Source organism: Nerophis lumbriciformis, linkage group LG38 (genome assembly GCF_033978685.3).
Source record: "Nerophis lumbriciformis linkage group LG38, RoL_Nlum_v2.1, whole genome shotgun sequence".
In the NCBI taxonomy this organism is placed as follows: Eukaryota; Metazoa; Chordata; class Actinopteri; order Syngnathiformes; family Syngnathidae; genus Nerophis; species Nerophis lumbriciformis.
Genome location: NC_084585.2, coordinates 21,475,407 through 21,547,495, shown reverse-complemented (window position 1 = coordinate 21,547,495; position 72,089 = coordinate 21,475,407).

The following is a 72,089-nucleotide window of genomic DNA, read 5'->3' as shown; positions in this document are numbered from 1 at the left end:
TTTTACTCAATATGATGGTATTTCTGTCATTCTAAATATGAAAGTTAGATAAACATAATTCCAAAACCAAACTCCTAAACCAAACTTGCAGTCCGTCTTAAACTGCCTGTTGTATTGAATCTATGTGAGTTTTGCCAGAATCAGGTTTTTTGGTAAGGTTTATAAATACAAAACTTGGGTTTTACTCATAATGACAGTATAACTGCAACATTTAATATGACAGGTATGACATGACTCCTAAACCAAACATGATAAATGACTAATAATGCCTGGAGAAATGTATCTTTGTGAGTTTTACTGGAAAAAAAATAATGTGTAAGGTTTATAAAGACACAAATTATTATTTTTTTTTTAATATGATTTGTCATACTAAATATGAAAGTTATATAAACATAACTCCAAAACCAAAATGCATTTTGTCTAAAAATGCCTGTAATATTGTATCTTTTTTAGTTTTACCAGAATCAGGTATTTTGGTAAAGGTGACAAATACAACTTTGTCAACAGTATACTGTCATAATGACAGTATACTGCCACATTTAATATGACATTTATTTAAACATAACTCCAAAACCAAACATGCATTATGTCTAAAAATTCCTATAATTTTTTATGTACGTGAGTTTTACTAGAATTAGTTGTTTTTGTAAGGTTTACAAATACAAAATATTAGTTTTACTCATAATGAGAGTATACTGTCACAATCAATCTGACAAAATGGCTAATAATGCCTGGAGGAATGAATCTTTGTGAATTTTACTGGAACAAATATTTTGTAAGGTTTGTAAAGACACACGCTAGTTTTTTTTAACTTAATTTTACAGTATAGCTGTCATACTATATATGAAAGTTTTATAAACATAACTCCAAAACCAAACATGCAATCCGTCTAAAAATGTCTATAATATTTATTATATGTAAGTTTTATCAGAATCAGGTATTTTGGTAAGGTTTACAAATCACTCATAGTGACAGAATAACTGCCACACTCAATATGTCAGTTATTTAAACATAACTACTAAAACACAAATGCAAAATGACTAAAAATGACTAAAGAAATGTATATTTGTGAATTTTACAGGAAAACAATATTTTGTAAGGTTTGTAAAGACACAAATTAATTTTATTTACTTAATATGATGGTATAACTGTCATACTAAATATGAAAGTTATATAAACATAACTCCAAAACCATACATACTTTATGTCTAATAATTCCTGTAATATTGTATCGATGTGGGTTTTACAAGAATCAGGTATTTTGGTAAGGTTTACAAATACAAAAAATAGGTTTTACTCATAATGACAGTATAACTGCCACACTCAATATGACACTTATTTAAACATTACTCCTAAACAAAACATGTTAAATGGCTACCGTAATAATGCCTGGGGAAATGTATCTTTGTGAGTTTAACTGGAAAAAAAACATTTTGTAAGGTTTGTAAAGACAGAAGTTAGTTTCTTTACTCATAATGACAGTATAACTACCACTTCAAAATGACAGTTATATAAACATAACTCCAAAACCAAACATGCATTATATTTAAAAATGCCTGTAATATTAAATCTATGTGAGTTTGACCAAAATCAGGTATTTTGGTAAGGTTTACAAATACAAAAAGTAGGTTTTACTCATAATGACAGTATAACTGCCACATTCAAAATTACAGTTATTTAAACATAACTCCTAATTTAAACATGCTAAATGGCTAATACTGCCTGGAGAAAGGTATATTTGTGAGTTTAACAGGGAAAAAAAATTTTTTTGTAAGGTTTGTAAAGACACAAGTTAGGTTTTTTTATTCAATATGTTTGTATAACTGTCATAATAAATGTAAAAGTTACATAAACATAACTCCAAAACCAAACATGCATTAAGTATAACTGTCACACTCAATCTGACAGTTAATTAAACATAACTCCTAAAACACAAATGCAAAATGACTAATAATGCCTAGAGAAAGGTATATTTGTGAATTTTACTGGAAAACAATATTTTGTAAGGTTTGTAAAGATACAAATTATTTTTTGTTTTTTACTCAATATGATGGTATAACTTACTAAACTTTCATACTAAATATGAAAGTTATATAAACATAACTCCAAAACCAAACATGCTTTATGTCTAAAAATTCCTGTAATATTGTATCGATGTGGGTTTAACCAGAATCAGGTATTTTGGTAAGGTTTACAAATACAAAAAATAGGTTTTACTCATAATGACATTATAACTGCCACACTCAATACGACAGTTGTTTAAACATAACTCCTAAACCAAACATGATTAATGGCTAAATATGCCTGGAGAAATGTATCTTTGTGAGTTTTACTGGGAAAACATTTTTTGTAAGGTTTATAAAGACACAAGTTTTTTTTTTCTTTACTCAATATGATGGTATAACTGTCATACTAAATATAAAAGTTGTATAAACATAACTCCAAAACCAAACATGCATTATGTCTAAAAATGCCTGCAATATTGTATCTATGTGATTTTTACCAGAATCAGGTATTTTTGGTAAGGTTTACAAATACAAAAATTAGGTTTTACTCACTATGACAGTATACTGTCACATTCAATCTGACAGTTATTTAAACATACTGTAACTCCTAAACCACAATTACAAAATGGCTAATAATGCCTGGAAAAATTTATCTTTTTGAGTTTTCCTGGAATTTTTTTTTTTTTATAAGGTTTGTAAAGAAACAAATTAGTTTTTTTACTTAATATGACAGATTAACTGTCATACTGAATATGAAAGTTAAATAAACATAACTCCAAAACCAAACTTGCAATACGTCTAAAAATGCCTGTTATATTGAATCTATGTGAGTTTTACCAGAATCAGGTATTTTGGTAAGGTTTACAAATACAAAAATTGGGTTTTACTCATAATGACATTAACTGCCATATTCGAAATAACAGTTATTTAAACATAACTCCTGAACCAAACATGCTAAATGGCTAATAATGCCTGGAGAAATGTATCTTTGTGAATTTTACTAGAAAAAATATTTTGTAAGGTTTGTAAAGACAAGTTTTTTTTTTTTTTTTACTCAATATGATGGTATAACTGTCAAACTAATTATAAAAGTAATATAAACATAATTCCAAAACCAAACTCCTAAACCAAACTTGCAATCCGTCTTAAACTGCCTGTAATATTGAATCTATATGTGTTTTACCAGAATCAGGTATTTTGGTAAGGTTTACAAATACAAAACTTGGGTTTTACTCATAATGACAGTATAACTGCATTATTTGATATGACAGTTATTTAAACATAACTCCTAAACCAAACATGATAAATGGCTAATAATGCCTGGAAAAATGTATATAAACATAACTCCAAAACCAAACATGCATTATGTGTAAAAATGCCTGTAATATTGTATCTATGTGAGTTTTACCAGAATAAGGTATTTTGGTAAGGTTTATAAATACAACATTTAGGTTTTACTCATAATGACAGTATAACTGCCATATTCAAAATAACAGTTATTTAAACATAACTCCTGAACCAAACATGCTAAATGGCTATTAATGCCTGGAGAAATGTATACAAACATAACTCCAAAACCAAACATGCATTATGTCTAAAAATGCCTTTAGTATTGTATCTATGTGAGTTTTACCAGAATCAGGTATTTTGTTAAGGTTGAAAAATACAAAAATTAGGTTTTACTCATAATGACAGTATAACTGCCACATTGACCGCCACCAAACATGCATGATGTCTAAAAATGCCTATAATTTTGTATCCATGTGAGTTTTACTAGAATCAGTTGTTTTTGTAAGGTTTACAAATACAAAATATTAGTTTTACTCATAATGACAGTATACTGTCACAATCAATCTGACAATTTGGCTAATAATGCCTTGAGGAATGTATCTTTGTGAGTTTTACTGGAAATAATATTTTGTAAGGTTTGTAAAGACACGAGTTTTTTTTTTTTTTTTTACACAATTTTACAGTATAGCTGTCATACTATATATGAAAGTTATATAAACACAACTCCAAAACCAAATATACAAAATGTGAGTTTTATCAAAATCAGGTATTTTGGTAAGGTTTACAAAAACAAAAATTAGGTTTTACTCATAGTGACAGTATAACTGCCAAACTCAATAAGACAGTTAATTAAACATAACTCTTAAAACAGAAATGCAAAATGACTAATAATGCCTAGAGAAAGGTATATTTGTGAATTTTACTGGAAGACAATATTTGTAAGGTTTGTAAAGATACAAATTATTTTTTGTTTTTTACTCAATATGATGGTATAACTTTCATACTAAATATGAAAGTTATATAAACATAGCTCCAAAACCAAACATGCTTTATGTCTAAAAATTCCTGTAATATTGTATCGATGTGGGTTTTACCAGAATCAGGTATTTTGGTAAGGTTTACAAATACAAAAAATAGGTTTTTATTTATAATGACACACAATACAATAACTCCCCCACTCAAAATGACAGTTATTTAAACATAACTCCTAAACCAAACATGATAAATGGCTAATTATGCCTGGAGAAATGTATCTTTGTGAGTTTTGGGAGAAAAAAAAAAACCTGTAAGATTAATAAAGACACAAGTTTTTTTTTTTTTTTTTACTCAATATGATGGTATAACTGTCATACTAAATATGAAAGTTGTATAAACATAACTCCAAAACCAAACATGAATTATGTCTAAAAATGCCTGCAATATTGTATCTATGTGATTTTTACCAGAATCAGGTATTTTTGGTAAGGTTTACAAATACAAAAATTAGGTTTTACTCATAATGACAGTATATTGTCACATTCAATCTGACAGTTATTTAAACATAACTCCTAAACCACAAATACACAATGGCTAATAATGCCTGGAGAAATGTATCTTTGTGAGTTTTCCTGGAAAAAAAATGTTTTTATAAGGTTTGTAAAGACACAAGTTATTTTTTTGTACTTAATATGACAGTATAACTGTCATACTAAATATGAAAGTTAAATAAACATAACTCCAAAACCAAACTTGCAATACGTCTAAAAATGCCTGTAATATTGAATCTATGTGAATTTTACCAGAATCAGGTATTTAAGTAAGGTTTACAAATACAAAAATTGGGTTTTACTCATAATGACAGTATACTGTCAAATTCATTCTGACAGTTATTTAAACATACTGTAACTCCTAAACCACAATTACAAAATGGCTAATAATGCCTGGAACAATGTATCTTTGTGAGTTTTCCTGGAAACTTTTTTTTTATAAGGTTTGTAAAGAAACAAATTAGTTTTTTTACTTAATATGACAGTATAACTGTCATACTATATATGAAAGTTAAATAAACATACCGGTAACTCCAAAACCAAAGTTGCAATCCGTCTTAAACTGCCTGTAATATTGAATCTATATGAGTTTTACCAGAATCAGGTATTTTGGTAAGGTTTATAAATACAAAATTTAGGTTTTACTCATAATGACAGTATAACTGCCATATTCAAAATAACAGTTATTTAAACAAAACTCCTAAACCAAACATGCTAAATAGCTATAAATGCCTGGAGAAATGTATCTTTGTGAGTTTTACTAGAAAAAAATATTTTGTAAGGTTTGTAAAGACAAAAGTTATTTTTTTTTACTCAATATGATGGTTTAACTGTCAAACTAAATATAAAAGTAATATAAACATAATTCCAAAACCAAACTCCTAAACCAAACTTGCAATCCGTCTTAAACTGCCTGTAATATTGAATCTATATGAGTTTTACCAGAATCAGGTATTTTGGTAAGGTTTACATTTGTAAACTTGGGTTTTACTCATAATGACAGTATAACTGCATTATTTGATATGACAGTTATTTAAACATAACTCCTAAACCAAACATGATAAATGGCTATTAATGCCTGGAGAAATGTATACAAACATAACTCCAAAACCGAACATGCATTATGTCTAAAAATGCCTTTAGTATTGTATCTATGTGAGTTTTACCATAATCAGGTATTTTGGTAAGGTTTACATATACACAAACTTGGTTTTACTCATAATGACAGTATAACTGCCACTTTTAATATGACAGTTATGTAAACATAACTCCTATACCACACATGCAAAATGGTTAATAATGCCTGGAGAAATGTATCTTTGTGATTTTTACTAGAAAAAAAATATTTTGTAAGGTTTGTAAAGACGAAAGTTAGTTTTTTTTTTACTCAATATGATGGTATAACTGTCATACTAAATATGAAAGTTATATAAACATAATTCCAAAACCAAACTCCTAAACCAAACTTGCAATCTGTCTTAAACTGCCTGTAATATTGAATCTATGTGAGTTTTACCAGAATCAGGTATTTTGGTAAGGTTTACTAATACATAACTTGGGTTTTACTCATAATGACAGTATAACTGCAACATTTGATATGACAGTTATTTAAACATCACTCCTAATCCAAACATGATAAATGACTAATAATGCCTGGAGAAATGTATCATGGTGAGTTTTACTGGAAACAAATAATTTGTAAGGTTTATAAAGACACAAGTTAGGTTTTTTTATTTAATATGATGGTATAACTGTCATACTAAATATGAAAGTTATATAAACATAACTCCAAAACCAAACATGCATTATGTCTAAAAATGCCTGTAATATTGTATCTATGTGAGTTTTACCAGAATCAGGTATTTTGGTTAAGGTTGACAAATACAAAAATTAGGTTTTACTCATAATGACAGTATAACTAACACATTGACTGCCACCAAACATGCATTATGTCTAAAAATGCTTATAATTTTGTATCCATGTTAGTTTTACTAGAATCAGTTGTTTTTGTAAGGTTTACAAATACAAAATATTAGTTTTACTCATAATGACAGTATACTGTCACAATTAATCTGACAAAATGGCTAATAATGCCTAGAGGAATGTATCTTTGTGAGTTTTACCGGAAAAAATATTTTGTATGGTTTGTAAAGACACAAGTTAGTTGTTTTTTTTACACAATTTAACAGTATAGCTGTCATACTATATATGAAAGTTATATAAACATAATTCCAAAACCAAATATGCAATCCGTCTAAAAATGCCTGTAATATTGAATATATGTGAGTTTTATCAGAATCAGGTATTTTGGTAAGGTTTACGAATACAAAAATTAGGTTTTACTCATAGTGACAATATAACTGCCACACTCAGTATGACAGTTAATTAAACATAACTCCTAAAACACAAATGCAAAATGACTACTAATGCCTAGGGAAATGTATATTTGTGAATTTTACTGGAAAACAATGTTTTGTAAGGTTTGTAAATATACAAATTAGTTTTTTTTTACTCAATATATGATGGTATAACTGTCATACTAAATATGAAAGTTATATAAACATTACTCCAAAACCAAACATGCTTTATGTCTAAAAATTCCTGTAATATTGTATCGATGTGGGTTTTACCAGAATCAGGTATTTTGGTAAGGTTTACAAATACAAAACATATGTTTTACTCATAATGACAGTATAACTGCCACACTCAATATGACAGTTATTTAAACATAACTCCTAAACCAAACATGATAAATGACTAATTATGCCTGGAGAAATGTATCTTTGTGAGTTTTACTGGGGGAAAAAAAATTGTAAGGTTTATAAAGACACAAGTTATTATTTTTTTTACTCAATATGATGGTAAAACTGTCATACTAAATATGAAAGTTGTATAAAAATAACTCCAAAACCAAACATGCATTATGTCTAAAAATGCCTGCAATATTGTATCTATGTGATTTTTACCAGACTCAGGTAATTTTGGTAAGGTTTACAAATACAAAAATTAGGTTTTACTCACTATGACAGTATACTGTCACATTCAATCTGACAGTTATTTAAACATATTGTAACTCCTAAACCACAAATACAAAATGGCTAATAATGCCTGGAGAAATGTATCTTTGTGAGTTTTCCTGGAAAAAAACAAAACAATTTATAAGGTTTGTAAAGTCACAAGTTAGTTTTTTTTACTTAATATGACAGTAGAACTGTCATACTAAATATGAAAGTTAAATAAACATAACTCCAAAACCAAACTTGCAATACGTCTTAAAATGCCTGGAATATTGAATCTATGTGAGTTTTACCAGAATCAGGTATTTTGGTAAGGTTTACAAATACAAAAATTGGGTTTTACTCATAATGACAGTATAACTGCCATATTCAAAATAACAGTTATTTAAACATAACTCCTAAACCAAACATGCTAAATAGCTAATAATGCCTGTAGAAATGTATCTTTGTGAGTTTTACTAGAAAAAAATATTTTGTAAGGTTTGTAAAGACAAACGTTTTTTTTTTTTTTTACTCAATATGATGGTATGACTGTCAAACTAAATATAAAAGTAATATAAACATCATTCCAAAACCAAACTCCTAAGCCAAACGTGCAATCCGTCTTAAACTGCCTGTAATATTGAATCTATATGAGTTTTACCAGAATCAGGTATTTTGGTAAGGTTTACAAATACAAAACTTGGGTTTTACTCATAATGACAGTATAACTGCATTATTTGATATGACAGTTATTTAAACATAACTCCTAAACCAAACATGATAAATAGCTAATAATGCCTGGAAAAATGTATATAAACATAACTCCAAAACCAAACATGCATTATGTCTAAAAATGCCTGTAATATTGTATCTATGTGAGTTTTACCAGAATCAGGAATTTTGGTAAGGTTTATAAATACAAAAATTAGGTTTTACTCATAATGACAGTATAACTGCCACCCTCAATATGACAGTTATGTTAACATAACTCCTAAACCACACATGCAAAATGGCTAATAATGCCTGGAGAAATGTATCTTTGTGAATTTTACAGGAAAAAAAATATTTTGTAAGGTTTGATAAGACACAAAATAGTTTTTTTTATTTAATATGTTTGTATAACTGTCATAATAAATGTAAAAGTTATATAAACATAACTCCAATACCAAACATGCAATCCGTCTAAAAATGCCTGTAATATTGAATCTATGTGAGTTTTACTAGAATCAGGTATTTTGTTAAGATTTACAAATACAAAAATTAGGTTTTACTCACTATGACAGTATACTGTCACATTCAATCTGACTGTTATTTAAACACAAATTCTAAACCACAGATGCAAAATGGCTAATAATAACTGGAGAAATGTATTTTTGTGAGTTTTACTGGAAAAAAAATATGTTGTAAGGTTTGTATGGACACAAGTTAGTTTTTTTTTTACTCAATATGATGGAAACATGCTTTATGTCTAAAAAAAATCCTGTAATATTTTATTCATGTGAGTTTTCAGTTATTTTGGTAATTTTACAAATACAAAAAATAGGTTTTACTCATAATGACAGTATATCTGCCACACTCAATATGACAGTTATTTAAACATAGCTCCACCCACTCAGCAGATGATTTTATGAATTTCTTTAATAAGAAAATTGAACTCATTAGAAAGGAGATTAAAGACAATGCATCGCAGCTATAACTGGGTTCTATTAACACAGATACGACTGTATCTACGAAGGATACCGCCCTCCAAAATAGTTTCTCTCTCTTTGATGAAATAACACTAGAGGAATTGTTAAGATGTGTCAATGGGACAAAACAAACATGTCTACTTGACCCATTTCCTGGGAAACTTATTAAGGAGCTATTTGTATTATTAGGTCCATCAGTGCTAAATATTATAAACTTATCACTTTCCTCTGGCACTGTTCCACTAGCATTCAAAAAAGCGGTTATTCATCCTTTGCTCAAAAGACCTAACCTCGATCTTGACCTCATGGTAAACTACCGGCCGGTGTCCCACCTTCCGTTTATCTCGAAAATCCTCGAAAAAATTGTCGCACAGCAGCTAAATGAACACTTAATGTCTAACAATCTCTGTGAACCTTTTCAATCCGGTTTCAGGGCAAATCACTCTACGGAGACAGCCCTCGCAAAAATGACTAATGATCTACTGCTAACGATGGATTCTGATGCGTCATCTATGTTGCTGCTTCCTGATCTTATCGCTGCTTTCGATACCGTCGATCATAACATTTTATTAGAGCGTATCAAAACACGTATTGGTATGTCAGACTTAGCCTTGTCGTGGTTTAACTCTTATCTTACTGACAGGATGCAGTGCGTCTCCCATAACAATGTGACCTCGGACTATGTTAAGGTAACGTGCGGAGTCCCCCAAGATTCGGTTCTTGGCCCTGCACTCTTTAGTATTTACATGTTGCGGCTAGGCGACATCATACGCAAATACGGTGTTAGCTTTCATTGCTATGCTGATGACACCCAACTCTACATGCCCCTAAAGCTGACCAACACGCCGGATTGTAGTCAGCTGGAGGCGTGTCTTAATGAAATTAAACAATGGATGTCCGCTAACTTCTTGCAACTCAACACTAAGAAAACGGAAATGCTGATTATCGGTCCTGCTAAACACCGACATTTATTTGATAATACCACCTTAACATTTGACAACCAAACAATTACACAAGGCGACTCAGTAAAGAATCTGGGTATTATCTTCGACCCAACTCTCTCCTTTGAGTCACACATTAAGAGTGTTACTAAAACGGCCTTCTTTCATCTCTGTAATATCGCTAAAATTCGTTCCATTTTGTCCACTAGCGACACTGAGATCATTATTCATGCGTTCGTTACGTCTCGTCTCGATTACTGTAACGTATTATTTTCGGGTCTCCCTATGTCTAGCATTAGAAGATTACAGTTGGTACAAAATGCGGCTGCTAGACTTTTGACAAGAACAAGAAAGTTTGATCATATTACGCCTATACTGGCTCACCTGCACTGGCTTCCTGTGCACTTAAGATGCGACTTTAAGGTTTTACTACTTACGTATAAAATACTACACGGTCTAGCTCCAGCCTATCTTGCGGATTGTATTGTACCATATGTCCCGGCAAGAAATCTGCGTTCAAAGAACTCCGGCTTATTAGTGATTCCCAGAGCCCAAAAAAAGTCTGCGGGCTGTAGAGCGTTTTCTATTCGGGCTCCAGCACTATGGAATGCCCTCCCGGTAACAGTTAGAGATGCTACCTCAGTAGAAACATTTAAGTCCCATCTCAAAACTCATTTGTATACTCTAGCCTTTGAATAGCCCCCCTTTTTTTAGACCAGTTGATCTGCCGTTTCTTTTCTTTTCTCCTCTGCTCCCCCCTATCCCTTGTGGAAGGGGAGACACACAGATCCGGTGGCCATGGATGGGGTGCTGGCTGTCCGGGGTCGGGACCCGGGGTGGACCGCTCGCCTGTATATCGGTTGGGAACATCTCTGCGCTGCTGACCCGTCTCCGCTCGGGATGGTTTCCTGCTGACCCCACTGTGGACTGGACTCTTACTGTTATGCTGGATCCACTATGGACTGGACTCTCACAATATTATGTTAGACCCACTCGACATCCATTGCATTCGGTCTCCCTAGAGGGGGGGGTTACCCACATATGCGGTCCTCTCCAAGGTTTCTCATAGTCATTCACATCGACGTCCCACTGGGGTGAGTTTTTCCTTGCCCTTATGTGGGCTGTACCGAGGATGTCGTTGTGGCTTGTGCAGCCCTTTGAGACACTTGTGATTTAGGGCTATATAAATAAACATTGATTGATTGATTGATAACTCTAAACCAAACATGGTTAATAGGCTATAATGCCTGGAGAAATGTATCTTTGTGAGTTTTACTGGAAACATTTTTTTTTTAAGGTTTATAAAGACACAAGTTCGTTTTTTTTACTCAATATGACAGTATAACTGGAATACTAAATGTAAAAAATATAAAAACATAACTCCAAAACCAAACATGCATTATGTTTAAAAATGCCTGTAATTTTGTATCCATGCGAGTTTTACTAAAATCAATTGTTGTAGTAAGGTTTGCAACTACAAAATATTGGTTTTACTCACCATGATTGTATACTGTCACATTCAATTTGACAGTTATTTAAACATAACTACCAAACCACACATGCGAAATGGCTATAATGCCTGGAGAAATGTATCTTTGTGAGATTACTGTCATTATGAGTAAAACCTAATTTTTGTATTCGTAAACCTGACCAAAATACCCGATTCTGATAAAACTCACATATATTCAATATTACAGGCATTTTTAGACGGATTGCATATTTGGTTTTGGAATTATGTTTATATAACTTTCATATATAGTATGACATCTATACTGTTAAATTGTGTAAAAAAACAACTAACTTGTGTCTTTACAAACCTTACAAAATATTTTTTCCAGTAAAACTCACAAAGATACATTCCTCTAGGCATTATTAGCCATTTTGTCAGATTAATTGTGACAGTATACTGTCATTATGAGTAAAACTAATATTTTGTATTTGTAAACCTTACAAAAAAGACTGATTCTAGTAAAACTCACATGGATACAAAATTATAAGCATTTTTAGACATAATGCATGTTTGGTGGCAGTCAATGTGGCAGTTATACTGTCATTATGAGTAAAACCTAATTTTTGTATTGGTCAACCTTAACCAAAATACCTGATTCTGGTAAAACTCACATAGATACAATATTACAGGCATTTTTAGACATAATGCATGTTTGGTTTTGGAGTTATGTTTATATAACTTTCATATTTAGTATGACAGTTATACCATCATATTAAGTAAAAAAACTAACTTGTGTCTTTATAAACCTTACAAATTATTTGTTTCCAGTAAAACTCACCATGATACATTTCTCCAGGCATTATTAGCCATTTATCATGTTTGGATTAGGAGTTATGTTTAAATAACTGTTATTTTGAATATGGCAGTTATACAGTCATTATGAGTAAAACCTAAATTTTGTATTTATAAACCTTACCAAAATACCTGATTCTGGTAAAACTCACATAGATACAATATTACAGGCATTTTTAGACATAATGCATGTTTGGTTTTGGAGTTATTTTCATATACATTTTTCCAGGCATTATTAGCCATTTATCATGTTTGGTTTAGGAGTTATGTTTAAATAACTGTCATATCAAATAATGCAGTTATACTGTCATTATGAGTAAAACCCAAGTTTTGTATTTGTAAACCTTACCAAAATACCTGATTCTGGTAAAACTCATATAGATTCAATATTGCAGGCAGTTTAAGACGGATTGCAAGTTTGGTTTAGGAGTTTGGTTTTCGAATTATGTTTATATTACTTTTATATTTAGTTTGACAGTTAAACCATCATATTGAGTAAAAAAAAATAACTTTTGTCTTTACAAACCTTACAAAATATTTTTTTCTAGTAAAACTCACAAAGATACATTTCTCCAGGCATTTATAGCTATTTAGCATGTTTGGTTTAGGAGTTATGTTGAAATAACTGTTATTTTGAATATGGCAGTTATACTTTCATTATGAGTAAAACCCAATGTTTGTATTTGTAAACCTTACCAAAATACCTGATTCTGGTAAAACTCACATAGATACAATATTGCAGGCATTTTTAGACATCATGCATGTTTGGTTTTGGAGTTATGTTTATACAACTTTTATATTTAGTATGACAGTCATACAATCCTATTGAGTAAAAAAAAAAAAAATAACTTGTGTCTTTATAAACCTTACAAAATGTTCCCAGTAAAACTCACAAAGATACATTTCTCCAGGCATAATTAGCCTTTTATCATGTTTGGTTTAGGAGTTATGCTTAAACAACTGTCATATTGAGTGTGGCAGTTATACTGTCATTGTGAGTAAAACCTATTTTTTGTATTTGTAAATTTTACCAAAATACCTGATTCTGGTAAAACCCACATCGATACAATATTGCAGGGATTTTTAGACATAAAGCATGTTTGGTTTTGGAGTTATGTTTATATAACTTTCATATTTAGTATGAAAGTTATACCATCATATTGAGTAAAAAACAAAAAATAATTTGTATCTTTACAAACCTTACAAAATGTTGTTTTCCAGTAAAATTCACAAATATACCTTTCTCTAGGCATTATTAGTCATTTTGCATTTGTGTTTTAGGAGTTATGTTTAATTAACTGTCATATTGAGTGTGGCAGTTATACTGTCACTATGAGTAAAACCTAATTTTAGTTTTTGTAAACCTTACCAAAATACCTGATTCTGATAAAACTCACATGTATTCAATATTACAGGCATTTTTAGACGGATTGCATATTTGGTTTTGGAGTTGTGTTTATATAACTTTCATATATAGTATGACAGCTATACTGTTAAATTGTGTAAAAAAAAAAACTAACTCGTGTCTTTACCAAAATACCTGATTCTGGTAAAACTCATATAGATTCAATATTACAGGCAGTTTAAGACAGATTGCAAGTTTGGTTTATGAGTTTGTTTTTGGAATTATGTTTATATTAATTTTATATTTAATTTGACAGTTATATTAAGAACATTACTGTCATATTGAGTAAAAAATTACTTTTAGTGTTTGCAAGCCTTAAAAAAGCATATGTTTCGAGTAAAACTCACAAGGATGCACTGTTTTAGGACTTTTTGCATGTGTGGTTAGGAAGTTATGTTTAAATAACTGTCAAATTGAATGTAGCAGTTATCTGTCATTATGAGTAAAGTCTAATTTTTGTATTTGTAAACCTTACCAAATTTTCTGATTCTTTTAAGACTATCATAGATGTAATAATTTAGTCATTTTTAGACATAATGCATGTTCAGATTTGGAGTTATGTTTATAAAACTTTTATATTTGGTATGATATTTATACTGTCCTGTTGAATTAAAAAAACTAACTTGCGTCATGGCAAAACTTACAAAAGATAATTTTTCTAGTAGAAATTAAAAAAGATACATGTCTTCAGGCATTATTAGACATGTTGCATGTTTAGTGTAGGAATTATGTTGAAAAACATTTTTATTGATGATTTCGCATTATCTCAGGATTTTAAGAACATAACTGTCATAATGAGTAAAAAACTACTTTTTGTGTTTGCAAGCCTTAAAATAGCATATGTTTCGAGTAAAACTCACAAGGATGCATTGTTTTAGGCTTTATTAACCTCTTTTGCATGTGTGGTTAGGAAGTTATGTTTAAATAACTGTCAAATTGAATGAAGCAGTTATACTGTCATTATGAAAAAAAAAAAAATTGTATTTGTAAACATTACCAAATTACCTGATTCTGGTGAAACTCACATAGATACAATATTTTAGGCATTTTTAGACATAATGCATGTTCAATTTTGGAGTTATGTTTATATGTATTTCATATTAGGTAAGACAGTTATACTGTCATATTGAATTAAAAAAACTAACTTGCCTCTTTGCAAAACTTACAAAATATAATTTTTCTAGTAAAACTAACAAAGATACATATCTTCACGAATTATTCGATATGTTGCATGTTTAGTGTAGGAATTATGTTGAAAAACTATTTTATTGCTTATTTCGCATTATCTCAGGGTTTTAAGAACATTACTGTCATAATGAGTAAAAAAACTACTTTTTGTGTTTGCAAGCCTTACAATAGCATAAGTTTCGAGTAAAAGTCATAAGGATGCAATGTTTTAGGCTTTATTAGCCTATTTTGCATGTGTGGTTAGGGAGTTATGTTTAAATAACAGTCAAATTGAATGTAGCAGTTATCTGTCATTATGAGTAAACCCCTAATTTATGTAATTGTACAACTTACCAAATTAACTGATTCTTGTAAAACTCACATAGATACAATATTTTAGGCATTTTTAGACATCATGCATGTTTAGTTTTGGAGTTATAACTTTCATATTTGGTACGACAGTTATACTTTCATATTGAATTAAAAAAAACTAACATGCCTCTTTGCAAAACTTACAAAAGATAATTTTTCTAGTAAAACTAACAAAGATAAATATCTTCACGCATTATTAGACATGTTGCATGTTTGGTGTAGGAATTATGTTGAAAAACATTTTTATTGCTTATTTTGCATTATCTCAGGATTTTAAGAACATTACTGTCATGAATAAAAAATTACTTTTTGTGTTTGCAAGCCTTAAAATAGCATATGTTTCGAGTAAAACTCACATGGATGCATTGTTTTAGGCTTTATTAACCTATTTGCATGTGTGGTTAGGAAGTTATGTTTAAATAACTGTAAAATTGAATATAGCAGTTATACTGTCATTATGAGAAAAACCCAATTTTTGTATTTGTAAAATTCACATAGATACAATATTTTAGGCATTTTTAGACATAATGCATGTTCAGTTTTGGAGTTATGTTTAAATAACTTTTACATTTAGTTTGACAGTTATACTGTTATATTGAATTAAAAAAACTAACTTGCGTCGTTGCAAAACTTACAAAAGATACATTTTCTAGTAAAATTAACAAAGATACATGTCTTCAGGCATTATTAGACATGTTGCATGTTTGGTGTAGGAATTATGTTGAAAAACATTTTTATTGCTTTTTTCGCATTATCTCAGGATTTTAAGAACATTACTGGCATATTGAGTAAAAAACTACTATGACATTATACTGTCACATTCAATCTGACTGTTATTTAAACATAACTCCTAAACCATGCAAGCAAAATGTCAAATACTGCCTGGAGAAATGTATCTTTGTAAGTTTTACAGGAAAAAAATAGTTTGTAAGGTTTGTAAAGACACAAGTTAGCTTTTTTTTACTCAATATGACAGTATAACTGTCATACTAAATATGAAAGTTGAATAGATATAACACCAAAACCAAACTTGCAATCTGTCTAAAAATGCCTGTAATATTGAATATATGTGAGTTTTACCAGAATCGGTTATTTTGGTAAGGTTTACAAATACAAAAATTGGGTTTTACTCATAATGACAGTATAACTGCCATATTCAAAATAACAGTTATTTAAACATAACTCCTAAACCAAATATGCTAAATGGCTAATAATGTCTGGAGAAATGAATCTTTGTGAGTTTTACTAGAAAAAAAATATTTTGTAAGGTTTGTAAAGACAAAAGTTAGTTGTTTTTTTTACTCAATATGATGGTATTTCTGTCATACTAAATATGAAAGTTAGATAAACATAATTCCAAAACCAAACTCCTAAACCAAACTTGCAGTCTGTCTTAAACTGCCTGTAATATTGAATCTATGTGAGTTTTGCCAGAATCAGGTATTTTGGTAAGGTTTACAAATACAAAACTTGGGTTTTACTCATAATGACAGTATAACTGCAACATTTGATATGACAGGTATTTAAACATGACTCCTAAACCAAACATGATAAATGACTAATAATGCCTGGAGAAATGTATCTTTGTGAGTTTTACTGGAAAAAAATAATGTGTAAGGTTTATAAAGACACAAATTATTATTATTTTTTTAATATGATGAACTGTCTGTCATACTAAATATGAAAGTTATATAAACATAACTCCAAAACCAAAATGCATTTTGTCTAAAAATGCCTGTAATATTGTATCTTTTTTAGTTTTACCAGAATCAGGTATTTTGGTAAAGTTGACAAATACAACTTTGTCAACAGTATACTGTCATAATGACAGTATACTGCCACATTCAATATGACATTTATTTAAACATAACTCCAAAACCAAACATGCATTATGTCTAAAAATTCCTATAATTTTTCATCTACGTGAGTTTTACTAGAATTAGTTGTTTTTGTAAGGTTTACAAATACAAAATATTAGTTTTACTCATAATGAGAGTATACTGTCACAATCAATCTGACAAAATGGCTAATAATGCCTGGAGGAATGAATCTTTGTGAATTTTACTGGAACAAATATTTTGTAAGGTTTGAAAAGACACGCTAGTTTTTTTTAACTTAATTTTACAGTATAGCTGTCATACTATATATGAAAGTTTTATAAACATAACTCCAAAACCAAACATGCAATCCGTCTAAAAATGTCTATAATATTTATTATATGTAAGTTTTATCAGAATCAGGTATTTTGGTAAGGTTTGCAAATCACTCATAGTGACAGTATAACTGCCACACTCAATATGACAGTTATTTAAACATAACTACTAAAACACAAATGCAAAATGAGTAAAAATGCCTAGAGAAATGTATATTGGTGAATTTTACAGGAAAACAATATTTTGTAAGGTTTGTAAAGACACAAATTAGGTTTTTTTACTTAATATGATGGTATAACTGTCATACTAAATATGAAAGTTATATAAACATAACTCCAAAACCATACATACTTTATGTCTAATAACTCCTGTAATATTGTATCGATGTGGGTTTTACAAGAACCAGGTATTTTGGTGCATGTTGGGTTTTGGAGTTATGTTTATACTACTTTTACATTTAGTATGACAGTTATACTGTCCAACCATCCATCCATTTTCTACCGTTTATTCCCTTCGGGGTGGCGGGGGGCGCTGGAGCCTATCTCAGCTACAATCCGGCGGAAGGCGGGGTACACCCTGGAAAAGTCGCCACCTCATCATATTAATATAACTCCAAAACCAAACATGCATTATGTCTAAAAATGCCTGTAATATTGTATCCATGTGAGTTTTACTAGAATAAGTTGTTTTTGTAATTTTTGCAAATACAAAATACTGGTTTTACTCACTATGACAGTATACTGTCACATTCAATCTGACAGTTTAAAACTCACAAATAAACTTTTCTCCATGCGTTATTAGTCATTTTGTATGTGTGGTTTAGGAGTTATGTTTAAATAACTGTCAGTTAGTTTTGTTTTACTCAATGTATATAATATGACAGTTATATTTAAATAACTGTCATATTGCGTGTGGCAGTTATACTGTCATTATGAGTAAAACCTAATTGTTGTATTTGTAAACCTTACCAAAATACCTGATTGTAGTAAAACTCATATAGATACAATATTACAGGCATTTTTAGACGGATTGCATGTTTGGTTTTAGAGTTATGTTTCTATAACTTTCATATTTAGTATGACAGTTATACTGTCATATTGAGTAAAAGAAACTAATTTGTGTCCATACAAACCTTACAAAATATTTTTTTCCAGTAACAGGTATTTTGGTAAGGTTTACAAATAAAAAAAATTGGTTTTACTCATAATGACAGTATAACTACCATGTTCAAAATGACAAATATTTAAACATAACTCCTAAACCAAACATGCTATATGGCTAATAATGCCTGGAGAAAGGTGTATTTGTGAGTTTTACTGGAAACACATTATTTTGTATGGTTTGTAAAGACACAAGTTAGTTTTGTTTTACTCAATATGACAGTATAACTGTCATACTTAATGTAAAAGTTGTATAAACATAACTACAAAACCAAACATGCATTGTATCTAAAATTGCCTGTAATGATGTATCCATGTGAGTTTTACTAGAATCAGTTGTTTTTGTAAGTTTTGGGAATACAAAATATTGGTTTTACTCACTATGACAGTATACTGTCACATTCAATCTGACAGTTATTTAAACATAACTCCTAAACCACACATTCAAAGTGACTAATAATGCCTGGAGAAATGTATTTTTGTGAGTTTTACTGGAAAAAAAATATTTTGTAAGGTTTGTTTGGACACAAGTTAGTTTTTTTTACTCAATATGATGGTATAACTGTCTTACTAAATTTAAAAGTTATATAAACATAACTTCAAAACCAAACATGCAATCCATCTAAAAATGCCTGTAATATTGAATCTATGTGAGTTTTACCACAAACAGGTATTTTGGTAAGGTTCACAAATACAACAATTAGGTTTTACTCATAATGACAGTATAACTGCCACACGCAATATGACAGTTATTTAAATATAACTCCTAAACCTCACATGCAAAATGGCTAATAATGCCTGGAAAAATTTATCTTTGTGAGTTTTACTGGGAAAAAAAAATATTTTGTAAGGTTTTTAAAGACACAAGTTATTTATTTTTTTTACTCAATATGACAGTATAACTGTCATACTAAATGTAAAAGTTATATAATTATAACTCAAAAAAAAACATGCATTATGTCTAAAAATGCCTGTAATATTGCATCCATGTGAGTTTTAGTAGATTCAGTTGTTTTTGTAAGGTTTTCAAATACAAAATATTGGTTTTACTCACTATGACAGTATACTGTTACATTCAATCTGACAGTTATTTAAACATAACTCCTAAACCACACATGCAAAATGGCTAATAATGCCTGGAGAAATTTATTTTTGTGAGTTTTACTGGAAAAAATATATTTTGTAAGGTTTGTTCGGAAACACGTTTGTTTTTTTTATTCAATATGATGGTATAACTGTCTTACTAAATTTGAAAGTTATATAAACATAACTTCAAAACCAAACATGCAATCCGTCTAAAAATGCATGTAATATTGAATCTATGTGAGTTTTACCACAAACAGGGATTTTGGTAAGGTTTACAAATACAAAAATTTGGTTTTACTCATAATGACAGTATAACTGCAACGTTCAAAATGACAGTTATTTAAACATAACTCCTAAACCAAACATGCTAAATGGCTAATAATGACTGGAGAAATGCATCTTTGTGAGTTTTCCTGAAAAAAACAACATTTTAGTAAGGTTTGTAAAGACACAAGTTAGTTGTTTTTTACTCCATATGACAGTATAACTGTCATACTAAATGTAAAATGTATATAAACAAAACTCCAAAACCAAACATGCATTATGTCTAAAAATGCCTGTAACATTGTATCCATGTGAGTTTTACTAGAATCAGTTGTTTTTTTAAGGTTTGAAAATAGAAAATATTGAATTTACTCACTATGACAGTATGCTGTCACATTCACTCTGACAGTTATTTAAACATAACTCCTAAACCACACATACAAAATGACTAATAATGCCTTTGTGAGTTTTACTGAAAAAAAAATATATATATTTTGTAAGGTTTGTAAAGACACAAGTTAGTTTTTTTTTTTACTTAATATGACAGTAAAACTGTCATACTAAATATGAAAGTTATATAAACATAACTCCAAAACCAAACATGCATTATGTTCAAAAAATGCCTGTAATATTGTATCTATGTGAGTTTTACTACAATCAGGTATTTTGGTAAGGTTTACAAATACAAAAAAAAGGTTTTACTCACTATGACAGTATACTGCTGTCATTTTGAGTAAAAAAAAATTGTGTTGTAAAAAATATTTTTTTTCCAGAAAAATTCACAGAGATACATTTCTCCAGGCATTATTAGTCATTTTGAATATGTGGTTTAGGAGTTATGTTTAAATAACTGTCAGATCGAATGTGACAGTATACTGTCATAGTGAGTAAAACCAATATTTTGTATTTGCAAAACTTACAAAAACAACTGATTCTAGTATAACTCACATGGATACATCATTTCAGGCATTCTTAGACATAATGCATGTTTGGTTTTGGAGTTATGTTTATATAACTTTTCCATTTAGTATGACAGTTATACTGTCTTTTTGAGTTAGAAAAAACTAACTTGTGTCTTTACAAACCTTACAATTTTTATTTATTTTTTTCCAGTAAAACTCACAAAGATACTTTTCTCCAGGCATTATTAGCCATTTAGCATGTTTTGTTTATGAGTTATGTTTAAAACAATTTGGCGGTTATCTGTCAATATGAGTAAAACCTAATTTTTGTATTTTTAATCCTTACCAAAATACCTGATTCTGGTAAAAATCAAATATATTCAATATTACAGCCATTTTTTTTACGAATTGCAAGTTTGGTTTTGGAGTTATGTTTATAAAACTTTCATTTTTAGTATGACAGTTATACCATCATATTGAGTTAAAAAAAAAAAAAAAACAGTATCTTTACAAACCTTACAAAATATTTTTTTCCAGTAAAAATCACAAAGATACATTTTTCCACGCATTATTAGTCATTTTGCATGTGTGTTTTAGGAGTTATGTTTAAATAACTGTCATATTGAGCGTGGCAGTTATACTGTCATAATGAGTAAAACCTAATTTTGGTATTGTAAACCTTACCACAATACCTGATTCTGATAAAACTCACATATATTTAATATTACAGGCATTTTTAAATGGATTGCATGTTTGGTTTTTGAGTTTGGTTTTGGAGTTATGTTTCTATAACTTTTTTTAGTTTGACAGTTATACCATCATATTTTTAAAAAAACTTGTGTCTTTGTAAACCTTACAAAAGATCATTACTCTAGTAAAACTAACAAAGATACATTTCTCCAGGTTTAATAGCCATTTCCATGTGTCGTTTATGACTTATGTTTAAATAACTGTCATATTGAGTGTGGCACTTATAATGTCACTATCAGTAAAACCTATTTTTTTTATTTGTCAACCTTACCAAAATACCTCATTTTGGTAAAACTCACATAGATTCAATATTACAGACATTTTTAGACGGATTGCAAGTTTGGTTTTGGAGTCATGTTTATATATTTTCTGCATGTAGTATGACAGTTATACTGTCATATTGAGTAAAAAAAACTAACGTGTGTCTTTACAAACCTTACAAATTGTTTTTCCTAGTAAAACTCACAAAGATACATTTCTCCAGGCATTATTAGCCATTTTGCATGTGTGGTTTAGGAGTTATGTTTACATAACTGTCAGATTGAATGTGACAGTATACTGTCATAGTGAGTAAAACCTAATTTTTGTATTTGTAAACCTTACCAAAATACCTGATTCTGGTAAAACTCACATAGATACAATATTACACATAGACATAAAACATGTTTGGTTTTGCAGTTATGTTTATACAACTTTCATATTTAGTATGACAGTTATACCATCATATTGAGTAAAAAAAACTAATTTGTGTCTTTACAAACCTTACAAAATATTTTTTTTTCATTAAATTTCACAAAGATACATTTTTCCAGGCATTATTAGTCATTTTGCATTTGTTTTTTTAGGAGTTATGTTTAAAAAACTGTCATATTGCGTGTGGCAGTTATACTGTCATTATGAGTAAAACCTAATTTTTGTATTTGTAAACCTTACCAAAATACCTGATTTTGGTTAAACTCACATAGATTCATAATTACAGGCATTTTTAGACGGATTGCAAGTTTGGTTTTAGAGTTATGTGTATATAACTTTCATATTCAGTATGACAGTTATACTGTCAAATTGAGTAAAAAATAACAAACTTGTAATTTTAAAAACCTTAAAAAATATTTTTTTCCAATAAAATTCAGAGAGATACATTTTTCTCGGCATTATTAGTCATTGTGCATGTGTGGTTTAGGAGTTATGTTTAAATAGCTGTCAGATTGAATGTGACAGTACACTGTCATAGTGAGTAAAACCAATATTTTGTATTTGCAAAACTTACAAAAACAACTGATTTTAGTAAAACTCACATTGATACAATATCCATCCATCCATCTTCCTCCGCTTATCCGAGGTCGGGTCGCGGGGGCAGCAGCCTAAGCAGGGAAGCCCAGACTTCCCTCTCCCCAGCCACTTCGTCCAGCTCCTCCCAGGGGACCCCGAGGCGTTCCCAGGCCAGCCGGGAGACATAGTCTTCCCAACGTGTCCTGGGTCTTCCCCGCGGCCTCCTACCGGTCAGACGTGCCATAAACACCTCCCTAGGGAGGCGTTCGGGTGGCATCCTGACCAGATGCCCGAACCACCTCATCTGGCTCCTCTCGATGTGGAGGAGCAGCGGCTTTACTTTGAGCTCCTCCCGGATGGCAGAGCTTCTCACCCTATCTCTAATGGAGAGCCCCTCCACCCGGCGGAGGAAACTCATTTCGGCCGCTTGTACCCGTGATCTTGTCCTTTCGGTCATAACCCAAAGCTCATGACCATAGGTGAGGATGGGAACGTAGATCGACCGGTAAATTGAGAGCTTTGCCTTCCGGCTCAGCTCCTTCTTCACCACAACGGATCGATACAGCGTCCGCATTACTGAAGACGCCGCACCGATCCGCCTGTCGATCTCACGATCCACTCTTCCCCCACTCGTGAACAAGACTCCGAGGTACTTGAACTCCTCCACTTGGGGAAAAATCTCCTCCCCAACCCGGAGATGGCACTCCACCCTTTTCCGGGCGAGAACCATGGACTCGGACTTGGAGGTGCTGATTCTCATCCCAGTCGCTTCAGACTCGGCTGCGAACCGATCCAGTGAGAGCTGAAGATCCTGGCCAGATGAAGCCATCAGGACCACATCATCTGCAAAAAGCAGAGACCTAATCCTGCATCCACCAAACCATTCGAAGTGAGTCCGACTATATCTAGCCGGAACTTCTCCACCTCGCGCACTAGCTCAGGCTCCTTCCCCCCCAGCGAGGTGACGTTCCACGTCCCAAGAGCTAGCTTCTGTAGCTGAGGATCGGACCGCCAAGTGCCCTGCCTTCGGCTGCCGCCCAGCTCACATTGCACCCGACCTCCATGACCCCTGCTATGGGTGGTGAGCCCATTGGAGGGGGGACCCACGTTGCCTCTTCGGGCTGTGCCCGGCCGGGCCCCATGGGGGCAGGCCCGGCCACCAGGTGCTCGCCATCGTGCCCCACCTCCGGGCCTGGCTCCAGAGGGGGGCCCCGGTGACCCGCGTCCGGGCGAGGGAAATCTGGGTCCTTGTTTTTTATATTTCATGGAGGTCTTCGAGCTGCTCTTTGTCTGATCCCTCACCTAGGACCAGTTTGTCTTGGGAGACCCTACCAGGGGGCATAAAGCCCCCGGACAACATAGCTCCTAGGATCATTGGGACACGCAAACTCCTCTACCACGTTAAGGTGGCAGCTCAGAGAGGAGTGATACAATATTACAGGCATTTTTTAATGGATGTCCATCCATCCATCCATTTTCTACCGCTTATTCCCTTCGGGGTCGCGGGGGGCGCTGGAGCCTATGTCAGCTACAATCGAGCGGAAGGCGGGGTACACCCTGGAAATGTCGCCACCTCATCATATTAAGTAAAAAAAACTAAATTGGTTCTTTACAAACCTTACAAAATATGTTTTTCCAGTAATCTCACAAAGATACATTTCTCCAGGCATTATAGCCATTTTGCATGTGTGGTTTGGTAGTTATGTTTAAATAACTGTCAAATTGAATGTGACAGTATACTATCATGGTGAGTAAAACCAATATTTTGTAATTGCAAACCTTACTACAACAATTGATTTTCGTAAAACTCGCATGGATACAAAATTACAGGCATTTTTAAACATAATGCATGTTCTGTTTTGGAGTTATGTTTATATATGTTTTACATTTAGTATTAGAGTTATACTGTCATATTGAGTAAAAAAAACTAACTTGTGTCTTTATAAACCTTAAAAAAAAATGTTTTCCAGTAAAACTCACAAAGATACATTTCTCCAGGCATGATTAGCCATTAACCATGTTTGGTTTAGAGTTATGTTTAAATAACTGTCATATTGCGTGTGGCACTGTCATTATGAGTAAAACCTATTTTTTGTATTTGTAAAATTACCAAAATAACTTATTCTGATAAAACTCACATGGATAAAATATTACAGGATTTTTTTTAGACATAAAGCATGTTTCCATCATATTGAGTAAAAAAAACTAACTTGTGTCTATACAAACTTTACAAAATATTTTTTTTCCAGTAAAACTCACAAAAATACATTTCTCCAGTTATTATTAGCCACTTTGCATCCGTGGTTTAGAATTTGTGTTTAAATAACAGTCAGATTGAATGTGACAGTATACTGTCATAGTGAGTAAAACCTAATTTTTGTATTTTTAAACCTTAACAAAATACCTGATTCTAGTAAAACTCACATAGATTCAATATAACAGGCATTTTTAGACGGATTGCATGTTTGGTATTGGAGTTATGTTTATATAACTTTTACATTTATTATGACAGTTATACAAACATATTGAATAAAAAAAACAACTATTTTGTGTCTTATCAAACCTTACAAAATATTTTTTTTCCTGTAAAACTCACAAAGATACATTTCTCCAGGCATTATTAGCCATTTTGCATTTGTGGTTTAGGAGTTATGTTACATAACCGTCATATTGAGGGTGGCAGTTATACTGTCATTATGAGTAAAACCTAATTTTTGTATTTATAAACCTTACCAAAATTCCTGATTCTGGTAAAACTCTCATAGATACAATATTACAGGCATTTTTAGACATAATGCATGTTTGGTTTTGGAGTTATGTTTATATACAGATTTCTAGGCATTATTAGCTATTTATCAAATTTGGTTTAGGAGTTATGTTTAAATAACTGTCATATCAAATAATGCAGTTATACTGTTATTATCAGTAAAACCCAAGTTTTGTATTTGTAAACCTTACCAAAATACCTGATTCTGGTAAAACTCATATAGATTCAATATTACAGGCAGTTTAAGACGGATTGCAAGTTTGGTTTAGGAGTTTGGTTTTGGAATGATGTTTATATTACTTTTATATTTATCCATCCATCCATCCATCTTCTTCCGCTTATCCGAGGTCGGGTCGCGGGGGCAGCAGCCTAAGCAGGGAAGCCCAGACTTCCCTCTCCCCAGCCACTTCGTCCAGCTCTTCCTGTGGGACCCCGAGGCGTTCCCAGGCCAGCCGGGAGACATAGTCTTCCCAACGTGTCCTGGGTCTTCCCCGTGGCCTCCTACCGGTCGGACGTGCCCTAAACACCTCCCTAGGGAGGCGTTCGGGTGGCATCCTGACCAGATGCCCGAACCACCTCATCTGGCTCCTCTCGATGTGGAGGAGCAGCGGCTTTACTTTGAGCTCTCCCCGGATGGCAGAGCTTCTCACACCCTATCTCTAAGGGAGAGCCCCGCCACCCGGCGGAGGAAACTCATTTCGGCCGCTTGTACCCGTGATCTTGTCCTTTCGGTCATAACCCAAAGCTCATGACCGGGTTAGCGAGAACCATGCACTGGGACTTGGAGGTCCGAGTCCATGGTCCATCCCAGTCGCTTCACACTCGGCTGCGAACCGATCCAGTGAGAGCTGAAGATCCTGGCCAGATGAAGCCAACAGGACCACATCATCTGCATAAAGCAGAGACCTAATCCTGCAGCCACCAAACCAGATCCCCTCAACGCCTTGACTGCGCCTATAAATTCTGTCCATAAAAGTTATGAACAGAATCGGTGACAAAGGGCAGCCTTGGCGGAGTCCAACCCTCACTGGAAACGTGTCCGACTTACTGCCGGCAATGCGGACCAAGCTCTGGCACTGAGCATACAGAGAGCGGACTGCCACAATCAGACAGTCCGATACCCCATACTCTCTGAGCACTCCCCACAGGACTTCCCGAGGGACACGGTCGAATGCCTTCTCCAAGTCCACAAAACACATGTAGACTGGTTGGGCAAACTCCCATGTACCCTCAAGGACCCTGCCGAGAGTATAGAGCTGGTCCACAGTTCCACGACCAGGACGAAAACCACACTGTTCCTCCTGAATCCGAGGTTCGACTATCCGGCGTAGCCTCCTCTCCAGTACACCTGAATAGACCTTACCGGGAAGGCTGAGGAGTGTGATCCCACGATAGTTAGAGCACACCCTCCGGTTCCCCTTCTTAAAGAGAGGAACCACCACCCCGGTCTGCCAATCCAGAGGTACTGCCCCCGATGTCCACGCGATGCTGCAGAGTCTTGTCAACCAAGACAGCCCCACAGCATCCAGAGCCTTAAGGAACTCCGGGCGGATCTCATCTAGCCCTGGGGCCTTGCCACCGAGGAGCTTTTTAACTACCTCAGCAACCTCAGCCCCAGAAATAGGAGAGCCCACCACAGACTCCCCAGGCACTGCTTCCTCATAAGAAGACGTGTTGGTGGGATTGAGGAGGTCTTCGAAGTATTCCCTCCACCGATCCACAGTCCGCAGTCGAGGTCAGCAGAACACCATCCTCGCCATACACGGTGTTGATAGTGCACTGCTTCCCCTTCCTGAGGCGGCGGCTGGTGGTCCAGAATTGCTTCGAAGCCGTCCGGAAGTCATTTTCCAGCGCTTCCCCGAACTCGTCCCATGTCCGAGTTTTTGCCTCTGCGACCGCTGAAGCCGCACACCTGTCGGTACCTGTCCGCTGCCTCAGGAGTCCTATGAGCCAAAAGAACCCGATAGGACTCCTTCTTCAGCTTGACGGCATCCCTCACCGCCGGTGTCCACCAACGGGTTCTAGGATTACCGCCACGACAAGCACCAACTACCTTGCGGCCACAGCTCCAATCAGCCGCCTCGACAATAGAGGCGCGGAACATGGTCCATTCGGACTCAATGTCCAGCACCTCCCTCGTGACATGTTCAAAGTTCTTCCGGAGATGGGAATTGAAACTCTCTCTGACAGGAGACTCTGCCAGACGTTCCCAGCAAACCCTCAATGCGTTTGGGCCTGCCAGGTCTGTCCGGCATCCTCCCCCACCATCGCAGCCAACTCACCAACAGGTGGTGATCGGTAGAAAGCTCCGCCCCTCTCTTCACCCGAGTATCCAAAACATGAGGCCGCAAATCCGATGACACAACTACAAAGTCGATCATGGAACTGCGGCCTAGGGTGTCCTGGTGCCAAGTGCACATATGGACACCCTTATGTTTGAACATGGTGTTCGTTATGGAAAATCTGTGACGGGCACAAAAATCCAATAACAAAACACCGCTCGGGTTCAGATCCGGGCAGCCATTCTTCCCAATCACGCCTCTCCAGGTTTCACTGTCGTTGCCAACATGAGCATTGAAGTCCCCCAGTAGCATGAGGGAATCACCCAAAGGAGCACTCTCAAGTACTCCCTCGAGTGAATCCAAAAAGGGTGGGTACTCTGAGCTGCGGTTTGGCGCGTAAGCGCAAACCACAGTCAGGACCCGTTCCCCCACCCGAAGGCGGAGGGAAGCTACCCTCTCGTCCACCGGGTTGAACTCCAACGTACAGGCTCTGAGCCGGGGGGAAACAAGAATTGCCACCCCAGCCCGTCGCCTTTCACTGCCGGCAACACCAGAGTGGAAGAGAGTCCAGCCCCTCTCGAGAGAACTGGTTCCAGAGCTCTTGCTGTGCGTCGAAGTGAGTCCGACTATATCTAACCGGAACTTCTCCACTTCGCGCACTAGCTCAGGCTCCTTCCCCCCCAGCGAGGTGACGTTCCACGTCCCAAGAGCTAGCTTCTGTAGCCGAGGATCGGACCGCCAAGTGCCCTGCCTTCGGCTGCCGCCCAGCTCACATCGCACCCGACCTCTATGACCCCTGCTATGGATGGTGAGCCCATTGGAGGGGGGACCCACGTTGTGCCCGGCCGGGCCCCATGTCAGGCGCTCGCCATCGTGCCCCACCTCCGGGCCTGGCTCCAGAGGGGGTCCCGGTGACCCGCGTCCGGGCGAGGGAAATCTGGGTCCTTGTTTTTTATTATTCATGGAGGTCTTCGAGCTGCTCTTTGTCTGATCCCTCATAGGACCAGTTTGTCTTGGGAGACCCTACCAGGGGGCATAAAGCCCCCGGACAACATAGCTCCTAGGATCATTGGGACACGCAAACTCCTCTACCACGTTAAGGTGGCAGCTCAGAGAGACAGTTATACCATCATATTGAGTAAAAAAAAACAACAACATTTCTTTACAAACCTTAAAAATATTTGTTTCTAGTAAAACTCGCAAAGATACATTTCTCCAGGCATTATTAGCCATTTAGCATGTTTGGTTTAGGAGTTATGTTTAAATAACTGTTATTTTGAATATGGCAGTTATACTGTCATTATGAGTAAAACCCAATTTTTGTATTTGTAAACCTTACCAAAATACCTGATTCTGGTCAAACTCACATAGATTCAATATTACAGGCATTTTTAGACGTATTGCAAGTTTGGTTTTGGAGTAATGTTTATTTAAATTTCATATTTAGTATGACAGTTATACTGTCATATTAAGTGAAAAAACTAACTTGTTTCTTTACAAACTTTATAAAAAAAAACGTTTTCCAGGAAAACTCACAAAGATACATTTTTCCTGGCATTATTAGCCATTTTGTAATTGTGGTTTAGGAGTTACAATATATTTAAATAACTGTCAGATTGAATGTGACAGTATACTGTCATAGTGAGTAAAACCTAATTTTTGTATTTGTAAACCTTACCAAAAATACCTGATTCTGGTAAAAATCACATAAATACAATATTGCAGGCATTTTTAGACATAATGCATGTTTGGTTTTGGAGTTATGTTTATACAACTTTTATATTTAGTATGACAGTTATACTATCATATTGAGTAAAAAAAGAATAACTTGTGTCTTCATAAACCTTACAAAAAAATGTTTTCCCAGGAAAACTCACAAAGATACATTTCTCCAGGCATAATTAGCCATTTATTACTGTCATAATGAGTAAAAAACTACTTTTTGTGTTTGCAAGCCTTAAAATAGCATATGTTTCGAGTAAAACTCACAAGGATGCATTGTTTCAGGCTTTTTTTTATCCTATTTGCATGTGTGGTTAGGGAGTTAAGCTTAAATAACAGTCAAATTGAATGTAGCAGTTAACTGTCATTATGAGTAAACCCCTAATTTATGTAATTGTACACCTTACCAAATTAACTGATTCTTGTAAAACTCTCAGAGATACAATATTTTAGGCATTTTTAGACATAATCCATGTTTAGTTTTGGAGTTATGTTTATATAACTTTCATATTTTGTATGACAGTTATACTGTCATATTGCATTAAAAAAACTAACTTGCCTCTTGCAAAACTTACAAAATATATTTTTTCTAGTAAAACTAACCAAGATACATGTCTTCAGGCATTATTAGACATGTTGCATGTTTGGTGTAGGAATTATGTTGAAAAACATTTTTATTGCTTATTTCGCATTATCTCAGGATTTTAAGAACTTTACTGTCATAATGAGTAAAAAATTACTTTTTGTGTTTGCAAGCCTTAAAATAGCAAATGTTTCGAGTAAAACTCACAAGGATGCATTGTTTTAGGCTTTATTAACCTATTTGCATGTGTGATTAGGAAGTTATGTTTAAATAACAGTCAAATTGAATGTAGCAGTTATACTGTCATTATGAAAAAAAAACAATTTTTGTATTTGTAAACCTTACCAAATTACCTGATTCTGGTAAAACTCACATAGATACAATATTTTAGGCATTTTTAGACATAATGCATGTTCAATTTTGGAGTTATGTTTATATATATTTCATATTTGGTATGACAGTTATACTGTCATATTGAATTAAAAAAACTAACTTGCCTCTTTGCAAAACTTACAAAATATAATTGTTCTAGTAAAACTAACAAAGATACATATCTTCACGCATTATCAGACATGTTGCATGTTTGGTGTAGGAATTATGTTGAAAAACATTTGTATTGCTTATTTCGCATTATCTCAGGATTTTAAGAACATTACTGTCATAATGTGTAAAAAACTACTTTTTGTGTTTGCAAGCCTTAAAATAGCATATGTTTCGAGTAAAACTCACAAGGATGCATTGTTTTAGGCTTTATTAACCTATTTGCATGTGTGATTAGGAAGTTATGTTTAAATAACAGTCAAATTGAATGTAGCAGTTATACTGTCATTATGAAAAAAAAAAAAATGTTGTATTTGTAAACCTTACCAAATTACCTGATTCTGGTGAAACTCACATATATACAATATTACAGGCAATTTTAGACATAATGCATGTTTAGGTTTGGAGTTTTGTTTATATAACTTTCATATTTGGTATGACAGTTATACTGTCATATTGAATTAAAAAAACTTATTTGCCTCTTTGCAAAACTTATAAAAGATCATTTTTCTAGTAAAACTAACAAAGATACATGTCTTCAGGCATTATTAGACATGTTGCATGTTTGGTGTAGGAATTATGTTGAAAAACATTTTTATTGCTTATTTTGCATTATCTCAGGATTTTAAGAACATTACTGTCAAAATGAGTAAAAAACTAATTTTTGTGTTTGCAAGCCTAAAATAGCATATGTTTCGAGTAAAACTCACAAGGATGCATTGTTTTAGGCTTCATTAACCTATTTTGCATGTGTGGTTAGGGAGTTATGTTTAAATAACAGTCACATTGAATGTAGCAGTTAACTGTCATTATGAGTAAACCCCTAATTTATGTAATTGTACACCTTACCAAAATAACTGATTCTTGTAAAACTCACATAGATACAATATTTTAGGCATTTTTAGACATAATGCATGTTCAGTTTTGGAGTTACGTTTCTATAACTTTCATATTTGGTATGACAGTTATACTGTCATATTGAATTAAAAAAACGTATTTGCCTCTTTGCAAAACTTACAAAATATAATTTTTCTAGTAAAACTAACAAAGATACATATCTTCACGCATTATCAGACATGTTGCATGTTTGGTGTAGGAATTATGTTGAAAAACATTTTTATTGCTTATTTCGCATTATCTCAGGATTTTAAGAACATTACTGTCATAATGAGTAAAAAAATACTTTTTGTGTTTGCAAGCCTTAAAATAGCATATGTTTCGAGTAAAACTCACAAGGATGCATTGTTTTAGGCTTTATTAACCTATTTGCATGTGTGATTAGGAAGTTATGTTTAAATAACAGTCAAATTGAATGTAGCAGTTATACTGTCATTATGAAAAAAAAACAATTTTTGTATTTGTAAACCTTACCAAATTACCTGATTCTGGTAAAACTCACATAGATACAATATTTTAGGCATTTTTAGACATAATGCATGTTCAATTTTGGAGTTATGTTTATATATATTTCATATTTGGTATGACAGTTATACTGTCATATTGAATTAAAAAAACTAACTTGCCTCTTTGCAAAACTTACAAAATATAATTTTTCTAGTAAAACTAACAAAGATACATATCTTCACGCATTATCAGACATGTTGCATGTTTGGTGTAGAAATTATGTTGAAAAACATTTGTATTGCTTATTTCGCATTATCTCAGGATTTTAAGAACATTACTGTCATAATGAGTAAAAAACTACTTTTTGTGTTTGCAAGCCTTAAAATAGCATATGTTTCGAGTAAAACTCACAAGGATGCATTGTTTTAGGCTTTATTAACCTATTTGCATGTGTGATTAGGAAGTTATGTTTAAATAACAGTCAAATTGAATGTAGCAGTTATACTGTCATTATGAAAAAAAAAAAATGTTGTATTTGTAAACCTTACCAAATTACCTGATTCTGGTGAAACTCACATATATACAATATTACAGGCAATTTTAGACATAATGCATGTTTATGTTTGGAGTTTTGTTTATATAACTTTCATATTTGGTATGACAGTTATACTGTCATATTGGATTAAAAAAACTAACTTGAGTCTTTGTAAAACTTACAAAAGATAATTTTTGTAGTATAACTAACAAAGATACATGTATCCATGCATTATTAGACATGTTGCATGTTTGGTGTAGGAATTATGATGAAAAACATTTTTATTGCTTATTTCGCATTATCTCAGGATTTGAAGAACATTACTGTCAAAATGATTAAAAAACTACTTTTTGTGTTTGCAAGCCTTAAAATAGCATATGTTTCGAGTAAAACTCACAAGGATGCATTGTTTTAGGCTTTATTAACCTATTTGCATGTGTGATTAGGAAGTTATGTTTAAATAACAGTCAAATTGAATGTAGCAGTTATACTGTCATTATGAAAAAAAACTATTTTTGTATTTGTAAACCTTACCAAATTACCTGATTCTGGTGAAACTCACATAGATACAATATTACAGGCAATTTTAGACATAATGCATGTTCAGTTTTGGAGTTATGTTTATAAATAAATAATGATAAATGGGTTGTACTTGTATAGCGCTTTTCTGCCTTCAAGGTACTCAAAGCGCTTTGACACTACTTCCATATTTACCTATTCACACACACATTCACACACTGATGGAGGGAGCTGCCATGCAAGGCGCTAACCAGCACCCATCAGGAGCAAGGGTGAAGTGTCTTTCTCAGAACACAACGGACATGACGAGGTTGGTACTAGGTGGGGATTGAACAAAGGGGCCCTCGGGTCGCGCACGGCCATTCTTCCACTGCGCCACGCCGTCCCAATTATATATCTTTCATATTTGGTATGACAGTTAGACTGTCATATTGAATTAAAAAAACTAACTTGCCTCTTTGCAAAACTTACAAAAGATAATTTTTCTAGTAAAACCAACAAAGATACACGTCTTCAGGCATTATTAGACATGTTGCATGTTTGGTGTAGGAATTATGTTGAAAAACATTTTTTTTGCTTATTTTGCATTATCTCAGGATTTTAAGAACATTACTGTCAAAATGAGTAAAAAACTACTTTTTGTGTTTGCAAGCCTTAAAATAGCATATGTTTCGAGTAAAACTCACAAGGATGCATTGTTTTAGGCTTTATTGACCTATTTTGCATGTGTGGTTAGGGAGTTATGTTTAAATAACAGTCAAATTGAATGTAGCAGTTAACTGTCATTGTGAGTAAACCCCAAATTTATGTAATTGTACACCTTACCAAAATAACTGATTCTTGTAAAACTCACATAGATACAATATTTTAGGCATTTTTAGACATAATGCATGTTCAGTTTTGGAGTTATGTTTGTATAACTTTCATATTTGGTATGACAGTTATACTGTCATATTGAATTAAAAAAACTAACTTGCCTCTTTGCAAATCTTACAAAATATAATTTTTCTAGTAAAACTAACAAAGATACATGTCTTCAGGCATTATTAGACATGTTGCATGTTTGGTGTAGGAATTATGTTGAAAAACATTTTTATTGCTTATTTTGCATTATCTCAGGATTTTAAGAACATTACTGTCAAAATGAGTAAAAAAACTACTTTTTGTGTTTGCAAGCCTAAAATACTATATGTTTCGAGTAAAACTCACAAGGATGCATTGTTTTAGGCTTTATTGACCTATTTTGCATGTGTGGTTAGGGAGTTATGTTTAAATAACAGTCAAATTGAATGTAGCAGTGAACTGTCATTATGAGTAAACCCCTAATTTATGTAATTGTACACCTTACCAAAATAACTGATTCTTGTAAAACTCACATAGATACAATATTTTAGGCATTTTTAGACATAATGCATGTTCAGTTTTGGAGTTATGTTTATATAACTTTCATATTTGGTATGACAGTTATACTGTCATATTGGATTAAAAAAAACTAACTTGAGTCTTTGTAAAACTTACAAAAGATAATTTTTCTAGTATAACTAACAAAGATACATGTATCCATGCATTATTAGACATGTTGCATGTTTGGTGTAGGAATTATGATGAAAAACATTTTTATTGCTTATTTCGCATTATCTCAGGATTTTAAGAACATTACTGTCATAATCAGTAAAAAAATACTTTTTGTGTTTGCAAGCCTTAAAATAGCATATGTTGCGAGTAAAACTCACAAGGATGCATTGTTTTAGGCTTTATTAGCCTATTTGCATGTGTGGTTAGGAAGTTATAATTAAATAACTGTCAAATTGAATATAGCAGTTCTACTGTCATTATGAGAAAAAAACCAATTTTTGTATTTGTAAACCTTACAAAATTACCTTATTCTGGTAAAACTCACATAGATACAATATTTTAGGCATTTTTAGACATAATGCATGTTCAGTTTTGGAGTTATGTTTATATAAATTATACATTTAGTTTGACAGTTATACTGTTATATTGAATTAAAAAAACTAACTTGCGTCGTTGCAAAACTTACAAAAGATACATTTTCTAGTAAAACTAACAAAGATACATGTCTTCAGGCATTATTAGACATGTTGCATGTTTGGTGTAGGAATTATGTTGAAAAACATTTTTATTGCTTTTTTCGCATTATCTCAGGATTTTAAGAACATTACTGGCATATTGAGTAAAAAACTACTATGACAGTATACTGTCACATTCAATCTGACTGTTATTTAAACATAACTCCTAAACCATGCAAGCAAAATGTCAAATAATGCCTAGAGAAATGTATCTTTGTAAGTTTTACAGGAAAAAATAGTATACTGTCATACTAAATATGAAAGTTGAATAAATATAACACCAAAACCAAACTTGCAATCCGTCTAAAAATGCCTGTAATATTAAATATATGTGAGTTTTACCAGAATCGGTTATTTTGGTAAGGTTTACAAATACAAAAATTGGGTTTTACTCATAATGACAGTATAACTGCCACACTCAATATGACACTTATTTAAACATTACTCCTAAACAAAACATGTTAAATGGCTAATAATGCCTGGGGAAATGTATCTTTGTGAGTTTAACTGGAAAAAAAAATATTTTGTAAGGTTTGTAAAGACAGAAGTTAGTTTTTTTACTCATAATAACAGTATAACTACCACTTCAAAATGACAGTTATATAAACATAACTCCAAAACCAAACATGCATTATATTTAAAAATGCCTGTAATATTAAATCTACGTGAGTTTGACCAAAATCAGGTATTTTGGTAAGGTTTACAAATACAAAAAGTAGGTTTTACTCATAATGACAGTATAACTGCCACATTCAAAATTACAGTTATTTAAACATAACTCCTAATTTAAACATGCTAAATGGCTAATACTGCCTGGAGAAAGGTATATTTGTGAGTTTAACTGGGAAAAAAAAATATTTTGTAAGGTTTGTAAAGACACAAGTTAGGTTTTTTTATTCAATATGTTTGTATAACTGTCATAATAAATGTAAAAGTTACATAAACATAACTCCAAAACCAAACATGCATTAAGTATAACTGTCACACTCAATCTGACAGTTAATTAAACATAACTCCTAAAACACAAATGCAAAATGACTAATAATGCCTAGAGAAAGGTATATTTGTGAATTTTACTGGGAAACAATATTTTGTAAGGTTTGTAAAGATACAAACTATTTTTTGTTTTTTACTCAATATGATGGTATAACTTTCATACTAAATATGAAAGTTATATAAACATAACTTCAAAACCAAACATGCTTTATGTCTAAAAATTCCTGTAATATTGTATCGATGTGGGTTTAACCAGAATCAGGTATTTTGGTAAGGTTTACAAATACAAAAAATAGGTTTTACTCATAATGACAGTATAACTGCCACACTCAATACGACAGTTGTTTAAACATAACTCCTAAACCAAACATGATAAATGGCTAAATATGCCTGGAGAAATGTATCTTTGTGAGTTTTACTGGGAAAACATTTTTTGTAAGGTTTATAAAGACACAAGTTTTTTTTTTCTTTACTCAATATGATGGTATAACTGTCATACTAAATATAAAATTTGTATTAACATAACTCCAAAACCAAACATGCATTATGTCTAAAAATGCCTGCAATATTGTATCTATGTGATTTTTACCAGAATCAGGTATTTTTGGTAAGGTTTACAAATACAAAAATTTGGTTTTACTCACTATGACAGTATACTGTCACATTCAATCTGACAGTTATTTAAACATACTGTAACTCCTAAACCACAATTACAAAATGGCTAATAATGCCTGGAAAAATGTATCTTTTTGAGTTTTCCTGGAATTTTTTTTTTTTTATAAGGTTTATAAAGAAACAAATTAGTTTTTTTACTTAATATGACGGATTAACTGTCATACTGAATATGAAAGTTAAATAAACATAACTCCAAAACCAAACTTGCAATACGTCTACAAATGCCTGTTATATTGAATCTATGTGAGTTTTACCAGAATCAGGTATTTTGGTAAGGTTTACAAATACAAAAATTGGGTTTTACTCATAATGACATTAACTGCCATATTCTAAATAACAGTTATTTAAACATAACTCCTGAACCAAACATGCTAAATGGCTAATAATGCCTGGAGAAATGTATCTTTGTGAATTTTACTAGAAAAAATATTTTGTAAGGTTTGCAAAGACAAGTTTTTTTTTTTTTACTCAATATGATGGTATAACTGTCAAACTAATTATAAAAGTAATATAAACATAATTCCAAAACCAAACTCCTAAACCAAACTTGCAATCCGTCTTAAACTGCCTGTAATATTGAATCTATATGTGTTTTACCAGAATCAGGTATTTTGGTAAGGTTTACAAATACAAAACTTGGGTTTTACTCATAATGACAGTATAACTGCATTATTTGATATGACAGTTATTTAAACATAACTCCTAAACCAAACATGATAAATGGCTAATAATGCCTGGAAAAATGTATATAAACATAACTCCAAAACCAAACATGCATTATGTGTAAAAATGCCTGTAATATTGTATCTATGTGAGTTTTACCAGAATAAGGTATTTTGGTAAGGTTTATAAATACAAAATTTAGGTTTTACTCATAATGACAGTATAACTGCCATATTCAAAATAACAGTTATTTAAACATAACTCCTGAACCAAACATGATAAATGGCTATTAATGCCTGGAGAAATGTATACAAACATAACTCCAAAACCAAACATGCATTATGTCTAAAAATGCCTTTAGTATTGTATCTATGTGAGTTTTACCAGAATCAGGTATTTTGTTAAGGTTGAAAAATACAAAAATTAGGTTTTACTCATAATGACAGTATAACTGCCACATTGACTGCCACCAAACATGCATGATGTCTAAAAATGCCTATAATTTTGTATCCATGTGAGTTTTACTAGAATCAGTTGTTTTTGTAAGGTTTACAAATACAAAATATTAGTTTTACTCATAATGACAGTATACTGTCACAATCAATCTGACAATTTGGCTAATAATGCCTTGAGGAATGTATCTTTGTGAGTTTTACTGGAAATAATATTTTGTAAGGTTTGTAAAGACACGAGTTATTTATTTTTTTTTACACAATTTTACAGTATAGCTGTCATACTATATATGAAAGTTATATAAACACAACTCCAAAACCAAATATACAAAATGTGAGTTTTATCATAATCAGGTATTTTGGTAAGGTTTACAAAAACAAAAATTAGGTTTTACTCATAGTGACAGTATAACTGCCACACTCAATAAGACAGTTAATTAAACATAACTCCTAAAACACAAATGCAAAATGACTAATAATGCCTAGAGAAAGGTATATTTGTGAATTTTACTGGAAGACAATATTTGTAAGGTTTGTAAAGATACAAATTATTTTTTGTTTTTTACTCAATATGATGGTATAACTTTCATACTAAATATGAAAGTTGTATAAACATAACTCCAAAACCAAACATGCTTTATGTCTAAAAATTCCTGTAATATTGTATCGATGTGGGTTTTACCAGAATCAGGTATTTTGGTAAGGTTTACAAATACAAAAAATAGGTTTTTATTTATAATGACACACAATACAATAACTCCCCCACTCAAAATGACAGTTATTTAAACATAACTCCTAAACCAAACATGATAAATGGCTAATTATGCCTGGAGAAATGTATCTTTGTGAGTTTTGGGAGAAAAAAAAAACCTGTAAGATTAATAAAGACACAAGTTTTTTTTTTTTTTACTCAATATGATGGTATAACTGTCGTACTAAATATGAAAGTCGTATAAACATAACTCCAAAACCAAACATGAATTATGTCTAAAAATGCCTGCAATATTGTATCTATGTGATTTTTACCAGAATCAGGTATTTTTTTGTAAGGTTTACAAATACAAAAATTAGGTTTTACTCATAATGACAGTATATTGTCACATTCAATCTGACAGTTATTTAAACACAACTCCTAAACCACAAATACGAAATGGCTAATAATGCCTGGAGAAATGTATCTTTGTGAGTTTTCCTGGAAAAACATTTTTTTTATAAGGTTTGTAAAGACACAAGTTATTTTTTTGTACTTAATATGACAGTATAACTGTCATACTAAATATGAAAGTTAAATAAACATAACTCCAAAACCAAACTTGCAATACGTCTAAAAATGCCTGTAATATTGAATCTATGTGAATTTTACCAGAATCAGGTATTTAGGTAAGGTTTACAAATACAAAAATTGGGTTTTACTCATAATGACAGTATACTGTCAAATTCAATCTGACAGTTATTTAAACATACTGTAACTCCTAAACCACAATTACAAAATGGCTAATAATGCCTGGAACAATGTATCTTTGTGAGTTTTCCTGGAAACTTTTTTTTTTATAAGGTTTGTAAAGAAACAAATTAGTTTTTTTTACTTAATATGACAGTATAACTGTCATACTATATATGAAAGTTAAATAAACATAACTCCAAAACCAAACTTGCAATCCGTCTTAAACTGCCTGTAATATTGAATCTATATGAGTTTTACCAGAATCAGGTATTTTGGTTAGGTTTACAAATACAAAACTTGGGTTTTACTCATAATGACAGTATAACTGCATTATTTGATATGACAGTTATTTAAACATAACTCCTAAACCAAACATGATAAATGGCTAATAATGCCTGGAAAAATGTATATGAACATAACTCCCAAACCAAACATGCATTATGTCTAAAAATGCCTGTAATATTGTATCTATGTGAGTTTTACCAGAATCAGGTATTTTGGTAAGGTTTATAAATACAAAATTTAGGTTTTACTCATAATGACAGTATAACTGCCATATTCAAAATAACAGTTATTTAAACATAACTCCTAAACCAAACATGCTAAATAGCTATAAATGCCTGGAGAAATGTATCTTTGTGAGTTTTAATAGAAAAAAACATTTTGTAAGGTTTGTAAAGAAAAAAGTTTTGTTTTTTTTACTCAATATGATGGTATAACTGTCAAACTAAATATAAAAGTAATATAAACATAATTCCTAAACCAAACTTGCAATCCGTCTTAAACTGCCTGTAATATTGAATATATATGAGTTTTACCAGAATCAGGTATTTTGGTAAAGTTTACATTTGTAAACTTGGGTTTTACTCATAATGACAGTATAACTGCATTATTTGATATGACAGTTATTTAAACATAACTCCTAAACCAAATATGATAAATGGCTATTAATGCCTGGAGAAATGTATACAAACATAACTCCAAAACCGAACATGCATTATGTCTAAAAATGCCTTTAGTACTGTATCTATGTGAGTTTTACCATAATCAGGTATTTTGGTAAGGTTTACATATACACAAACTTGGTTTTACTCATAATGACAGTATAACTGCCACATTTAATATGACAGTTATGTAAACATAACTCCTATACCACACATGCAAAATGGTTAATAATGCCTGGAGAAATGTATCTTTGTGATTTTTACTAGAAAAAAATATTTTGTGAGGTTTGTAAAGACGAAAGTTAGTTTTTTTTTACTCAATATGATGGTATAACTGTCATACTAAATATGAAAGTTATATCAACATAATTCCAAAACCAAACTCCTAAACCAAACTTGCAATCTGTCTTAAACTGCCTGTAATATTGAATCTATGTGAGTTTTACCAGAATCAGGTATTTTGGTAAGGTTTACAAATACATAACTTGGGTTTTACTCATAATGACAGTATAACTGCAACATTTGATATGACAGTTATTTAAACATCACTCCTAATCCAAACATGATAAATGGCTAATAATGCCTGGAGAAATGTATCATGGTGAGTTTTACTGGAAACAAATAATTTGTAAGGTTTATAAAGACACAAGTTAGGTTTTTTTATTTAATATGATGGTATAACTGTCATACTAAATATGAAAGTTATATAAACATAACTCCAAAACCAAACATGCATTATGTCTAAAAATGCCTGTAATATTGTATCTATGTGAGTTTTACCAGAATCAGGTATTTTGGTTAAGGTTGACAAATACAAAAATTAGGTTTTACTCATAATGACAGTATAACTAACACATTGACTGCCACCAAACATGCATTATGTCTAAAAATGCTTATAATTTTGTATCCATGTTAGTTTTACTAGAATCAGTTGTTTTTGTAAGGTTTACAAATACAAAATATTAGTTTTACTCATAATGACAGTATACTGTCACAATTAATCCGACAAAATGGCTAATAATGCCTAGAGGAATGTATCTTTGTGAGTTTTACTGGAAAACATATTTTGTAAGGTTTGTAAAGACACAAGTTAGTTGTTTTTTTTTACACAATTTAACAGTATAGCTGTCATACTATATATGAAAGTTATATAAACATAATTCCAAAACCAAATATGCAATCCGTCTAAAAATGGCTGTAATATTGAATATATGTGAGTTTTATCAGAATCAGGTATTTTGGTAAGTTTTACGAATACAAAAATTAGGTTTTACTCATAGTGACAATATAACTGCCACACTCAGTATGACAGTTAATTAAACATAACTCCTAAAACACAAATGCAAAATGACTACTAATGCCTAGGGAAATGTATATTTGTGAATTTTACTGGAAAACAATGTTTTGTAAGGTTTGTAAATATACAAATTAGTTTTTTTTTACTCAATATATGATGGTATAACTGTCATACTAAATATGAAAGTTATATAAACATAACTCCAAAACCAAACATGCTTTATGTCTAAAAATTCCTGTAATATTGTATCGATGTGGGTTTTACCAGAACCAGGTATTTTGGTAAGGTTTACAAATACAAAACATAGGTTTTACTCATAATGACAGTATAACTGCCACACTCAATATGACAGTTATTTAAACATAACTCCTAAACCAAACATGATAAATGACTAATTATGCCTGGAGAAATGTATCTTTGTGAGTTTTACTGGGGGAAAAAAAATTGTAAGGTTTATAAAGACACAAGTTTTTTTTTTTTTTACTCAATATGATGGTATAACTGTCATACTAAATATGAAAGTTGTATAAAAATAACTCCAAAACCAAACATGCATTATGTATAAAAATGCCTGCAATATTGTATCTATGTGATTTTTACCAGAATCAGGTATTTTTGGTAAGGTTTACAAATACAAAAATTAGGTTTTACTCACTATGACAGTATACTGTCACATTCAATCTGACAGTTATTTAAACATATTGTAACTCCTAAACCACAAATACAAAATGGCTAATAATGCCTGGAGAAATGTATCTTTGTGAGTTTTCCTGGAAAAAAACAAAACAATTTATAATGTTTGTAAAGACACAAGTTAGTTTTTTTACTTAATATGACAGTAGAACTGTCATACTAAATATGAAAGTTAAATAAACATAACTCCAAAACCAAACTTGCAATACGTCTCAAAATGCCTGGAATATTGAATCTATGTGAGTTTTACCAGAATCAGGTATTTTGGTAAGGTTTACAAATACAAAAATTGGGTTTTACTCATAATGACAGTATAACTGCCATATTCAAAATAACAGTTATTTAAACATAACTCCTAAACCAAACATGCTAAATAGCTAATAATGCCTGTAGAAATGTATCTTTGTGAGTTTTACTAGAAAAAAATATTTTGTAAGGTTTGTAAAGACAAAAGTTTTTTTTTTTTTTTTTTTACTCAATATGATGGTTTAACTCTCAAACTAAATATAAAAGTAATATAAACATCATTCCAAAACCAAACTCCTAAACCAAACTTGCAATCCGTCTTAAACTGCCTGTAATATTGAATCTATATGAGTTTTACCAGAATCAGGTATTTTGGTAAGGTTTACAAATACAAAACTTGGGTTTTACTCATAATGACAGTATAACTGCATTATTTGATATGACAGTTATTTAAACATAACTCCTAAACCAAACATGATAAATAGCTAATAATGCCTGGAAAAATGTATATAAACATAACTCCAAAACCAAACATGCATTATGTCTAAAAATGCCTGTAATATTGTATCTATGTGAGTTTTACCAGAATCAGGAATTTTGGTAAGGTTTATAAATACAAAAATTTACTCATAATGACAGTATAATTGCCACCCTCAATATGACAGTTATGTTAACATAACTCCTAAACCACACATGCAAAATGGCTAATAATGCCTGGAGAAATGTATCTTTGTGAATTTTACAGGAAAAAAAATATTTTGTAAGGTTTGATAAGACACAAAATAGTTTTTTTTATTTAATATGTTTGTATAACTGTCATAATAAATGTAAAAGTTATATAAACATAACTCCAATACCAAACATGCAATCCGTCTAAAAATGCCTGTAATATTGAATCTATGTGAGTTTTACTAGAATCAGGTATTTTGTTAAGGTTTACAAATACAAAAATTAGGTTTTACTCACTATGACAGTATACTGTCACATTCAATCTGACTGTTATTTAAACACAAATTCTAAACCACAGATGCAAAATGGCTAATAATAACTGGAGAAATGTATTTTTGTGAGTTTTACTGGAAAAAAAATATTTTGTAAGGTTTGTATAGACACAAGTTAGTTTTTTTTTTACTCAATATGATGGAAACATGCTTTATGTCTAAAAAATCCTGTAATATTTTATCCATGTGAGTTTTCAGTTATTTTGGTAATTTTACAAATACAAAAAATAGGTTTTACTCATAATGACAGTATATCTACCACACTCAATATGACAGTTATTTAAACCTAGCTCCACCCACTCAGCAGATGATTTTATGAATTTCTTTAATAAGAAAATTGAACTCATTAGAAAGGAGATTAAAGACAATGCATCGCAGCTATAACTGGGTTCTATTAACACAGATACGACTGTATCTACGAAGGATACCGCCCTCCAAAATAGTTTCTCTCTCTTTGATGAAATAACACTAGAGGAATTGTTAAGATGTGTCAATGGGACAAAACAAACATGTCTACTTGACCCATTTCCTGGGAAACTTATTAAGGAGCTATTTGTATTATAAGGTCCATCAGTGCTAAATATTATAAACTTATCACTTTCCTCTGGCACTGTTCCACTAGCATTCAAAAAAGCGGTTATTCATCCTTTGCTCAAAAGACCTAACCTCGATCCTGACCTCATGGTAAACTACCGGCCGGTGTTCCACCTTCCGTTTATCTCGAAAATCCTCGAAAAAATTGTCGCACAGCAGCTAAATGAACACTTAATGTCTAACAATCTCTGTGAACCTTTTCAATCCGGTTTCAGGGCAAATCACTCTACGGAGACAGCCCTCGCAAAAATGACTAATGATCTACTGCTAACGATGGATTCTGATGCGTCATCTATGTTGCTGCTTCTTGATCTTATCGCTGCTTTCGATACCGTCGATCATAACATTTTATTAGAGCGTATCAAAACACGTATTGGTATGTCAGACTTAGCCTTGTCGTGGTTTAACTCTTATCTTACTGACAGGATGCAGTGCGTCTGCCATAACAATGTGACCTCGGACTATGTTAAGGTAACGTGCGGAGTCCCCCAAGGTTCGGTTCTTGGCCCTGCACTCTTTAGTATTTACATGTTGCCGCTAGGCGACATCATACGCAAATACGGTGTTAGCTTTCATTGCTATGCTGATGACACCCAACTCTACATGCCCCTAAAGCTGACCAACACGCCGGATTGTAGTCAGCTGGAGGCGTGTCTTAATTAAATTAAACAATGGATGTCCGCTAACTTCTTGCAACTCAACACTAAGAAAACGGAAATGCTGATTATCGGTCCTGCTAAACACCGACATTTATTTGATAATACCACCTTAACATTTGACAACCAAACAATTACACAAAGCGACTCAGTAAAGAATCTGGGTATTATCTTCGACCCAACTCTCTCCTTTGAGTCACACATTAAGAGTGTTACTAAAACGGCCTTCTTTCATCTCTGTAATATCGCTAAAATTCGTTCCATTTTGTCCACTAGCGACGCTGAGATCATTATTCATGCGTTCGTTACGTCTCGTCTCGATTACTGTAACGTATTATTTTCGGGTCTCCCTATGTCTAGCATTAAAAGATTAAAGTTGGTACAAAATGCGGCTGCTAGACTTTTGACAAGAACAAGAAAGTTTGATCATATTACGCCTATACTGGCTCACCTGCACTGGCTTCCTGTGCACTTAAGATGCGACTTTAAGGTTTTACTACTTACGTATAAAATACTACACGGTCTAGCTCCAGCCTATCTTGCGGATTGTATTGTACCATATGTCCCGGCAAGAAATCTGCGTTCAAAGAACTCCGGCTTATTAGTGATTCCCAGAGCCCAAAAAAAGTCTGCGGGCTGTAGAGCGTTTTCTATTCGGGCTCCAGCACTATGGAATGCCCTCCCGGTAACAGTTAGAGATGCTACCTCAGTAGAAACATTTAAGTCCCATCTCAAAACTCATTTGTATACTCTAGCCTTTGAATAGCCCCCCTTTTTTTAGACCAGTTGATCTGCCGTTTCTTTTCTTTTCTCCTCTGCTCCCCCCTATCCCTTGTGGAAGGGGAGACACACAGATCCGGTGGCCATGGATGGGGTGCTGGCTGTCCGGGGTCGGGACCCGGGGTGGACCGCTCGCCTGTATATCGGTTGGGAACATCTCTGCGCTGCTGACCCGTCTCCGCTCGGGATGGTTTCCTGCTGACCCCACTGTGGACTGGACTCTTACTGTTATGCTGGATCCACTATGGACTGGACTCTCACAATATTATGTTAGACCCACTCGACATCCATTGCATTCGGTCTCCCTAGAGGGGGGGGTTACCCACATATGCGGTCCTCTCCAAGGTTTCTCGTAGTCATTCACATCGACGTCCCACTGGGGTGAGTTTTTCCTTGCCCTTATGTGGGCTATACCGAGGATGTCGTTGTGGCTTGTACAGCCCTTTGAGACACTTGTGATTTAGGGCTATATAAATAAACATTGATTGATTGATTGATAACTCTAAACCAAACATGGTTAATAGGCTATAATGCCTGGAGAAATGTATCTTTGTGAGTTTTACTAGAAACATTTTTTTTTATGGTTTATAAAGACACAAGTTGTTTTTTTTTACTCAATATGACAGTATAACTGGAATACTAAATGTAAAAAATATATAAACATAACTCCAAAACCAAACATGCATTATGTTTAAAAATGCCTGTAATTTTGTATCCATGCGAGTTTTACTAAAATCAATTGTTGTAGTAAGGTTTGCAACTACAAAATATTGGTTTTACTCACCATGATAGTATACTGTCACATTCAATTTGACAGTTATTTAAACATAACTACCAAACCACACATGTGAAATGGCTATAATGCCTGGAGAAATGTATCTTTGTGAGATTACTGTCATTATGAGTAAAACCTAATTTTTGTATTCGTAAACCTTACCAAAATACCCGATTCTGATAAAACTCACATATATTCAATATTACAGGCATTTTTAGACGGATTGCATATTTGGTTTTGGAATTATGTTTATATAACTTTCATATATAGTATGACAGCTATACTGTTAAATTGTGTAAAAAAACAACTAACTTGTGTCTTTACAAACCTTACAAATTATTTGTTTCCAGTAAAACTCACCATGATACATTTCTCCAGGCATTATTAGCCATTTATCATGTTTGGATTAGGAGTTATGTTTAAATAACTGTTATTTTGAATATGGCAGTTATACTGTCATTATGAGTAAAACCTAAATTTTGTATTTATAAACCTTACCAAAATACCTGATTCTGGTAAAACTCACATAGATACAATATTACAGGCATTTTTAGACATAATGCATGTTTGGTTTTGGAGTTATGTTCATATACATTTTTCCAGGCATTATTAGCCATTTATCATGTTTGGTTTAGGAGTTATGTTTAAATAACTGTCATATCAAATAATGCAGTTATACTGTCATTATGAGTAAAACCCAAGTTTTGTATTTGTAAACCTTACCAAAATACCTGATTCTGGTAAAACTCATATAGATTCAATATTACAGGCAGTTTAAGACGGATTGCAAGTTTGGTTTAGGAGTTTGGTTTTGGAATTATGTTTATATTACTTTTATATTTAGTTTGACAGTTAAACCATCATATTGAGTAAAAAAAAATAACTTTTGTCTTTACAAACCTTACAAAATATTTTTTTCTAGTAAAACTCACAAAGATACATTTCTCCAGGCATTTATAGCTATTTAGCATGTTTGGTTTAGGAGTTATGTTTAAATAACTGTTATTTTGAATATGGCAGTTATACTTTCATTATGAGTAAAACCCAATGTTTGTATTTGTAAACCTTACCAAAATACCTGATTCTGGTAAAACGCACATAGATACAATATTGCAGGCATTTTTAGACATCATGCATGTTTGGTTTTGGAGTTATGTTTATACAACTTTTATATTTAGTATGACAGTCATACCATCCTATTGAGTAAAAAAAAATAAGATAACTTGTGTCTTTATAAACCTTACAAAATGTTCCCAGTAAAACTCACAAAGATACATTTCTCCAGGCATAATTAGCCTTTTATCATGTTTGGTTTAGGAGTTATGTTTAAACAACTGTCATATTGAGTGTGGCAGTTATACTGTCATTATGAGTAAAACCTATTTTTTGTATTTGTAATTTTTACCAAAATACCTGATTCTGGTAAAACCCACATCGATACAATATTGCAGGGATTTTTAGACATAAAGCATGTTTGGTTTTGGAGTTATGTTTATATAACTTTCATATTTAGTATGACAGTTATACTGTCATATTAAGTAAAAAAACTTGTGTCTTTACAAACCTTATAAAATATTTTTTTTTTCCCAGGAAAACTCACAAAGATACATTTCTCCAGGCATTATTAGCCATTTTGTATTTGTGGTTTAGGAGTTATGTTTAAATAACTGTCAGGTTGAATGTGACAGTATACTGTCATTATGAGTAAAACCTATTTTTTGTATTTGTAAACCTTACCAAAAATACCTGATTCTGGTAAAAATCACATAGATACAATATTGCAGGCATTTTTAGACATAATGTATGTTTGGTTTTGGAGTTATGTTTGTACAACTTTCATATTTAGTATGACAGTTATACCATCATATTGAGTAAAAAAAAAAAAAAACTTGTGTCTTTATAAACCTTACATTTTTTTTCCCCCCACAACTCACAAAGGTACATTTCTCCAGGCATAATTAGCCATTTATCATGTTTGGTTTAGGAGTTATGTTTAAATAACTGTCATATTGAGTGGGGTAGTTATTGTATCGTGTGTCATTATAAATAAAAACCTATTTTTTGTAATTGTAAACCTTACCAAAATACCTGATTCTGGTAAAACTCACATAGATACAATATTAAAGGCATTTTTAGACATAATGTATGTTTGGTTTTGGAGTTATATTTATATAACTTTCATATTTAGTATGACAGTTATACCATCATATTCAATAAAAAAACTAACTTGTGTCTTTATAAACCTTACAAATTAGTTGTTTTCAGTAAAACTCACACTGATACATTTCTCCAGGCATTATTAGCCAGCCATTTATCATGTTTGGTTTAGGAGTTATGTTTAAATAACTGTCATATCAAATGTTGCAATTATACTGTCATTATGAGTAAAACCCAAGTTTTGTATTTGTAAACCTTACCAAAATACCTGATTCTGGTAAAACTCACATAGATTAAATATTACAGGCAGTTTAAGACATATTGCAAGTTTGGTTTAGGAGTTTGGTTTTGGAATTATGTTTATATAACTTTCATATTTAGTATGACAGTTATACCATCATATTGAGTAAAAAAAACTAACTTTTGTCTTTACAAACCTTACAAAATATTTGTTCCTAGTAAACATCACAAAGAAAAAATTTTTCCAGGCATTATTAGCCATGTATCATGTTTGGTTTAGGAATTATGTTTAAATAACTGTCATGTTGAGTGTGGCAGTTATATTGTCATTATGAGTAAATAAATAATTTTTTTTATTTGTAAACCTTAACAAAATACCTGATTCTGGTAAAACTCATATAGATACAATATTACAGGAATTTTTAGACATAAAACATGTTTGGTTTAGGAATTATGTTTAAATAACTGTCAGATTGAATGTGACAGTATACTGTCATAGTGAGTTAAACCAATATTTTGTATTTGCAAACCTTACAAAAACAACTGATTCTAGTTAAACTCACATGAATACAATATTACAGGCATTTTTAGACATAATGCATGTTTGGTTTTGGAGTTATATTTATATATTTTTTTCATTTAGTATGACAGTTTTACTGTCATATTGAGTAAGAAAAAAATAACTTGTGTCTTTACAAACCCATTCATCCATCCATTTTCTACAGCTTATTCCCTTTGGGGTCGCGGGGGGCGCTGGAGCCTATCTCAGCTACAATCGGGCGGAAGGCGGCGTACACCCTGGACAAGTCGCCATCTCATCGCAATCTTTACAAACCTTACAAAATTGTTTTTTTTTCCTGTAAAACATAAAAAGATAAATTTCTCCAGGCATTATTAACCATTTTGCATGTGTGGTTTAGGAGTTATGTTTACATAACTGTCATATTGAATGTGGCAGTTATACTGTCATTATGAGTAAAACCTATTTTTTGTTTTTGTAAACCTTACCAAAATACCTGATTCTAGTAAAACGAACATAGATTCATTGGTTTTGGAGTTATGATAATATATCTTTCATATTTTGTATGACAGTTATATCATCATATTGAGTTAAAAATTTAACTTGTATCTTTATAAACCTTACAAATTCGTTGTTTCCAGTAAAACTCACAAAGATACATTTCTCCAGGCATTATTAGGCATTTATCATGTTTGGTTTAGGAATTATGTTTAAATACCTGTCATGTTAAATGTGGCAGTTATATTGTCATTATGAGTAAAACCTATTTTTTGTATTTGTAAACCTTACCGGTTTAGGAATTATGTTTAAATACCTGTCATGTTAAATGTGGCAGTTATATTGTCATTATGAGTAAAACCTATTTTTTGTATTTGTAAACCTTACCAAAATACCAGATTCTGGTAATACTCACATAGATTCAATATTACAGGCATTTTTAGACATAAAACATATTTGGTTTTGGAGTTATGTTTATATAACTTTCATATATAGTATGACAGTTGTATTAAGTAAAAAAAAAACTAATTTGTGTCTTTACAAACCTTACAAAATATTTTTTTTTTCATTAAAATTCACAAAGATACATTTTTCCAGGCATTATTAGTCATTTTGCATTTGTTTTTTATGAGTTATGTTTAAAAAACTGTCATATTGAGTGTGGCCTATTTTTTGTATTTGTAAAACTTACCAATATACCTGATTTTGGTAAAACTCACATAGATTCAATATTACAGGCATTTTTAGACGGATTGCAAGTTTGGTTTTAGAGTTATGTGTATATAACTTTCATATTTAGTATGACAGTTATACTGTGAAATTGAGTAAAAAATAACAAACTTGTAATTTTAAAAACCTTACAAAATATTTTTTTCCATTAAAATTTACAGAGCTACATTTTTCTCGGCATTATTAGTCATTTTGCATGTGTGGTTTAGGAGTTATGTTTAAATAGCTGTCAGATTGAATGTGACACTCATATAGATTCAATATTACAGGCAGTTTAAGACGGATTGCAAGTTTGGTTTAGGAGTTTGGTTTTGGAATTATGTTTATATTACTTTTATATTTAGTTTGACAGTTATACCATCATATTGAGTTAAAAAAAAAACTAACTTTTGTCTTTATAAACCTTACAAAAAAATGTTTTCCCAGTAAAACTCACAAAGATACATTTCTCCAGGCATAATTACTTTTTGTGTTTGCAAGCCTTAAAATAGCATATGTTTCGAGTAAAACTCACAAGGATGCATTGTTTTAGGCTGTATTAGGCTATTTTGCATGTGTGGTTAGGAAGTTATATTTAAATAACTGTCAAATTGAATTTAGCAGTTATCTGTCATTATTAGTAAACCCCTAATTTATGTAATTGTACACCTTACCAAATTAACTGATTCTTTTAACACTATCATAGATGTAATATTTTAGTCATTTTTAGACATAATGCATGTTCAGTTTTGGAGTTATGTTTATATAACTTTTATATTTGGTATGACATTTATACTGTCATATTGAATTAAAAAAACTAACTTGCGTCATGGCAAAACTTACAGAAGATAATTTTTCTAGTAATTTTTTTTTCATTATGAAAAAAAAAATGTGATTTGTAAACCTTACCAAATTACCTGATTCTAGTGAAACTCACATAGATACAATATTTTAGGCATTTTTAGACATAATGAATGTTCAATTTTGGAGTTATGTTTATATATATTTCATATTTGGTATGACAGTTATACTGTCATATTGTATTAAAAAAACTAACTTGCCTCTTTGAAAAACTTACAAAAGATAATTTTTCAAGTAAAACTAACAAAGATACACGTCTTCACGCATTATTAGACATGTTGCATGTTTGGTGTAGGAAATATGTTGAAAAACATTTTTATTGCTTATTTCGCTTTATCTCAGGATTTTCAGAACATTACTGTCATATGAGTAAAAAACTACTTTTTGTGTTTGCAAACTTTTAAATAGCATATGTTTCGAGTAAAACTCACATGGATGCATTGTTTTTGACTTTATTAGCCTATTTTGCATGTGTGGTTAGAAGTTATGTTTAAATAACTGTCAAATTGAATGTAGCAGTTATCTGTCATTATGAGTATACCCCTAATTTATGTAATTGTACACCTTACCAAATTAACTGATTGTTGCAAAACTCACATAGATACAATATTTTAGGCATTTTTAGACATAATGCATGTTTAGTTTTGGAGTTATGTTTATATATCTTTCATATTTGGTATGACAGTTATACTGTCATATTGTATTAAAAAAACGAACTTGAGTCTTTGTAAAACTTACAAAAGATAATTTTTCTAGTATAACTAACAAAGATACATGTATCCAGGCATTATTAGACATGTTGCTTGTTTGCTGTAGGAATTATGTTGAAAAACATTTTTATTGCTTATTTCGCATTATCTCAGGATTTTAAGAACATTACTGTCATAATGAGTAAAAACTACTTTTTGTGTTTGCAAGCCTTAAAATAGCAAATGTTTCGAGTAAAACTCACAAGGATGCATTGTTTTAAGCTTTATTAACTTATTTGAATGTGTGATTAGGAAGTTATGTTTAAATAACAGTCAAATTGAATGAAGCAGTTATACTGTCATTATGAAAATATTTCTGTATTTGTAAACCTTACCAAATTACCTGATTCTGGTGAAACTCACATAGATACAATATTACAGGTATTTTTAGACATAATGCATGTTCAGTTTTGGAGTTATGTTTATATAACTTTCATAATTGGTATGACAGTTATACTGTCATATTGAATTAAAAAAACGTATTTGCCTCTTTGCAAAACTTACAAAAGATAATTTTTCTAGTAAAACTAACAAAGATACATGTCTTCAGGCATTATTAGACATTTTGCATGTTTGGTGTAGGAATTATGTTGAAAAACATTATTATTGCTTATTTCGCATTATCTCAGGATTTTAAGAACATTACTGTCAAAATGAGTAAAACACTACTTGTTGTGTTTGCAAGCCTTAAAATAGCATATGTTTCGAGTAAAACTCACAAGGATGCATTGTTTTAGGCTTTATTAACCTATTTTGCATTTGTGGTTAGGGAGTTATGTTTAAATAACAGTCAAATTTAATGTAGCAGTTAACTATCATTATGAGTAAACCCCTAATTTATGTAATTGTACACCTTACCAAATTAACTGATTCTTGTAAAACTCACATAGATACAATATTTTAGGCATTTTTAGACATAATGCATGTTCAGTTTTGGAGTTATGTTTATATAACTTTCATATTTGGTATGACAGTTATACTGTCATATTGAATTAAAAAAACTTACTTGACTCTTTGCAAAACTTACAAAATATATTTTTTCTAGTAAAACTAACAACGATACATGTCTTCAGGCATTATTAGACATGTTGCATGTTTGGTGTAGGAATTATGTTGAAAAACATTTTTATTGCTTATTTCGCATTATCTCAGGATTTTAAGAACATTACTGTCAAAATGAGTAAAACACTACTTTTTGTGTTTGCAAGCCTTAAAATAGCATATGTTTAGAGTAAAACTCACAAGGATGCATTGTTTTAGGCTTTATTAGCCTATTTGCATGTGTGGTTAGGAAGTTATGTTTAAATAACTGTCAAATTGAATATAGCAGGCATTATTAGGCATGTTGCATGTTTGGTGTAGGAATTATGTTGAAAAACAATTTTAGTGATTTTTTCGCATTATCGCAGGATTTTAAGAACATTACTGGCATATTGAGTAAAAAACTACAGTATACTGTAACATTCAATCTGACTGTTATTTAAACATAACTCCTAAACCATGCAAGCAAAATGTCAAATAATGCCTGGAGAAATGTATCTTTGTAAGTTTTACAGGAAAAAAATAGTTTCTAAGGTTTGTAAAGACACAAGTTAGCTTTTTTTTACTCAATATGACAGTATAACTGTCATACTAAATATGAAAGTTGAATAAATATAACACCAAAACCAAATTGCAATCCGTCTAAAAATGCCTGTATTATTGAATATATGTGAGTTTTACCAGAATTAGTTATTTTGGTGAGGTTTACAAATACAAAAATTGGGTTTTACTCATAATGACAGTATAACTGCCATATTCAAAATAACAGTTATACAAACATAACTCCAAAACCAAAATGCATTTTGTCTAAAAATGCCTGTAATATTGTATCTTTTTGAGTTTTACCAGAATCAGGTATTTTGGTAAGGTTGACAAATACAAACATTAGGTTTTACTCATAATGACAGTATACTGCCACATTCAATATGAAAATTATTTAAACATAACTCCAAAACCAAACATGCATTATGTCTAAAAATTCCTATAGCTTTGTATCTACGTGATTTTTACTAGAATCAGTTGTTTTTGTAAGGTTTACAAATACAAAATATTAGTTTTTCTCATAATGAGAGTATACTGTCACAATCAATCTGACAAAATGCCTTTTACTCAATTTGATGGTATAACTTTCATACTAAATATGAAAGTTATATAAACATAACTCCAAAACCAAACATGCTTTATGTCTAAAAATTCCTGTAATATTGTATCGATGTGGTACAAAAAAATAGGTTTTACTCATAATGACAGTATAACTGCCACACTCAATATGACAGTTATTTAAACATAATTCCTAAACCAAACATGATAAATGGCTAATTATACCTGGATAAATGTATCTTTGTGAGTTTTACTGGAAAAAAAAAAGGTTTATAAAGACACAATTTTTTTTTTTTACTCAATATAATGGTATAACTGTCATACTAAATATGAAAGTTGTATAAACATAACTCCAAAACCAAATATGCATTATGTCTACAAATGCCTGTAATATTGTATCTATGTGATTTTTACCAGAATTAGGTATTTTGGTCAGGTTTACAAATACAAAATCTAGGTTTTACTCATAATGACAGTATAACTGCCACACTCAATATGACAGTTATTTAAACATAACTCCTAAACCAAACATTATAAATGGCTAATTATACCTGGAGAAATGTATCTGTGAGTCTTACTGGAAAAAAAAAAATGTAATGTTTATAAAGAAACAAGTTATTTTTTTTACTCAATATAATGGTATAACTGTCATACTAAATATGAAAGTTATATAAACACAACTCCAAAACCAAACATGTTTTATGTCTAGAAATTCCTGTAATATTGTATCTATGTGAGTTTTACCAGAATCCGGTATTTTGGTAAGGTTTACAAATACAAAAAATTGGTTTCACTCATAATGACAATATAACTGCCACATTGAACATGACATGTATTTAAACATAATTCCTAAACCACAAATGCAAAATGGCTAATAATGCCTGGAGCAATGTATCTTTGTGAGTTTTCCTGGAAAAAATAATAAAAAATTGTAAGGTTTGTAAAGACACAAGTTAGTTTTTTACTTAATATGACAGTATAACTGGCATACTATATATAAAAGTTAAATAAACATAACTCCAAAACCAAACTTGCAATATGTCTAAAAATACCTGTAATATTGTATCTATGTGAGTTTTACCAGAATCAGGTAATTCGGTAAGGTTTACATATACACAAATTTGGTTTTACTCATAATGACAGTATAACTGCCACATTTAATATGACAGTTATGTAAACATAACTCCTATACCACACATGCAAAATGGTTAATAATGCTTGGAGAAATGTATCTTTTTGAGTTTTACTGGAAAAAACGAATTTGTAAGGTTTATAAAGATACAAGTTAAATGTTTTACTCAATATGATGATATAACTGTCATACTAAATATGAAAGTTATATTAACATAACTCCAAAACCAATGAATCTATGTTCGTTTTACGAGAATCACGTATTTTGGAAAGGTTTACAAAAACAAAAAATAGGTTTTACTCATAATGACAGTATAACTGCCACATTCAATATGACAGTTATGTAAACATAACTCCTAAACCACACATGCAAAATGGTTAATAATGCCTGGAGAAATGTATCTTTTTAAGTTTTACATGGAAAAAAAACAATTTTGTAAGGTTTGTAAAGACTGCGATAAGTTGTCGACTTGTCCAGGGTGTACCCCGCCTTCCGCCCGATTGTACCTGAGATAGGCTCCAGCGCCCCCCGCGACCCCAAAGGGAATAAGCGGTAGAAAATGGATGGATGAATGGGTTTGTAAAGACACAAGTTATTTTTTTCTTACTCAATATGACAGTAAAACTGTCATACTAAATGTAAACAAATTATAAACATAACTCCAAAACCAAACATGCATTATGTCTAAAAATGCCTGTAATATTGTATTCATGTGAGTTTAACTAGAATCAGTTGTTTTTGTAAGGTTTGCAAATACAAAATATTGGTTTTACTCACTATGACAGTACACTGTCACATTCAATCTGACAGTTATTTAAACATAACTCCTAAACCACACATACAAAATGACTAATAACGCCTGGAGAAAAGTTTATTTGTGAGTTTTAAACTGTCAGATTGAATGTGACAGTATACTGTCATAGTGAGTAAAACCAATATTTTGTATTTGCAAAACTTACAAAAACAACTGATTCTAGTTAACTCACATGGATACAATATTACAGGCATTTTTAGACATAATGCATGTTTGGTTTTGGAGTTATGTTTATACTACTTTTACATTTAGTATGACAGTTATACTGTCCAACCATCCATCCATTTTCTACCGTTTATTCCCTTCGGGGTGGCGGGGGGCGCTGGAGCCTATCTCAGCTACAATCGGGCGGAAGGCGGGGTACACCCTGGAAAAGTCGCCATCTCATTATATTAATATAACTCCAAAACCAAACATGCATTATGTCTAAAAATGCCTGTAATATTGTATCCATGTGAGTTTTACTAGAATAAGTTGTTTTTGTAATTTTTGCAAATACAAAATACTGGTTTTACTCACTATGACAGTATACTGTCACATTCAATCTGACAGTTTAAAACTCACAAATAAACTTTTCTCCAGGCGTTATTAGTCATTTTGTATGTGTGGTTTAGGAGTTATGTTTAAATAACTGTCAGATTGAATGTGACAGTATACTGTCATAGTGAGTAAAACCAATATTTTGTATTTGAAAACCTTACAAAAAGAACTGATTCTAGTAAAACTCACATGGATACAATATTACAGGCATTTTTAGACATAATGCATGTTTGGTTTTGGAGTTATAATTATATAACTTTTACATTTAGTATGAGAGTTATACTGTCATATTGAGTAAAAAAGAAAAAAACTTGTGTCTTTAAAAATCTTACAAAATATTTTTTTTTTCCCAGTAAAACTCACAAAGATAAATTTTTCCAGGCATTATTAGCCATTTTGCATGTGAGGTTTAGGAGTTATATTTAAATAACTGTCATATTGCGTGTGGCAGTTATACTGTCATTATGAGTAAAACCTAATTGTTGTATTTGTAAACCTTACCAAAATACCTGATTGTAGTAAAACTCATATAGATACAATATTACAGGTATTTTTAGACGGATTGCGTGTTTGGTTTTAGAGTTATGTTTATATAACTTTCATATTTAGTATGACAGTTATACTGTCATATTGAGTAAAAGAAACTAATTTGTGTCTATGCAAACCATACAAAATATTTTTTTCCAGTAGCAGGTATTTTGGTAAGGTTTACAAATGAAAAAATTTGGTTTTACTCATAATGACAGTATAACTGCCACGTTCAAAATGACAAATATTTAAACATAACTCCTAAACCAAACATGCTATATGGCTAATAATGCCTGGAGAAAGGTGTCTTTGTGAGTTTTACTGGAAAAACATTATTTTGTATGGTTTGTAAACACACAAGTTAGTTTTGTTTTACTCAATATGACAGTATAACTGTCATACTTAATGTAAAAGTTGTATAAACATAACTACAAAACCAAACATGCATTATATCTAAAATTGCCTGTAATGATGTATCCATGTGAGTTTTACTAGAATCAGTAGTTTTTGTAAGTTTTGGGAATACAAAATATTGGTTTTACTCACTATGACAGTATACTGTCACATTCAATCTGACAGTTTTTTAAACATAACTCCTAAACCACACATTCAAAGTGACTAATAATGCCTGGAGAAATGTATTTTTGTGAGTTTTACTGGAAAAAAAATATTTTGTAAGGTTTGTATAGACACAAGTTAGTTTTTTTTACTCAATATGATGGTACGGACGGCGTGGCGCGGTGGAAGAATGGCCGTGCGCGACCCGAGGGTCCCTGGTTCAATCCCCACCTAGTACCAACCTCGTCATGTCCGTTGTGTCCTGAGCAAGACACTTCACCATTGCTCCTGATGGGTGCTGGTTAGCGCCTTGCATGGCAGCTCCCTCCATCAGTGTGTGAATGTGTGTGTGAATGGGTAAATGTGGAAGTAGTGTCAAAGCGCTTTGAGTACCTTGAAGGTAGAAAAGCGCTATACAAGTACAACCCATTGATCATTTATCATTTATAACTGTCTTACTAAATTAAAAAGTTATATAAACATAACTTCAAAACCAAACATGCAATCCATCTAAAAATGCCTGTAATATTGAATCTATGTGAGTTTTACCACAAACAGGTATTTTGGTAAGGTTCACAAATACAACAATTAGGTTTTACTCATAATGACAGTATAACTGCCACACGCAATATGACAGTTATTTAAATATAACTCCTAAACCTCACATGCAAAATGGCTAATAATGCCTGGAAAAATTTATCTTTGTGAGTTTTACTGGGAAAAAAAAATATTTTGTAAGGTTTTTAAAGACACAAGTTATTTTTTTTTTTTACTCAATATGACAGTATAACTGTCATACTAAATGTAAAAGTTATATAATTATAACTCCAAAAACAAACATGCATTATGTCTAAAAATGCCTGTAATATTGTATCCATGTGAGTTTTAGTAGAATCAGTTGTTTTTGTAAGGTTTTCAAATACAAAATATTGGTTTTACTCACTATGACAGTATACTGTTACATTCAATCTGACAGTTATTTAAACATAACTCCTAAACCACACATGCAAAATGGCTAATATTGCCTGGAGAAATTTATTTTTGTGAGTTTTACTGGAAAAAAAATATTTTGTAAGGTTTGTTCGGACACAAGTTTTTTTTTTTTATTCAATATGATGGTATAACTGTCTTACTAAATTTGAAAGTTATATAAACATAACTTCAAAACCAAACATGCAATCCGTCTAAAAATGCATGTAATATTGAATCTATGTGAGTTTTACCACAAACAGGGATTTTGGTAAGGTTTACAAATACAAAAATTTGGTTTTACTCATAATGACAGTATAACTGCAACGTTCAAAATGACAGTTATTTAAACATAACTCCTAAACCAAACATGCTAAATGGCTAATAATGACTGGAGAAATGCATCTTTGTGAGTTTTCCTGAAAAAAACAACATTTTAGTAAGGTTTGTAAAGACACAAGTTAGTTGTTTTTTACTCCATATGACAGTATAACTGTCATACTAAATGTAAAATGTATATAAACAAAACTCCAAAACCAAACATGCATTATGTCTAAAAATGCCTGTAACATTGTATCCATGTGAGTTTTACTAGAATCAGTTGTTTTTTTAAGGTTTGAAAATAGAAAATATTGAATTTACTCACTATGACAGTATGCTGTCACATTCAATCTGACAGTTATTTAAACATAACTCATAAACCACACATACAAAATGACTAATAATGCCTTTGTGAGTTTTACTGAAAAAAAAAATACATATATTTTGTAAGGTTTGTAAAGACACAAGTTAGTTTTGTTTTTTACTTAATATGACAGTAAAACTGTCATACTAAATATGAAAGTTATATAAACATAACTCCAAAACCAAACTTGCATTATGTTCAAAAAATGCCTGTAATATTGTATCTATGTGAGTTTTACTACAATCAGGTATTTTGGTAAGGTTTACAAATACAAAAATAAGGTTTTACTCACTATGACAGTATACTGCTGTCATTTTGAGTAAAAAAAAAAAGTGTTGTAAAAAATATTTTTTTCCAGAAAAATTCACAGAGATACATTTCTCCAGGCATTATTAGTCATTTTGAATATGTGGTTTAGGAGTTATGTTTAAATAACTGTCAGATCGAATGTGACAGTATACTGTCATAGTGAGTAAAACCAATATTTTGCATTTGCAAAACTTACAAAAACAACTGATTCTAGTATAACTCACATGGATACATCATTTCAGGCATTCTTAGACATAATGCATGTTTGGTTTTGGAGTTATGTTTATATAACTTTTCCATTTAGTATGACAGTTATACTGTCTTTTTGAGTTAGAAAAAACTAACTTGTGTCTTTACAAACCTTACAATTTTTATTTATTTTTTTCCAGTAAAACTCACAAAGATACTTTTCTCCAGGCATTATTAGCCATTTAGCATGTTTTGTTTATGAGTTATGTTTAAAAAAAATTTGGCGGTTATCCGTCAATATGAGTAAAACCTAATTTTTATATTTGTAATCCTTACCAAAATACCTGATTCTGGTAAAAATCAAATATATTCAATATTACAGCCATTTTTTTTACGAATTGCAAGTTTGGTTTTGGAGTTATGTTTATAAAACTTTCATTTTTAGTATGACAGTTATACCATCATATTGAGTTAAAAAAAAAAAAAAAAACAGTATCTTTACAAACCTTACAAAATATTTTTTTCCAGTAAAAATCACAAAGATACATTTTTCCACGCATTATTAGTCATTTTGCATGTGTGTTTTAGGAGTTATGTTTAAATAACTGTCATATTGAGAGTGGCAGTTATACTGTCATTATGAGTAAAACCTAATTTTGGTATTGTAAATCTTACCAAAATACCTGATTCTGATAAAACTCACATATATTTAATATTACAGGCATTTTTAAATGGATTGCATGTTTGGTTTTTGAGTTTGGTTTTGGAGTTATGTTTCTATAACTTTTTTTAGTTTGACAGTTATACCGTCATATTGAGTAAAAAAACTTGTGTCTTTGTAAACCTTACAAAAGATCATTACTCTAGTAAAACTAACAAAGATACATTTCTCCAGGTTTAATAGCCATTTTCATGTGTCGTTTATGACTTATGTTTAAATAACTGTCATATTGAGTGTGGCACTTATAATGTCACTATCAGTAAAACCTATTTTTTTTATTTGTCAACCTTACCAAAATACCTCATTTTGGTAAAACTCACATAGATTCAATATTACAGACATTTTTAGATGGATTGCAAGTTTGGTTTTGGAGTCATGTTTATATATTTTCTGCATGTAGTATGACAGTTATACTGTCATATTGAGTAAAAAAAACTAACGTGTGTCTTTACAAACCTTACAAATTGTTTTTCCTAGTAAAACTCACAAAGATACATTTCTCCAGGCATTATTAGCCATTTTGCATGTGTGGTTTAGGAGTTATGTTTACATAACTGTCAGATTGAATGTGACAGTATACTGTCATAGTGAGTAAAACCTAATTTTTGTATTTGTAAACCTTACCAAAATACCTGATTCTGGTAAAACTCACATAGATACAATATTACACATAGACATAAAACATGTTTGGTTTTGCAGTTATGTTTATACAACTTTCATATTTAGTATGACAGTTATACCATCATATTGAGTAAAAAAACTAATTTGTGTCTTTACAAACCTTACAAAATATTTTTTTTTCATTAAATTTCACAAAGATACATTTTTCCAGGCATTATTAGTCATTTTGCATTTGTTTTTTTAGGAGTTATGATTAAAAAACTGTCATATTGCGTGTGGCAGTTATACTGTCATTATGAGTAAAACCTAATTTTTGTATTTGTAAACCTTACCAAAATACCTGATTTTGGTTAAACTCACATAGATTCATAATTACAGGCATTTTTAGACGGATTGCAAGTTTGGTTTTAGAGTTATGTGTATATAACTTTCATATTTAGTATGACAGTTATACTGTCAAATTGAGTAAAAAATAACAAACTTGTAATTTTAAAAACCTTAAAAAATATTTTTTTTCCAATAAAATTCAGAGAGATACATTTTTCTCTGCATTATTAGTCATTGTGCATGTGTGGTTTAGGAGTTATGTTTAAATAGCTGTCAGATTGAATGTGACAGTACACTGTCATAGTGAGTAAAACCAATATTTTGTATTTGCAAAACTTACAAAAACAACTGATTTTAGTAAAACTCACATTGATACAATATCCATCCATCCATCTTCCTCCGCTTATCCGAGGTCGGGTCGCGGGGGCAGCAGCCTAAGCAGGGAAGCCCAGACTTCCCTCTCCCCAGCCACTTCGTCCAGCTCCTCCCAGGGGACCCCGAGGCGTTCCCAGGCCAGCCGGGAGATATAGTCTTCCCAACGTGTCCTGGGTCTTCCCCGCGGCCTCCTACCGGTCAGACGTGCCATAAACACCTCCCTAGGGAGGCGTTCGGGTGGCATCCTGACCAGATGCCCGAACCACCTCATCTGGCTCCTCTCGATGTGGAGGAGCAGCGGCTTTACTTTGAGCTCCTCCCGGATGGCAGAGCTTCTCACCCTATCTCTAAGGGAGAGCCCCGCCACCCGGCGGAGGAAACTCATTTCGGCCGCTTGTACCCGTGATCTTGTCCTTTCGGTCATAACCCAAAGCTCATGACCATAGGTGAGGATGGGAACGTAGATCGACCGGTAAATTGAGAGCTTTGCCTTCCGGCTCAGCTCCTTCTTCACCACAACGGATCGATACAGCGTCCGCATTACTGAAGACGCAGCACCGATCCGCCTGTCGATCTCACGATCCACTCTGCCCCCACTCGTGAACAAGACTCCGAGGTACTTGAACTCCTCCACTTGGGGCAAAATCTCCTCCCCAACCCGGAGATGGCACTCCACCCTTTTCCGGGCGCGAACCATGGACTCGGACTTGGAGGTGCTGATTCTCATCCCAGTCGCTTCACACTCGGCTGCGAACCGATCCAGTGAGAGCTGAAGATCCTGGCCAGATGAAGCCATCAGGACCACATCATCTGCAAAAAGCAGAGACCTAATCCTGCAGCCACCAAACCAGTCGAAGTGAGTCCGACTATATCTAGCCGGAACTTCTCCACCTCGCGCACTAGCTCAGGCTCCTTCCCCCCCAGCGAGGTGACGTTCCACGTCCCAAGAGCTAGCTTCTGTAGCCGAGGATCGGACCGCCAAGTGCCCTGCCTTCGGCTGCCGCCCAGCTCACATTGCACCCGACCTCCATGACCCCTGCTATGGGTGGTGAGCCCATTGGAGGGGGGACCCACGTTGCCTCTTCGGGCTGTGCCGGGCCTGCCCCCATGGGGGCAGGCCCAGCCACCAGGTGCTCGCCATCGTGCCCCACCTCCGGGCCTGGCTCCAGAGGGGGGCCCCGGTGACCCGCGTCCGGGCGAGGGAAATCTGGGTCCTTGTTTTTTATATTTCATGGAGGTCTTCGAGCTGCTCTTTGTCTGATCCCTCACCTAGGACCAGTTTGTCTTGGGAGACCCTACCAGGGGGCATAAAGCCCCCGGACAACATAGCTCCTAGGATCATTGGGACACGCAAACTCCTCTACCACGTTAAGGTGGCAGCTCAGAGAGGAGTGATACAATATTACAGGCATTTTTTATCGGATGTCCATCCATCCATCCATTTTCTACCGCTTATTCCCTTCGGGGTCGCGGGGGGCGCTGGAGCCTATGTCAGCTACAATCGAGCGGAAGGCGGGGTACACCCTGGAAATGTCGCCACCTCATCATATTAAGTAAAAAAAACTAAATTGGTTCTTTACAAACCTTACAAAATATGTTTTTCCAGTAATCTCACAAAGATACATTTCTCCAGGCATTATAGCCATTTTGCATGTGTGGTTTGGTAGTTATGTTTAAATAACTGTCAAATTGAATGTGACAGTATACTATCATGGTGAGTAAAACCAATATTTTGTAATTGCAAACCTTACTACAACAATTGATTTTCGTAAAACTCGCAAGGATACAAAATTACAGGCATTTTTAAACATAATGCATGTTTTGTTTTGGAGTTATGTTTATATATGTTTTACATTTAGTATTAGAGTTATACTGTCATATTGAGTAAAAAAAACTAACTTGTGTCTTTATAAACCTTAAAAAAAAATGTTTTCCAGTAAAACTCACAAAGATACATTTCTCCAGGCATGATTAGCCATTAACCATGTTTGGTTTAGAGTTATGTTTAAATAACTGTCATATTGCGTGTGGCAGATATACTGTCATTATGAGTAAAACCTATTTTTTGTATTTGTAAAATTACCAAAATAACTTATTCTGATAAAACTCACATGGATGAAATATTACAGGATTTTTTTTAGACATAAAGCATGTTTCCATCATATTGAGTAAAAAAAACTAACTTGTGTCTATACAAACTTTACAAAATATTTTTTTTCCAGTAAAACTGACAAAAATACATTTCTCCAGTTATTATTAGCCACTTTGCATCCGTGGTTTAGAATTTGTGTTTAAATAACAGTCAGATTGAATGTGACAGTATACTGTCATAGTGAGTAAAACCTAATTTTTGTATTTGTAAACCTTAACAAAATAACTGATTCTAGTAAAACTCACATAGATTCAATATTACAGACATTTTTAGACGGATTGCATGTTTGGTATTGGAGTTATGTTTATATAACTTTTACATTTATTATGACAGTTATACAAACATATTGAATAAAAAAAAACTATATTGTGTCTTATCAAACCTTACAAAAATTTTTTTTTCCTGTAAAACTCACAAAGATACATTTCTCCAGGCATTATTAGCCATTTTGCATTTGTGGTTTAGGAGTTATGTTAACATAACCGTCATATTGAGGGTGGCAGTTATACTGTCATTATGAGTAAAACCTAATTTTGGTATTTATAAACCTTACCAAAATTCCTGATTCTGGTAAAACTCACATAGATACAATATTACAGGCATTTTTAGACATAATGCATGTTTGGTTTTGGAGTTATGTTTATATACATTTTTCCAGGCATTATTAGCTATTTATCATGTTTGGTTTAGGAGTTATGTTTAAATAACTGTCATATCAAATAATGCAGTTATACTGTCATTATGAGTAAAACCCAAGTTTTGTATTTGTAAACCTTACCAAAATACCTGATTCTGGTAAAACTCATATAGATTCAATATTACAGGCAGTTTAAGACGGATTGCAAGTTTGGTTTAGGAGTTTGGTTTTGGAATGATGTTTATATTACTTTTATATTTATCCATCCATCCATCCATCTTCTTCCGCTTATCCGAGGTCGGGTCGCGGGGGCAGCAGCCTAAGCAGGGAAGCCCAGACTTCCCTCTCCCCAGCCACTTCGTCCAGCTCTTCCTGTGGGACCCCGAGGCGTTCCCAGGCCAGCCGGGAGACATAGTCTTCCCAACGTGTCCTGGGTCTTCCCCGTGGCCTCCTACCGGTCGGACGTGCCCTAAACACCTCCCTAGGGAGGCGTTCGGGTGGCATCCTGACCAGATGCCCGAACCACCTCATCTGGCTCCTCTCGATGTGGAGGAGCAGCGGCTTTACTTTGAGCTCTCCCCGGATGGCAGAGCTTCTCACACCCTATCTCTAAGGGAGAGCCCCGCCACCCGGCGGAGGAAACTCATTTCGGCCGCTTGTACCCGTGATCTTGTCCTTTCGGTCATAACCCAAAGCTCATGACCGGGTTAGCGAGAACCATGCACTGGGACTTGGAGGTCCGAGTCCATGGTCCATCCCAGTCGCTTCACACTCGGCTGCGAACCGATCCAGTGAGAGCTGAAGATCCTGGCCAGATGAAGCCAACAGGACCACATCATCTGCATAAAGCAGAGACCTAATCCTGCAGCCACCAAACCAGATCCCCTCAACGCCTTGACTGCGCCTATAAATTCTGTCCATAAAAGTTATGAACAGAATCGGTGACAAAGGGCAGCCTTGGCGGAGTCCAACCCTCACTGGAAACGTGTCCGACTTACTGCCGGCAATGCGGACCAAGCTCTGGCACTGAGCATACAGAGAGCGGACTGCCACAATCAGACAGTCCGATACCCCATACTCTCTGAGCACTCCCCACAGGACTTCCCGAGGGACACGGTCGAATGCCTTCTCCAAGTCCACAAAACACATGTAGACTGGTTGGGCAAACTCCCATGTACCCTCAAGGACCCTGCCGAGAGTATAGAGCTGGTCCACAGTTCCACGACCAGGACGAAAACCACACTGTTCCTCCTGAATCCGAGGTTCGACTATCCGGCGTAGCCTCCTCTCCAGTACACCTGAATAGACCTTACCGGGAAGGCTGAGGAGTGTGATCCCACGATAGTTAGAGCACACCCTCCGGTTCCCCTTCTTAAAGAGAGGAACCACCACCCCGGTCTGCCAATCCAGAGGTACTGCCCCCGATGTCCACGCGATGCTGCAGAGTCTTGTCAACCAAGACAGCCCCACAGCATCCAGAGCCTTAAGGAACTCCGGGCGGATCTCATATAGCCCTGGGGCCTTGCCACCGAGGAGCTTTTTAACTACCTCAGCAACCTCAGCCCCAGAAATAGGAGAGCCCACCACAGACTCCCCAGGCACTGCTTCTGAGCACGCTGTGAGTAAACGTTGAGAACTCAGTTAACACGCCTCGTCTGCATTATTTATAATTAGACAGACAACACACTTAATAGGAGCCATTTTGGGGTCTTTACATAAACACACAAATGGAAATGAAACGCCACATATCCCAGCATGCACCGCGCGCTTCTTCTACGGGGAAAAAAGATGGCGGCTGTTTACCGTAGTTGCGAGACCTAAACTTTATGAAAATTAATATTAATATTAACCCATATATAAGGCGCACCGGATTATAAGGCGCACTGTCAGCTTTTGAGAAAATTTGTGGTTTTTAGGTGCGCCTTATAGTGCGGAAAATACGGTACTTTTTTTTTTTTCCAGCAAAACTCACAAAGATACATTTCTCCAGGTATACTTAGCCATTTATCATGTTTGGTTTAGGAGTTATGTTTAAATAACTGTCATATTGAGTGTGGCAGTTATACTGTCATTATGAGTAAAACCTAGATTTTGTATTTGTAAACCTTATTAAAATACCTGATTCTGGTAAAAATCACATAGATACAATATTACAGGCATTTTTAGACATAATGCATGTTTGGTTTTGGAGTTATGTTCATATAAAATTTACATTTATTATGACAGTTATACACATATTGACTAAAAAAAACTAACTTGTGTCTTAACAAACCTTACAAAATATTTTTATTTTCCAGTTAAACTCACAAAGATACCTTTCTCCAGGCAGAATTAGCCATTTAGCATGTTTAAATTAGGACTTATGTTTAAATAACTGTAATTTTGAACGTGGCAGTTATGCTGTCATTATGAGTAAAACCTACTTTTTGTATTTGTAAACCTTACCAAAATACCTGATTCTGGTCAAACTCACATAGATTTATTATTACAGGCATTTTTAGACATAATGCATGTTTGGTTTTGGCGTTATGTTTATATAACTGTCATTTTGAATGTGGCAGTTATACTGTCATTCTGAGTAAAAAAACTAACTTCTGTCTTTACAAACCTTACAAAAAAATTGTTTTCCAGTTAACCTCACAAAGATCCATTTCCCCAGGCTTTATTAGCCATTTAACATGTTTGGCTTAGGAGTTATGTTTGAATAACTGTTATATTGAGTGTGGCAGTTATACTGTCATTATGAGTAAAACATATTTTTTGTATTTGTAAACCTTACCAAAAAACCTGATTCTGGTAAAACCCACATCGATACAATATTACAGGAATTTTTAGACATAAAATATGTTTGGTTTTGGAGTTATGTTTATATAACTTTCATATTTAGTATGACAGTTATACCATCATATTGAGTAATAAAACACTAATTTGTATCTTTACAAACCTTACAAAATATTGTTTTCCGGTAAAATTCGCAAATATACATTTCTCTAGGCATTATTAGTCATTTTGCATTTGTGTTTTAGGAGTTATGTTTAAATAGGTGTCATTTTACGTAAAAAAAAAACTAACTTGTGTCTTTACAAACCTTATAAAAAAAAAATGTTTCCAGGAAAACTCACAAAGATACATTTCTCCAGGCATTATTAGCCATTTTGTATTTGTGGTTTAGGAGTTATGTTTAAATAACTTTCAGATTGAATGTGACAGTATACTGTCATTCTGAGTAAAACCTAATTTTTGTATTTGTAAACCTTACCAAAAATACCTGATTCTGGTAAAAATCACATAGATACAATATTGCAGGCATTTTTAGACATAATGCATGTTTGGTTTTGGAGTTATGTTTATACAACTTTCATATTTAGTATGACAGTATACCATCATATTGAGTAAAAAAAAAAAAACGTGTGTCCTTATAAACCTTACAATTTTTTCCCCCCAAAACTCACAAAGAATACTGTCACTATGAGTAAAACCTAATATTTTGATTTGTAAACCTTACCAAAATACCTGATTCTGATAAAACTTACATATAATAAATATTACAGACATTTTTAGACGGATTGCATGTTTGGTTTTGGAGTTATGTTTATAAAACTTTCATATATAGTATGACAGCTATACTGTAAAATTAAGTAAAATAAACTAACGTGTGTCTTTACAAACCTTACAAAATTTTTTGTTCCAATAAAATTCACAAAGATACATTCCTCCAGGCATTATTAGCCATTTTGTCAGATTGATTGTGACAGTATACTCTCATTATGAGAAAAACTAATATTTTGTATTTGTAAACCTTACAAAAACAACTGATTCTAGTAAAAATCACGTAGATACAAAATTATAGGAATTTTTAGACATAATGCATGTTTGGTTTTGGAGTTTTGTTTAAATAATTGTCATATTGAATGTGGCAGTATACTGTCATTATGAGTAAAACCTAATGTTTGTATTTGTCAACCTTACCAAAATACCTGATTCTGGTAAGACTCAATATTACAGGCATTTTTAGACAAATTGCATTTTGGTTTTGGAGTTATGTTTATAAAACTTTCATATTTAGTATGAAATAACTTGTGTCTTTATAACCTTACACATTATTTTTTTCCAGTAAAACTCACAAAGATACATTTCTCCAGGCATTATTAGTCATTTATCATGTTTGGTTTAGGAGTCATGTTTAAATAACTGTCATATTAAATGTTGCAGTTATACTGTCATTATGAGTAAAACCCAAGTTTTGTATTTGTAAACCTTACCAAAATACCTGATTCTGGCAAAACTCACATAGATTCAATATTACAGGCAGTTTAAGACGGACTGCAAGTTTGGTTTAGGAGTTTGGTCTTGGAATTATGTTTATCTAACTTTCATATTTAGTATGACAGTTATATATTGAGTAAAAAAAACAACTAACTTTTGTCTTTACAAACCTTACAAAATATTTTTTTTCTAGTAAAACTCACAAAGATTCATTTCTCCAGGCATTATTAGCCATTTAGCATATTTGGTTTAGGAGTTATGTTTAAATAACTGTTATTTTGAATATGGCAGTTATACTGTCATTATGAGTAAAACCCAATTTTTGTATTTGTAAACCTTACCAAAATAACGGATTCTGGTAAAACTCACATATATTTAATATTACAGGCATTTTTAGACGGATTGCAAGTTTGGTTTTGGTGTTATATTTATTCAACTTTCATATTTAGTATGACAGTATACTATTTTTTCCTGTAAAACTTACAAAGATACATTTCTCTAGGCATTATTTGACATTTTGCTTGCATGGTTTAGGAGTTATGTTTAAATAACAGTCAGATTGAATGTGACAGTATACTGTCATAATAGTTTTTTACTCAATATGCCAGTAATGTTCTTAAAATCCTGAGATAATGCGAAAAAAGCAATAAAAATGTTTTTCAACATAATTCCTACACCAAACATGCAACATGTCTAATAATGCCTGAAGACATGTATCTTTGTTAGTTTTACTAGAAAATGTATCTTTTGTAAGTTTTGCAACGACGCAAGTAAGTTTTTTTAATTCAATATAACAGTATAACTGTCAAACTAAATGTATAATTTATATAAACATAACTCCAAAACTGAACATGCATTATGTCTAAAAATGCCTAAAATATTGTATCTATGTGAGTTTTACCAGAATAAGGTAATTTTGTAAGGTTTACAAATACAAAAATTGGTTTTTTTCTCATAATGACAGTAGAACTGCTATATTCAATTTGACAGTTATTTAATTATAACTTCCTAACCACACATGCAAATACGCTAATAAAGCCTAAAACAATGCATCCTTGTGAGTTTTACTCGCAACATATGCTATTTTAAGGCTTGCAAACACAAAAAGTAGTTTTTTACTGATTATGACAGTAATGTTCTTAAAATCCTGAGATAATGCGAAATAAGCAATAAAAATGTTTTTCATCATAATTCCTACACCAAACATGCAACATGTCTAATAATGCATGGATACATGTATCTTTGTTAGTTATACTAGAAAAATTATCTTTTGTAAGTTTTACAAAGACTCAAGTTAGTTTTTTTAATCCAATATGACAGTATAACTGTCATACCAAATATGAAAGTTATATAAACATAACTCCAAAACTGAACATGCATTATGTCTAAAAATGCCTAAAATATTGTATCTATGTGAGTTTTACAAGAATCAGTTAATTTGGTAAGGTGTACAATTACATAAATTAGGGGTTTACTCATAATGACAGTTAACTGCTACATTCAATTTGACTGTTATTTAAACATAACTCCCTAACCACACATGCAAAATAGGTTAATAAAGCCTAAAACAATGCATCCTTGTGAGTTTTACTCGAAACATATGCTATTTTAAGGCCTGCAAACACAAAAAGTAGTTTTTTTCTCATTATGACAGTTATGTTCTTAAAATCCTGAGATAATGCGAAATAAGCAATAAAAATGTTTTTCAACATAATTCCTATACTAAACATGCAACATGTCTAATAATGCCTGGATACATGTATCTTTGTTAGTTTCACTAGAAAAATTATCTTTTGTAAGTTTTGCAAAGAGGCAAGTCAGTTTTTTTAATTCAATATGAGAGTATAACTGTCATACCAAATTTGAAAGTTATATAAACATAACTCCAAAACTGAACATGCATTATGTCTAAAAATGCCTGTAATATTGTATCTATGTGAGTTTCACCAGCATCAGGTAATTTGGTAAGGTTTACAAATACAAAAATAGTTTTTTTTTCATAATGACAATATAACTGCTTTATTCAATTTGACTGTTATTTAAACATAACTTCCTAATCACACATGCAAATAGGTTAATAAAGCCTTAAACATTGCATCCTTGTGAGTTTTAATCGAAACATATGCTATTTTAAGGCCTGCAAACACAAAAAGTAGTTTTTTACTCATTATGACAGTTATGTTCCTAAAATCCTGAGATAATGCGAAATAAGCAATAAAAATGTTTTTCAACATAATTCCTACACCAAACATGCAACATGTCTAATAATGCCTAAAGACATGTATCTTTGTTAGTTTTACTAGAAAAATTAGCTTTTGTAAGTTTTTCAAAAAGGCAAAATAGTTTTTTTAATTCAATATGACAGTGTAACTGTCATACCAAATATGAAAGTTACATAAACATAACTCCAAAACTAAACATGCATTATGTCTAAAAATGCCTAAAATATTGTATCTATGTGAGTTTTACAAGAATCAGTTAATTTGGTAAGGTGTACAATTACATAAATTAGG